This window comes from Balaenoptera acutorostrata, chromosome 1, assembly GCF_949987535.1.
Source record: "Balaenoptera acutorostrata chromosome 1, mBalAcu1.1, whole genome shotgun sequence".
Lineage (NCBI taxonomy): Eukaryota > Metazoa > Chordata > Mammalia > Artiodactyla > Balaenopteridae > Balaenoptera > Balaenoptera acutorostrata.
This window is the reverse complement of record NC_080064.1, coordinates 102572774-102644525: the sequence shown is the minus strand read 5'-3', so window position 1 is coordinate 102644525 and position 71752 is coordinate 102572774. Positions and strand designations below refer to the sequence as shown.

General features: G+C 47.2%; 1 protein-coding gene across 2 annotated transcripts; it reads left to right on the top strand.

Annotated features, from left to right (window-relative positions):
- Positions 1-11954: 11954 nt before the first annotated feature.
- Positions 11955-62479, top strand: NGF (nerve growth factor). Of its 2 annotated transcripts, none has more exons than XM_057550910.1 (3): positions 11955-12029; positions 54472-54595; positions 61584-62479. In XM_057550910.1, the coding sequence occupies exon 3, from the start codon at positions 61596-61598 to the stop codon at positions 62319-62321; it is 726 nt and encodes a 241-aa protein (XP_057406893.1). In that variant the 5' UTR covers positions 11955-12029; positions 54472-54595; positions 61584-61595; the 3' UTR covers positions 62322-62479. The 2 variants fall into 2 exon arrangements, with proteins under 2 accessions (XP_057406893.1, XP_007169403.1); XM_007169341.2 differs by lacking the exon at positions 11955-12029 and adding an exon at positions 12185-12206.
- The last annotated feature ends 9273 nt before the right edge of the window (positions 62480-71752 follow it).

Genomic DNA, 71752 nt, shown 5'->3' with positions numbered 1-71752 from the left:
TTTATCAAGCCCAGTACTGAAAAAAACTGTGTAGAATAAACTGAAATCGTGTTAACTTTTCCTTCTGAAGTTTAAATGAATATCTGTATTATATAAAAGTGCTGAAAAGTACATGAAAGCCTATAAAAATAAGGCTAACTAAGACAGTGTTTCCAATGATTTTGCTTTCATTGGAAAAGAAATATCCCCATAAAAAGGCATAATCTGTGCCTCATTCCTCTGTTGAGAGATCTACAATACTGCACTTGATGTCCTGGGTAAACTTCCCTTTCTTCCAATGCAAACCAATTTTGTCTTTCCCTGCAGATGTGCAAGGACTTTGGAAAGATCGCTAAAGCCACACATGGAGCGATGTGACTTCGTGGACACACGGCCTGTTTCATTTATTAACTGCATTCTAAATCCCACTAATGACAATGTCGTATGTGCTGTCTTCAGTTTGTACCCCATTTATACCTTTATTCCCCCCCCCCAACAGACCCCAGCTGTTATTAAAGAACAGTATTTAAGTCCCATTACAACAAAGATTTTTCAATAGCAAATGACCCCAAACAATGGCCCATTTCTTGGGATAATTTTACTGAATTCAATTTCTGCCAGGTACTGTGAGTACTCAGATCTGCCAATGGCGCAGAGGTGAAAAACGCTGAATACCTGATCTCAGAGGGCTCAATATTTGAAATGACAAGATTCTAACACAGCAAAAGAAGTGTGGTTACCCCTTGAACTTTATTCTGATGGGACCTAATATAGAATTCCACGTGGGAAAGATGGTTTTATCCTGTAGAGTTTTTAGGGGTTTTTTTTTTTCCTTTTTTTTTTCATTTCTGTAGCTTTTTGGTCCAGGCCCTGATGGCTCCCAGGTTCTATCATGGGGATAAGAGTCCTTCAGCAACTGTCGTTCCTCTGTGACAACGTAGGCTCATTTCCAAGGGGGCTAAGGAGGCCTCCTCATCACCTTAATCACACCAATCAGGTGTGACAGTATGATGTTGGCATTGACACTGCATGACTTAATGAGGATTTAGCTTCACCAAAGCACACATCAGATGCAGAGTTTAAACCAGCTCTTTGCTCCATTCTAAGACCTTGGTAGCAAAGTAGCTCTTTATTTCATCTCAATCCAGAGGGACGACTTCACACATCAGAGCCTTTCTTCTCGGGCCTCTCGTGCAAGTATTTTTCCCCTCACCACAAAATGCTTTCCTTTTTGAAAAAAATGAACTTGCTGCTCCAACCCGCTTGGTATCTGGCTCTAGGTCCAGAACTTGAGGGTAAATGGTGAGGTTGAAATGTGTTTCTGGATTCTGTGGTTTCCAAGTGGCTACTCTTTCCAAACCAGGGGGGGCCCTCTGAAAAACTGTCAAGTTGGCGAAGTCTGCGTCTCCCCCCTCTCTCATCCCAGCTTCATCTGAGAAGAAGGAAATGTATCTGTGGAATCAAATAATGATCGCTTCACCAAGTACTCACTCTGTGCCAAGGAACATCCCAAAGTGCCTTCCCTCCATTGTCTTGTTTAAACCTCCCAGTGTTCCCATGTGCCCTCCTTCTCTTCCTCCTCTGAGGAATCTGGTGCTCAGAGAGGTTAAGAAACTCACCCAAGGTCACAGAGGTAGTAAGTGGCTGCGGCAGGCTGGACTCCGTCCTAGGATAAAGGAACTTTGAAGGCCACAGGCCCAACCCTTATGCCAATACAGTCTTCTATTAAACGTCAATCACATTCTTTATTTTATATAACACAAAGGCAAACTATACAAAAAAGACAAAGAAGAAAATTTCTTAGAAAAATATCTAACTCAGCTTAAATATCTTACCTTGGTTAGATATTTTTTTCTCAGAAAAATATCTAACCAAGATCTTCCCAGTCCTCCCCTGACATCCTATAAGCCCAGGACTGACTTCCTCCCTGGGGCGGACACTTGAAGTCCTTGCTGGAGACACTGCATTGCAGGCATACACCTGCTCCGTAGGGTCACAGAAGCCTGTCTGTCAGGAAAATGCCTTCCCCTCATGTACTTCCTTCTTAATTAAAATAACATTTTGAAAGTAAAATTATCCAGTGTGTAGAATAAACAGTACAACAATAGCTGTGATTGATCTGTCAGAGATTTTATAATGTGATGCTAATAGGAAGAAATAAACTCCTGCTGAAGATCAAAGTCAGCTCTGCACATGGGGAACTTTTAAAATTAGAATGCCGATAAATGAATCTCCATCCTGGAAAAAAAAAAACTTCTGCAGGTTTGCAGAATGAGGGAGGAAAGACAGCTTGAGGACATTCCACCACCCAGAGGAGCAAGGAGCCTGGAGAAGAAGAGTTCCGGTCTGCATCCTAGCCCCTCGCTGTCCTGTAGCATCTGGCAACCCCTCCTTCTCTAACCCTGTGGTGGTCACTCAAACCTCCCTTGGTCTCCCGCACATACTGCTACGATCCATCCAGCTCAGCCCATGACAGGGCACGTGGGGGGTGCATGCGTGGGACATGTCTGCACGGGGCATGTGTGCACGCAGGTGCGGTGGAGGGGGCGATGCACCCAAGTCTGTGTTGAGCACCTGCTAAACAGAGCCCCTCCTATGCCTTATAGGCGGGCCTCATTTTAATTTACATGTGTGGGTCTTGATAAGTGAAGGAACTGGAATTGTGAACCCAGATCTTTTGGGTTCTAAAGCCTAGGCTTTTTTTGCTTCTCTTGGGGAAAGGTATAAGCTAAGAAAGAAACTGTGGTTACGCGTGTTTCACTTACATCCACAGAAGGGCAAATGAAGAATTGAGAAGCATGTGTGTAAACATGCAGTTAAGTAACAATGAAAAATGGGGCGTCTACTGTGTGCAGGCACTGTGGTAGGTGCTGGGGATGGCACGGCCCCTGCCGCCTCCAAGAGAAGCTTGTTGAGGGAGAGAGAAGGGAGACCAACAGGCGGGCAGACCTTTGTAATCCAGTGCAGACGCTGCAGAGGCACAATCAGAGGGGGAGATGGGGCCACAGGGGAGGACCCTACCCCACACTTGGGGAGTCAGGCTGCCTCCAAAGTCACATCTGCGCTGAGGCCTCAGAGACAAGGCAGGGTCAGCCTAGTGGAGGGGACACAGAGCAGGGAAAATGTCCCAGGAAGAGGAAAGACCATGTGCAAAGGCCCAGATACCAGAGAAACCATGATCCATGGATGTCAATACATCTGTCCATGAACAAATGAGAAATTATTTCAGTGCCCCGCGCCCCCCAGATCCTGTGTTCCTTCAAATGTCCCCTTCATCCAATTTACAAGTTAGCTCTGCCATGTCTTGAGCCAGCTCTGTTGCCCACTGAAATGCAGATACCCCTGAGAGAACCAATGGATTTCAGTCCCTTTCAACTCAGGGCCAGTGACTATCCCAGGCCATTTCCTGAGAGCAGAATGGAAACCTAAGGGTGATCACTGGTCCCTCAGATGGAGGCAAGTTTTGCCAGGCTCACAGTCTGGCAGAAGTGAAGTCCTGCTGGCACCAAGACCCTTGTCAAAAAGGTGCTACCTGGACTTCCCTGGTGGCACAGTGGTTGAGAATCTGCCTGCCAAGGCATAGACATGGGTTCGAGCCCTGGTCCAGGAAGATCCCACATGCTGCGGAGCAACTAAGCCCGTGCGCCACAACTACTGAGCCCGTGCGCCACAACTACTGAGCCTGCGCGTCTGGAGCTTGTGCTCCACAACAAGAGAGGCCACGATAGTGAGAGGCCCGTGCACAGCGATGAAGAGTGGCCCCCGCTTGCCGCAACTAGAGAAAGCCCTCGCACAGAAACGAAGACCCAACACAGCCAAAAATAAATAAATAAATAAATAAATAAATAATAAAGATAAAGGAATTCCTTTAAAAAAAAATAAAATAAAATAAATAAAGGTGCTACCCGCAGGGGTGATGCGTGTCCCCCATCTGCTGCATCTCGGCATCTCAGCAGGCACGCCATCAGTACCGGAAACGGATCCCGGGAACTCCCTGCTGCTCCCAAACTGCTGCTTATTTAACAGGAATGCAGCCCGGGACTGAGTGGGGCTAAGGGAGCATGGCCAGGGTCGTGGTGGGATTAAACTGTTAAGTGAGCCAGCACACCTGAATGGTCTACAGTCTTCTTAGCTTCTACCATGCTGACAAAACATGATTTTAAATACCTAAGTCTTGGTTCGTTAAGAATTTTTCCAAATACTAGTCAGTAAGGTGCAATGCTGAGGGCATGGGTCTTGGAGCCCACACACTAGGTTAGTTACTTGCTAGCTGTGTGACCTCTGTCTGGTTATTCAAACTCTGAGTTTCAATGGATTCATTCAATAATATGCATTTGTTGAGGGCCTACTATACTCCAGGTGTTATGATGGGTACTAGGAATTGACAGTTCCTAGGATTTTATAGTTTAGTGGGGATGGTAGACTCTTGCCTATTGTATGAATGTAACAAGGATGTGTGTATATACTCTCTTTTGCATTCCCAGTATTCAACCTCCCCCTATTCTTCCAGAGGCATGTGGTTTTCATAGGAGACTTTTGGGATTGTTGCAGCTGGGATGCAAAGAGAAAGAAAGAGTCAATGTTCAGCTTTCCACATCCAGAATAGGATTTTTGAGTTCATAGCAAGATAATGGTTTTGAAAGCCAAGCATTCTCAGAGTCAAAAAAGCAGGGTGTGGGGTGGTCTCTGAATTCCTTAAGCTCCCATTAAAATATCAAGAGCCAGACTTGGAGTTCTTGATCACAGAGTTTCACTATAGGCCTAAGTAGGGGAGAGTCCAGAGCGTAACCTAAGAGGAGGTCTGGCTGAGGAAAGGAGGAGGAAAAAGCACTTCCCTTCAGCCCAGCAGAGGAGGATGGGCAGGAGAAAGACAGGCCAGGCCAGGGGATCATTGGCCAGGGTCCTCATTTTCCCTCACTCTTGGGCCTGCTCCTAAAGGTGGCGGTGAGAAACGGGTAGGAAAGAACCAGAGAATATTGGAGCAAGTGGCCTATTTCCCTGGGCTCAGGCCTCTGGGAGATGCCCCAGAGTTGGTTTGGTGCCAATATGGTAGAGGAATGAGAGTATGGCATTGAGGGAGAGAGTCCTCAGTAGACACTTTGGAATAATGCCTCTGGCTCCGTTCAGCCTGCATGCAATGGGCAGAGACTGCTAGCCCTGACATCTTTTCTGACTTCCAGACTTTCATGTTGCACAGATGCCCCTCAATGTTCCACAGGTCCCCCAGATCCTAAACTGAAGATCTCTGCTTCCCAGCCACCCACAGGCTCCATCATTGACACCATCTCCATAGTTGGCACAAACATTTACCTGGTCAGGCAAATAAGGAAGCCAGGGGACATCCAGGACACCCCTTTCTCTCCCTCATCCCCTCATCCAACCATTCCCACGTCCTGACAAACTTACCCCTGCATTTATTTTGAACGTGTCTCCTCTCCATGCTTAGCTCCCAGTGCCCCACTCAGGCGTCATCGTTGTTGTTCACTTGGATATGAACTTTATGTTTCAATCCAAGTAGAGCAGACTGGGAGGAGAGAAATGGAAGACTTTGGAGCATCAGGCTAAGAATGTGTAGCATAAGGTACTGGTGCCGTCAGTGCCTCAGATCTCACTATCGAGGTGCATGCTTATGGTCTTTTTCTACAAGTACGTGGGGGCTTTCTCTGGCTGCAAGAATGTGTTCAAATGAGTAAAGGAGGCAAACTACTAGTGGTGGGGGACTATTCTCCCCTCCCCCAAAATAGCCTTCAACCAATTTTGAATGGAGGTTGGAGGGTAAATACCCCAGCTCCCTCCCTCTTCATGACAGATGACACTGAGGAATGACCATTTTGCCTGGGAATGACTACAGACCCCGGGGGGGGGGCCTCCCTGCACTTAGTCTTACTCTCCATAATCCACAATCTCCTTGACCTGACCTGTGACTCTTCCGGCTTCATCTCCTGTCACTTCGTGCCCCATTAATTCTGAACCGACTGCAGCTTCCTGCACGCACCATGCTGTTTCACACTTGCACACCTAAGTTCAAGTTTTCCCTCTGTCTGAAATGATGTGCTTCCCAACATTCTTCCCTGGGTCTGACTCATGCCTCAAAGCTTAGCTCATTTACATATATTTAAGCATTTGCTCTGTGCAATACAGAATGCCTCAGAAGTACCTAGAAAGGGCCCCCGGTCTTGACTTGGGGGATCAAGGAAAGCACCCCATTAGAAATGTCATCTAAGATTCTGAGAGATGAGCCTCACAGGAAGTGAAATGGGCAAGATGGAGCTTGGGGAGTGATAGTTTTTGAAGCACTGAAAAAGGAACATGGGGTCCAGAGGTGCCAGCACAGCTTGTTAAATGAACTGAAAAAAAGTCACTAAGGCTGGAGCTGTAGAAAAGTAAAGGAAGCTGCAAGAGAGGAAGATGAAGAGGCACAAGGGGCCAGATGACACAGGGCTTTAAGGAATATGGAATTTATGCTACTGCAGTGGACAACAGTGAAGAGTCTCTGAAGCTCCAGGTTGGTCAAATGCTCCATCCCCTGAGCTTCCATATCTTCCCTGGGATGTATCTTACCAGTTTATATGCTGCTTCCCCACTGGATGGCAAGTTTCTATATGGCAGGAAACACTTCTTGATCTTCGTTTCCTTGTACCTAACACAGATCCTGCCCAGGACTGTAATAAATGCATTGAGTTGGACCACTGAGGTGACCTAGAGCCACCCAGCCCAGACTCCTCTATAGGAGCATCACAAAGAGGGCGTGAGGCTCCTGCCTGGGCCTCAGTGGCACAGTCACTAATTGTCAACATGGCATCACGTGACGGGACAGAGCAGCCGTGATGCTCTACAGACAGGATTTGACCTTTAGGGGGCCCTGCCCCAGGGGCATCTCTGCAGTGGCCCCAGTAGGAATGCCTGATGCCAGGGTTGGTGGGGGCTGCGGAATGAGGACTCCGGGGCAGCAGCAGTACTGCAGGGGCTCCTGAGTAGCACTGAGGACCCGCCCTAGTGGGAGAGAAGGGGAGAGCCTCAGAGCTGTCTGAACACAGCACCCACGAAGACGAGATCTGGGCTGTCCACGTGGTGGCCACAGGGTCATTGGAGGCCCTTGTGCGGACAGAGCTGGACCAGTCTGGGAAGTTGGAGGCTCACAGCTGTTTGCATCAGGAGAGCAGAGGAGAGACTCCGAGCCGCTGGGAAGCTCGCTAGACTCTGCGCCTAAGGAGATCAGTGCCTGTTTCCTCTGTCTCACCCTTCTTTCTAAGTCAAGCTCAACTAAATCACAATTTTATTTTTACAGGCCTGGTATATATTGTATATTAAATAACTATTTAATTGGGTGAAGCAGCTTTCTAGAAATTCAGTTCCATGTGACTAGAGGCTGTTTCGTTCACTTACTGAATCCCCGGCACCTAGAACAGGACTGGCCCATAGAAGGTGCTCAGAAATTACTTTAATATATTTAATTATATAATTATAAGTAATTATACTTATTATGGCTCAAAGAGGATAGATCTTTCTCCCAAGGTCGCACGACCTACGAGGAGTTAAATCTTCCCAGTTCCAAGCTGGTAGCTTTCCTGGACTGCGGTGCCCCCGCTGGAGAAGAGCCGAACTGCTCTGAGCCCAGCTAGGTTCTCGGACTGGTTCCAAGGATGAGATCCTCCAGGCTGCTGAAGGTTGAGTTAAGAACAAAGACTTTGGGTGGAGGTGCTGAGGGGTGGAGGGGGAACGGCAACAGGGCCCTTGCTAGTGCCTGTGCATGTGGTCAAAAACAAGAACCCAGGTAGCACTTGGCACATAGCGACACTCAAAATGTCAGTGACTGAGGGACGTGTGTGAGAGGTCAGAGGTGAAGTAGGGGTGGAATCATAAAACGAGGAGGGAACACCTGGAAGAGGATGCATGGGAAAGAATGTAAGTCCAGGACTGAGCCATGGGAGGCATGTGCATTCTGAGGGCAGACGGAGAAATCAGGGAGGTAGATGTTAAGCCAGGACGCAGTCACAGAAGCCTAGAAAGGAAAGTGATGATGCTGGAGGTCATCGGAGAGGAAGCCAAGGACTGGCAAAGTCTGCTGAACTTGGCTGAAAGGAGGAAGAGGCATGGGGTCTAAGAGCAAGAGCACCACAGACTTGGGTCAAATCTCTGCTCAGCCATTGACTTATACTGAGCAAGAGACTTACCTCTTAGGTCCTCAGCTTCCTTATTTACAAACAGATGATACCTACCGACTGGGCCAGAGGAGACCTTGTCCAGGACCTGAAACTAGGGATGCGCTCAATAAATGCTGCCATTATTATGTTGGTGGCGGTGTTATTATTGCAACTGGTGACCCTGAAGAAGAAAATACCAGTTCAGTAGGGGGAAGGGAAGGGAAGGGGAAGAAGATGGGAACCAGATTGCAGGAAGTTAAGGGGAACCAAGGAGACGGTGTGACTTTGCTGAGGAATTTGGTAGTGAATGAAGTCGAGAATCCACTGGTTCGGCAGCAGGAGGGCCAGTGGTTTCTTTAGGAGAGAAAAGGCAAGTGAGTGCTCACAAGCAAAAGGAAAGGGACCTGCAGAGATGGGGCAACTGAAGATATCAGAGAGAGGCCCCGTGAGTATGCAGGGATGGTCCCCCAGAAGAGAAGGGGGACCCCCCCACCGACTGCAGTGTTCTCTGCACCCGGCCTTCCTTCACTCCTTTACCAGCCTCCCTGCTTAGGCCGGGGATGGAAGGTCTTTCCCTCAGCCGCTTTCAGAAAGTGTGGTGTCAAGAAGACTTGCCTAGAAGTCAAGAGGCCTGAATTCTGGTCCTGACCCTGGCCATTTGTACTTGGCTGCGCCCTTGTCCTTCCTGAACTGCGTCCTCCTGCATAAATGAGTGACCCTCTCTGTGATTTTGTAACCATGTCACCTCACTAAGCATTATAAAACATTTCCTCTTCTGAAGTTTTTCTCCACTCTGATTAGAAGAAAGGGGGACAAAAAAATCTTTGAACTGAAGCTATCACTTCCTCCAGCAATTGGGACAATATTTCTGCTTCACAGGTATTGCGAGCAGATCCGGTGATTCCATCAGTACTGGCAGATCGCTGCTGAGCCTCCTGGTGTTTTAAATAGTATGTGCACTTTGTCCTGGCCTTCTGGAATGAAGCAAGGGAGAGGCAGGAGCTTTGTGCTAGGCTGAGTGTTGCTGTTGATGAGGCACTCAATGGCTGCGGGCTTCTGAATCCTCAGAAATAACAACAATTACTGCGCATGCCAAAATCTGTCCTCCAAGGCAGCAAATGCATCAGCTGCTGGTTATTTTGATACTCTGGATAAAAAGCTTTCGAGAAAATCTAGTACAGAAAACAGTCTTACCCTCTGCTTGTCTGCACCATTCCTTCTGCCCGCTGCCCTCTCAGCTGTTTTCATTCCTATAAATGTAGCTGGTCCAGGCTTTAAAGTCCTTGTCTCAATGACCCAGGAGGAAGACATTTCTGTTTGGGCCCTTCGTGAATGTGGAAGAAGCAAGAGAAGAGACACCTGGCTATGCGTCTCTGTGCCAAGGCCAGTCTGACCTGGAACCTGCTGGAAACCAATCCAGTGTGGATGGGTTGTCTGACAGCCACAAATGGCTCTGACCATTTTTGGATTCAACAAGCATTCACCGAACACCTACTGTGCACCAGGCCTCGTGCTAGGACCAGGAGAGATGATGATAAACATGGCCAGGATCTAATATTCCAGCTGCCACGAAAACGCAAGCTCTCTGGTCAGGTACCATGGCCATGTGACAGGGCCTGGCACATAGTAGGCACCCAATAATCAATCTTTGGAGTGTATGTTTGTTATTTACGTGTTATAATTTACTCAAGATCCTAGAAGCTCAGGGACAGAAACAGAGCTATTCAGGGATGGAAAGGAGCACTTATTAAACCAACATGTGCCATCAGAATGTGATCAACAATTTGGGGCGGGGGGGTATCCAGGCTTATATCCTGCTTACATCACTTTTAAATTTCCCTCTTACATACTTCATGAAAAAGAACCACAAGTGCCCCAAATCCTTTTATCCTTCCGGGTGATATCACAAGGACACATATAAAAGCTCTGTATTCAACAACCAAATACTCTGTTATTCTAAAATTTTCAACTTCATCCCTAAATTCTTGGACAGCTATTATGTAAGGCTTAGGGCTGGTGCTTTCAAACAAGTTTATACGTAACATGATTGATGAATGAGTTTGTCCTATGGTCTGGAAATTCCTTTGTTTCACTGACGATGATAAATTTCCTAATTGATCACCCTGACTCTGATGCCTTTCTATATAGAAAGGGCCATTCATGGTGGCTCTGGTCACTTACACTCACCTCCGAAGTGTATTCCTCTACCAGTTTGTATCTCAACAACTCAAGCAGATGAGGCTTTGCTGGGAAATAACGAGGTCATATCAAAGCTAAAGCTCCCTTCCAAGTCTGGGGCTTTCTTCCCACCTCATCCTTCTCAGAGCATACATAAGGGGGTGAACTTAGGTATGGGAGCAAAGATGAAAACAGAAAGAAGCGGAAACCTCAGCCCAATCTGTGTCAAGTGTCTAAGCAGGGCCTCACCTTGCTCAAGTGCCCTCAACTGGGGGACAAGGGCCACCCTTGGACTTAGAGCAGGAACTCCTGTGCCTCACTAAATCCCGGCACCTGAGAGTGACCTTCACCTTAATTGTGCTGGCATGGCTTCACCCATAAAGGGAGACTCTGCCTCTCCCTTTCTCTGTCTCTCTCCCTACACGCCTTCTTTCCTTGTAGACTCAGGCACAGCATAGGGGTTCAGCAGGCAATTTGCTCAAGGAAGAAGTGAAGAAAAACTTCTACAAGCTCAACACCAGAGGGGATGGTGGTATGAATTTTCAAAGACCCACGAATCCCCCAGAACATTATTACAATTAATGAGGCATACTTGGTAGAAATCTGACTTAAGGGGTATTTCTGCCTTGCTAGTATGGGCCATGGGTCAGACAAGTTCCCCCATCAAGGTCTGTATCCATGGAACCCAAGAAATCTTGGAGGGCAGTCTAGGAGATCCCACCTCACTGAAAGTATGGATGGTGGAGGAAAAGCAGAATTTAGGTAGGGCTTGGGGTGAAGCAGAAGGCTCTCTGCCTAGGTCACTTTAGAGTCACAGAACTCTTGCAAAATTGATGAAAGCTGCGGACCCTCTACCCAGAAAAGTGCACACGTCACACACAGCCAGACAAATTTGCCTACAATTTCAGGAGGATGGGGGGCCCCAGGACGGAAACTTCCAGAGTCAGGGCCTCAAGTTAATGCTCTGATTCTAGGTGCTGATGCCTAAGTCCTCTGCCCCTCGTCCCTACGCAGGACTTGCCCCTACCCCCAGGGGCTTCCAGCTGGTTCTGGCTCTTGGAGCCACGGTCCTCCCTCGTGTCAGAGAAGCCCCGGCACCGGTATCTCCAGGAGCTCCCCTGGGTGCTCTTTTCTCCCAGGGTGACGGGAGGTGTCCCGGGAGAAAGAGGTCTCTGGGCTTTTCTCTCTTGGCTGCCAGCAGCAGGGGCAGCCGAAGCCTAGGGCACGGAGGGTGACACTGGGCAGACACTCCCGCCCCCTGCTCCAGTCGCTGGCTGCAGGCAACGCTGGAGGGAAAGGCGGGGAGGTGCGGGGAGGGCCAGGCGGTTCAGCCCACCCCCAACTTGTCGGCCCGTTGGCAACCGAGATCAGCACCCACTGCTGGTGCCCCAGAAAATCCCTGGCCAGCCGGGCTTTGAGCGCAGCCCCTCCAACCCCCGTGCGTTTCCTTTTGACCTCTGGAGGTTTGAACCCCTTCTTGGCTGGGTCGAGCCGGCCCTCCCGGGAAAGATCGATCTCTCGTCCCCAGGATCCCCTACTGGCGGGCACCTCCGCCTGGCCAGAGCAGGTGCGGGGCTGGGGCCGGGGAGGGTTGGAGTGGGAGAAAGGATTTGGAGTGGGTGACTCAGGAGTCCGGGAGGAGGGGCTAAGAATTCAAGAAGCCTGTGTTAGAGCAGCTCGGCGCTCCGGCACAGCAGAGAGCGCTGGGAGCCGGAGGGGAGCGCAGCGGTGAGTCAGGCTGCCCCGAGCCCAGCCCGAGAGGGGCGCAGCGCGGGCACGGGCGCGGGCCGGCGTGGCTGGGCGCCTGGGGAGAGGATGCATGGATCCCGCTCTGGCGAGATCTCCGGGCACCCCCCGAGGCTTCCGCGGGCTGAAGTGCGGCCATGAGAGGAGCGTCCCCAGTGGGTGCGGGAGCGCGGGAGCGCGGGAGCCTCGGCGGGCGGGCGAGTCGTGGGGAGCAGCGCTCTCTCAGGTCGTGGAGTTCCCGATCTCCCGATGGCCCGAAGTCCGGGAGGCAACCCTGGCGCCTGCAGTTGCGCGCCGCGGTACCAGGGACTTGCTAGACGGGGACAGCGCGCAAGTGAGGGAGAGCGAAGGAGCGTGGCGAGAGGGATGCGAGGGCTGAGAGCGCGCTGGGGCCGCAGGAGTGGTGGGCTGCGCCGCGGAGGGCTAGTGCACGGCGCGCGCGGGCTGGGGGGTGCGCCGAGTCCCGCGCGAGCGCTACGCTGTCCCCAGGTAAGGGGACGAGGGGGGCAGGGGGCTCTGGACCTGCTGCAGGGAATGGAGCAAGGGTCTCTGGGCTCCTCCGCGGGTCGCTGGAGGGCTGGGAGTCTCGAGTGAGGGCCCCAGGGGTTGATAGGGGAAGCCTGCTCGCCAAGGGACCTCCATGGAAGGTCCTGCTACGTGGGTCTCACGCCTCACCTCCAGCTGTCTGCCGCCAGGTGTGGGAGAAGCTGGCATGGAGGGGTGGGGCGGGCAGCGCCTTGGGTCCAAGCGGCAAAGACCCAGGGGAGGGAGAGGACTTGGGGTCAAGGAGCGGCATCTTTGAGCCATCGGAAACAAGCAGCTTCATTCTGATTTCAACTCTCCTTTCTCTTTCCAAAAAATAAGACAAAAACCCAAAAACCTCTGAGATTCTCATGGAAGGTGTATTCTGCTTGAACTTTCTCTTCTCTTGTGACTTGAGAGATTAAAAAAAGAGCCTGCTTGCTAGGCTGGTTTTTCCAAGTTGTTCCAGGTTGGAAGTTGTAACAGTTTGTAGGATAATTTATGGGTGTTTCATGCATTAAAGTGTATTACTGCAAAGCCTTTGGGTGCTATGGGTATTAAGGAAAACTCAGTGCACGTTCCCAGCTAGAAACCAAAATAGGGCTCTCCTGAGTATCTCTGCCCCCTCTGTCTTCTGAGGCCAGTGGAAGTCCTGGAGAAAAGGCACTTGATTAATTGTCCTGGAGAAAGGGCACTTGATTAATTGTCTTGGGCTCCATCCTCTGGGCGCACCCATTGCCAGCCAGCCCCCTCCTCCCCCAACACATGCACGGCCAGCTGCATTCTTAAATTCAGAAATGGAAGTGGAGGGCCCACCAGTATCTCCTCTCCAGGGCCTTCAAACTCTTGAAGCTGTCAGTTAAGTCTGCTGGAGGGGACTATTTCTCCCTCTCAGACCATACAGAAAGGCAGCAGCGGTTGGGCCCTGCCAGCTCTTCTTGTGCAGTGTTTACAATTTCCTACTGAATGTCTGAAACTTTCCCCTTCTGAAGAGCTACTTAAGAAAGACTACATTAGATATGGAAGGGTCTCTTCTGTGGAAGAAGTTGTATGTCGGCCTGGGCAACCCAAATGTCAATCCACTATGGGCCATGTTCCCAGAGGTTCAGAGGCAACTGAGGACTGGGGGTGCGGGGTGAGTGAGAGTGGTCTGGGGGCTGAGACTGGCCCTGCTGGTGTTGACTCACAGAGGAAATGAACTCTCCTCATACTTGGGTCGTTGAAGGGGTTTGGGGTTAACATCACATGCTGTCAACTCCTCCCCCATACGCTTTTCCCAGTGTTTTTGCGCAGGTGGGAAAAAGGGCAGTCTTGAAGGGGAAAATGTTAGGAGGCACCACGAATGGGAAACCAAGGTCTCTGGGGCCCAGGGAGACATGTTTTGACACAACTGTAGGAGTGCCTCAGAGGATTTTACAGCCAGCTGCTGGTACCATGCCATCCCTGGACAGTCATCTTACCCCCAAAGCAGCCCAGACCCACTAGAGAACTGGAAAATTGGGTCTACTCAGGGCAGCCTGGTGACTCTTTCCATACCCTTAACCTTTGTCAAGGAGTGAGGTTCCCACCTTCTCCTATCACCCACCACACGTCTCCCCCACCCGGAGGGCCAGAGGGAGCAAGGGATGAAGCTTCACACTCCCCTCTTCCATGGAGAAATCTGCGCGGTGGCCAGGAAGGGGGCCCCAGCTGCCGACATCAGCAGGGAGGGTAGGGCATGGCAGGGCAAGGCTGGAGCCCGAGGGAAGTTTCTCATCATTACTGAGATTAAACTGATGAGAAAATCGCACACTTTACTTTTAAATGAGTGCTGAACACGACTGCTTCACATTCGTGGAGTGCCTTATTTCAGTGGCAACTGCATTGGAGCCGCAGGAAAACTACTCTCTGCTCTCAGCAGGCAGTGGAAAGCTTGCTGAGGACTCATATATAGTCTCTATATCTCTGAGCAAATAACCCATGTCCTCAGAAGGCTTCTCTTTCTTTGACTGGCACCTCTGATCTTGCAAACCATCAGCTAAACTGGCAGCTCCCAGGCTGAGCCAGTCCGGAGAAATCAACTCTGTGATGGACCAGTTTCACAGAACAGCATATGGTAGTCTCTAGTAAGAAAATGGAGATGAAAGACCCTTCCCCAACCCTTTACTAGGGATCTTGCTTCCTGGCAGTGGGGAGACCGTTAACATCCTAACTCCAAATAGCAGTAAAATCGGGGTGGCCCTGAGGCAGAAATGCAGCTGGAGAAGCTGAGGCTTTGAGGTCATTGACCTTTTGGTTGGTTGTGCACAAGGATGGAATTGTCACCATTTAAGCTGAGATGACAGACCTTGAGCCACAAAATTTGGCCAAGACGAGAATAATGAAAACATACAATAAAAAAGCGTTGTAGAGTTTTTCATTACTCTTCTATGGGTTACTTTCCATGTTTTGGAGGAGTTTCTATAGGTTTTGGAGGAGTTTCTATAGGTTATTGGCCTCAATAGGAATCACACTGAAATGATCTCTTGATATTTTTCTCCTGTATTTTGGGGAAACTTCCTGTGGTAGTTTCCTGAATTGTAAGACAGGAGGGAAGTAGCTTTGTGACCTTGAGCAAGTCACTGAACTTCCCAGCCTTCACTCTCCCAATCTACAGGACAAGGGTAGTGGGTTCACAGTGTTTCTCAATGGGGCTATTGGCATTTGGGGATGATTCTTGGTTGAGGATGACCTATTTAGGTAATGCAGGAAGTTTAGTATCCCTACCTCACCTACTAAAATGACAGAAATGGTGGCAACCCCAAATCCCCTCCCCCCATATATGGCTAAATGCTTATTAAAAGGATAATACTGCTCCTGGTTGAGAACTCCCTTGGCAATTACCAATAAGGGCTTTTCTTTCAGGCCCTATGTTCGGGTCATCTATTATTTCATAATTGAATTGGGGCTTCAGAGGTCCAGCCCTGGGCTCTGTCCTCCAGGAACCAGCATATCAGGCTCCAGGAAGCCACTGGCAGGGCTGTGGTCCCGCTGGGCATCATCCTTTGCTTTTGTCAGTAGAGTGTGACAACAAACGACCCACATGAAAAGGAAACCAGAAAGAGTGGGGAGAAGGGATGGGTGGTATTAGAGCATGGCAGCTTCCTTTTCTGCCATATGCTATTAAAAACACAGGCAGACTGCCTGCCCCGGGTGTCCACAGCACTGGGAGGAAATCCTTCTCTCCTTTACTAAATGGATCACACTCTGGCACCAGGAGGTCCCTGCTCTGAATGAGAGAACAAGGAAGCAGAACCTTCCCCAGCCCTGACATCACTTCATACAACATGGGCACATGTTGATAGCAAATTAATACAACAGTGCCCAAGCTGTGAGAATAAATGGGAATCAATAATGTGACATTTGATTGAAAAAGTAGGCTAGCAATGCTACTGCGCTGGAGGGACGGTGCTTGTAGCACTGGGTTTATTCTCACTTATCCTTTCCTCTGGCCCAAGGTCTCACTGGAGGACAAAAAATAGGACCATTTTGTTATTCATAGTGCAAACGGCTAAAACGAACAATGACTTTGGAGGATATAATTGCTTGCTACTCACCCCCAAGCAGTAGAAGAGAGAAAACTACCAAAGCAGTAGAACTGGCAGAGTTTGAATTTGATTCCTAATGAGGCCCCCAAAAATGGACACTGGAGACTTAAGGAGATTCCCAAATGAGGTTGAGACCGGTCTGATGATGCAATCTGTCAAGTGGGACTAGCAACAGTGCTTTTTGAATTGCCAGGTTTGGCCAGCCTCTTTCACACACGGAGCGTCTTTTTATTAGTGGTAGTATTAGTCAGTCAGACAGTCAGGGTTTCCCTGAAAATTCCCCACTGGGGTAAGCAGAGGGAGATGTTTTGGCATTGCCCGTGGGGGCCTCTGCAGGTGGAGAGCTCTGCGAGTGGAACGATCTAGCTCTGAAGTCAGTGGGAATGAACGGCCCAAGCTTCCCACAGAAGCTATTCCACATCGAGGGCAGTTACAATCCACTACTACTGGAATCGTCTCCCAATAGCCACAAAGTATTTGTTGTTTGGTACAGATGGGCTGATTTTCCCATTTCCTTTGGCTGTTCCTTCGGTAGCCAGGGTTGGTGGAATATGTCATCTGTCTGCACGCGGCACGCTGTTCCCGAGTGAGCCCAGGGAGGGCCGTTTGCTGGAAGCCATGAGAGCTCAGCCCGGGTTGGGGGAGGGAGGTCCTGTCTCTGCCCCCCATCACTGTGGATCTGATGTGCGGTTAAAGTGACTTGCATTTCTCACTTGTCCGGTCTGGAGAAGTGCCGTCCCATGTTTGGACCTGACCAGGCCTGGCTTGGAGGTCAGCCACCTCATCCTTGTCAATAACCATACGACGAACTCCCACATTGTATGAGAGACGCCAAGAGAGGCAGGCTCCCTTTGGATTGTGATTTCGAAGGAAGGAGCAGTCATGCTGGGCTCTAACGGCCGGAAGGCAGCTGGACTAAGTGAGCAGGGAGGAAGGAGGTGAGCACCAGGAGACCAGAGATGCAGGAGGGCGTCCCTTGTACCCAGTGTTCTTCTTCTGTGAAACAGAGAGAACAGTAGGACCTGCTCTGTTGGGCTGTTGTGCACATCAAGTGGGATGATACTGATGGGACACCAGCACAGGCCTGGCCCACAGCTGAGCAGGCACTCAACAAACACGAGTTCCCTTCCCCCGTGTTCTCCCTCCGTGGTACTGATCTGAGGGAGTCCTCCTTTTGTGCTTTTCACTTCAGATCGGACAACATCATCTTTGCATTTTTTATGCCTCTGTATGTGTAAAGCTTTGCTGCACTAGGAGAAGAAATCTTTCTGGAAGCACTGAAGCTTCTCTAGGAATCTACCCACCTATATTTTGACCTTCAGTCATTAACATTCTCATTTTGATAGAATTTTAACCAAACATTTCACCTTCTGAACTACCTTGGCCTCATGATATCTGAGTAAAAGGAAACTCATGGATATTCTCCTGCAATTTTCTTTCAGAGGCAAACTTCTCCTCAGACTTGTATCTCAGAGATGTTATGTAATGCTCTCTAAATAAGGCATTTCTTGCGAATGGCCATTTGTACTGGCAGCTTTAAGAGTGTTTCAGTTCCTTACCCCGCATAACCAACTCCTCCTCCTCCAACAACTTGTTTCCTTAGGATTTTATGTATCTTATCAAGTTTACAAGAGAAGGAAGAGGAGGAGGTGAATTTTTCTTTGGCAGCCAGGCGGGCATTTGTGCTCTCCCACCCCAAGGGTCAGTGTCTGGGCAGCTGTTGCTGAATAGCGTATAACCTGTGGTTAAAGGGGGAACAGTCCTCACCCCCGGGGAGGCAGGCTCACTGGACATCAGGCCACTGGACTGATTTTCCTTCTCTCAATTAGCATCTTGATTAATATGCTAACCAGGGGCCTGGGCACTGTGGAGAATCATAATAAATATAAATCATGATCCTGCCCAAGGAGCTGGCTCTAGAGTGAACATTTAAATGGCTTCAGAGAGGCTCATCAGATAATGTAAATGAGGTAAGGCCATGAGCCAATGGGGACTGCAGTAAACTAGAGAGGTTATGCCCATCAGAAGGAGACAGGCCGTCTGTTGCTTTGCAGGTTTGTAGGTCCAGTGTGACCAGATCTTCCAACTTTTCCAAAAGAGTCAAAACTTTGAGTTTGAATGTACAGTGTCTTCACTTTTCAGAACACCTGTGCAAACCAAACAAAATCTGTCTGCAGCTTCTTTTGTCTTGTCATCTAGATGAACACACTTGGAGCAATTGAGACCAGTATCAAAATGGAAACTAGTTGAAGAAGTGCGAGCTGTGTGGCTCTCAGAGAGGCCTGAATGGCGCGGTGCTTTCTCGAGAGGCTTCCTGAGGGAGGGGATGTCCTGCAGGCGGGTAGGATTGTATAAAAGCAGCCCTGGCACAAGATAGAACTAGCTTCAGAGGCAAGCTCTGCCTCTCGTTGGCTCTATAACCACATTACTTAATCCCTCTAAGCTTCAGTTTCCTCATCTGTAAAAGGGACTCATAATGCTGATCTCGGGGAACGGTTGCGAGGATGAGAGGAGGGAGGGCTGGAAAGCCCTTACTTAGCCCAGAGCCTGGAACACTGGCAGTGCCCAGCGAGCCTGAGTCCTGTCTTAATGCTGGATGGGTGGGGTTTAGCCAGTCCGGAGGGCATTAAAGGGCCAGAGGCACGAAGAAGGGCCCCTCACTGAGCTTTGTGAACAGTTGCTTTTTGAGGACTTGAGCCTCAACTGCTTTTCCTGCCCCAAGAGAAGGACAGAAGGTGTAGGCTATTCTTCTCCCCTCCTGACCTCTTCCTGCTTCTCCCCACTGCCTGAGACCATGTGCCCGCTTGCTCTGTCAGAATCCCACCCTTTAAAAACCTGACCTGGGCCAACAGCAGAAAAACACAACTCGACTCCATAAGAAGGAAAAGTACTCCGGGAGGCTGTATAGACACGCACGGCAAATATTCAAGGAATTCTTAGGAATAAAAAAAAAAATTCATAAATCTGGATTTTTGCATGAGGCCATCACAGGAACATGTTTTCTCAATTAGCATACACATTGCTTGGAGTGAAGTCACTGAGTCCGCGGCTCCTCAGGGCTGACTTGTGCTGAAGCCACCTGATCTGGACCTCACTTTCCATGATCTAAATCTGATTCAGCCAACCCTGTCCCTGCGCCTAGCTGCCGAAACAAAATCACCCCCAAATCCTAAACCAGGGTGGAGACGTACACACTGTACTGCAAAGCGGTCTAATTTCAGATCCTGGGTGTACTCACCAAAAACTGAGAAAGACAACGTTATTCTTGATGGTGGAGTGATAGAGTCTCAGCAACCCCTTGCATTGTTCTTTTCCTTGGGCATTTATTGTTAGACGGTGACTGCACTGCCCCGTCAGAGCAGATGTGTCCTTTAGGTTCTGAAGGCAGAGAAAATAGTTTCTTTTGCGAAAGCATGCATCAACTGCTTAAAATATTACTAGTCGGTGCCTGAGATCAGCGATTATGTTTTCTGGATGGTTTCCTGGACTGACTCTTTTCCAAGTGAACGGCTTTGTCAGATATTTGTAATTTCTGAAATATTTGATTAATGATGTCCCCTCATCAGAGGGATGGTCCAGGGTGCATAATTAGCAGCCTGCCTCCAAAGCAAAGATGCTCCCCAGCATGCAACAAGATCAAGCAGGAAGCTGAAAAACATTTCAAATGTTACTCTGCCATAGAGTAAAGGAAAGGAAAATGGTTTTCAAACTACAGACCCATTAGGGGGATGCGAAATCAAGTAGTACCACTCTCCCTCTCTTTTTCTTTTAAAGAAAGAAGTAGAGTAAATTTTAAAAAAAATCAATGTGCATTGCATGGAGAAAGGGAAAGTATTCATGAAACTTTTATTTTAGTTGTATATACATTTGCACAATATGTGTGCATACCGGATCATGATGGAAAACGTATTTTTTCACTGTGAGTCATGGTTAAAAAAGTTTAAAAGCTACTGGCACAGACAGCAGCGTTGTACGGAAAAGGGCATCGCTCTGAAGCCAGGCAAACTTGGGGTTAAATCCCAGCTCTGTGATTCCTAGTTGTGTGATCTTGGGTAACTTAATACTCTAAGGATCAGTGTCCTCATCTGTAAGGTCAGACTAATTGCTTCCTCATAGGGCTGTTGTGTAGATTAAGTGACAAAGATGTATAAAGTGCCTGGTACTGTGCCTGGCACCAAGGAGGCCTCAGTAAGCAAGAGCCACTGACGTCATCTGTCTTCTCCTTCCCCCACCCCCTCCTCCGCCTCTTCCTTCTTTATCTTCTTCTTTGAGACTAATCAACCTCATCAGAACCATGACTTCCCTAGATGTTTCTATCCCTGAGGTTGGCTGTTTCTCTGGCCAACCCAGCGAAGAAACAACGGCAATCATATCTCATCTTTGTCCCTACCTTCCTCTACCGTCTTTCTCCTATTTCATGTTTGCATAGCCATCTTTCTGTGATTCTGTTCCCCAGACATGATCATGACAGTAATTGTCCAAGGGGCCCAAGACATCCTCCTCCCTGTCACTAAGAACCATCAGAGGGGTATCCCAGCCTTCCCTGGCCTTGTGACCGGGATGAATGCTTTGGTCCTAATGTGGTGGTATAGTGACTCTGTATGGAGCTTGTGTTCCCACAAATCACATCCTTCCTTCTCAGTATATTTTTGTAAGGGCAACAGGGCTAAGATACCATTAAAATGTTGACATTGTCAAATTCTTAAGTAGTTCCTGCCCAGAGCAGAGAGCCTAACATTTTCTCATGAGCGAGGCTCCAGGCGGCCCCAACGTGGAGGGTTTCAGTTTCGCTCCTGGTATAAACAGCCTAAAGGCTCCTGGCGTGGGTCCTGGAGCTGACAGCTTCAGGTAAACCAAACCCTAATCCTGACTCCGGTCCTCAACCTGGCCCTAATGTGTCACTGACCCCAGACCACCCCTTCCCAGCTGGAAGTGTGGAAGAGTGACCCACACCAGGGGCCACAAAGATGACATGCCCCAGTTTTCCTGAGAACCTGGCTAACGCAGCCCCTGAAGACAGATCAAGGATGACAAACTGCTGCCTCTTTGTTCAGAGGGAAGCTTCACCTTTCTCCCTCCTCTGTTTCCCGTGCTCGCCTGGGGCTCATTCCAACTCTTTTCTTGTAAAATGCCCTCCCCCTGGGCCCCATTTTCACCACTCAGATTCAAAGAGGATTATTAGTGACATCTCCTCAAATGCTGAATTCCTATCCAGACCAAAGGTTTAACGCTCCTTTCTAGGCAGTTAAGACATCTCTATTTGAGGTTGCAGGGCAGGGGGCCTAAGGGGAGAAGGCAGACGTGGTTCTGGTATAATTTTCATCTCTGTAAGAGTCTCCGTGCTTTTCCACCACTCATCCCACTATTCCCTGTAAAACTAATGTCACCAGGCCAGTTGCACATTTTAAATAACATTTATAGCAGAAGAGAGACATTTGTGACATCATACCCAGCTCCTTTCTCCTTAAGCAGGTGGGTTATATTGAGCCAAGCACCGGGAGCTTGACTGGACCATAAGTAAAGCAGCTAAGAGGCTGTTTAAATCCATCACTGTTGCACCTGGGTGTTTTGTTTTGTTTTGTTTTGTTTTTAAGAAAAAGTGAATGCTGACTTAACATTTTCTGTGCCCAAAAGGGGGGGGGGACAAAAAGCATACTTCCACCCTTTCTGAAACTTGCAATGACAAATGGAATCAATTGTCCCAGAACATGACATACTACCAAGAATATTTCTTATGCATGAAACGAATTACCTTTCTTTTCATCTGGGTTCAAGGGTATTGTGTCTGTCCTCTCACAGGGAAAGTGTGAACACTTAGAAATGTTTTCATTTTCTTTTTCAGGAGGTCAGACACCAAAGCCTGACTCCAGATTTCATGCCCATGTGTCAGCATCTCTGTATCTTGGAAATGAAAGAAAATATTTAGGGAGTAGGGCTTTTAAGTATTGTTTTGATTTTTTCTAAAAATGAGTGGGACATGTCAGAAAGTAGAAGGCTTAATAAAGCAACAAATATGTTTCAAAGATTATTTTTAAAGCACCTTTATGATTAAGGAGAAAAAAAGGAATTTTAAGTTGGCACAGTGTACAGAATGTCCTCCTTCTACTCATTTCCACTTCTTAAATGATTATGGACCTATTGCAGAATTCTGACTGGCAACACTTGTGCTTGGGAACATTTCACAAACCTGTCTGAAGCTTATTTCTTTTATGGATTGGGAAAGTTGTTATGTAAGAAAGAAAAATGGTTAAGTCAGATATAGGTTATTTATTTCAACTCAGTAATACTGAGAGCTAGGAGACTGGGGATTTATTTCTGGCTCAGCTTCTTCCTAGCTGTGTAACTTGGGCAAATCACAGAACCCCTCTGAGCCTCTGTTTCTTAATCAGTAAAATGAGAATGATAATACTGCCCCTGCATTACCAGATGGGGCTGCTGCCTTGAATATGGTTGCCAGCTGGGAAGATACCTTGACTGTAGGTAAGACGTGAGAGCCCTGGACAAGCACCGTGAGACTCCCGGCGTCAGTGCTGGCTCTGCCCGTAGTTGGGTGAGGGACCTTGACAGTCACCTACCCTGCATGAGCCATCCCAGCTCCCACCTGCCCGTCTCAAATGCAGCAGCAGAAGTGAAAGCACTTCATGTAAGCCTAGGCAGAAACAAGCCGTTCCTGCCATGGTGGGAATGGAGGCCTGTGCCAGGCATTGTGTGGGCCCCTGCGAGACTGAGGCCAAGGGTACCATGGAAAAAGTGTGAACGTGGAATCAGACTCTCCAGGGCTCCAGGCCCAGGAGCGGGGTTGAAAAACAGATGTGATCGAGGGTGAATTACTGCAGCTCTCTGATTTCCAGTTTCCTCAGCTGTGATATGGAACTAGTAGCACTTACTTCTTAGTGCAAAGATTAAACAAGGTGATCCCTGCCAGGTCCTTGGGTTGTCCAAAACCCAGTTTTATAGTGGTCCTTGGTGTTGATCACAAATGAGCGCCCAAGGGGCTCCCCGCTTAGGCAGTGACCTGGCTGAGGACAGTCCAAGGCGGATGAGGTTGCCAGGCCAAGATGCCTCGGGGATGCGAAGCTCTCCTAATGTCCCCTCTCTCTCACTGGCCCTCTTCTCTGTCTCCTTTGCTGGCTTTTCCTTCTTCTGACCTCTAAATATTGGAGTGCCTGGAGCTCAGTCCAGGGTCCTTTCTTTCCGCCAGGCATTAAAGATGAGCTACAACTTCTGGATGTCTATCTCCAATCTGGACTCTCCCCTGGGCTCCAGGCTCTTCTGTTCTACTGTCATGGCCACTTGGAGATCTAATGGACATCTCAAGTTGAGAATTTTTGACCCCTGAACTACTTTCTCCAAGTCTTATTTTAGTCTTCCCCATTTTAGACAATGACATCATTATGCCCAGTTGCTCAGACCCCAAATCTAGAAATCATCCTTGACTGGACCTTCCTCATCACCTTTTATATTCAATCCACCAGCAAGTCTTGCTGGTTTCCAAATAAGTCTGAACCCAGTCCCTTCTCAGCATCCCACTACTGCCTCTTAGTCCCAACCACTGTCACCTCTCAGCCAGACGACACGGGGACCTCCTCCTGGATTCCCTGCCTCCACTCTTGTTTCCCACAGCCTTTTAACCCAACAGCAGTCACAATGCCCTTTTAAAGATGTAAATCATGTCACGTTATTTCTTAGCTCTCAACCCTCCCATTACACAGAGAATAAAATCCATACCCTTGCCATGGCCTCATTTTAATGGTTCTTAACCCAGTGGACATTTGGCAACATCATACTTTTTTTTTTTTCATCATACGTTTTTGATTGTCACACGTGGAGGGGGCGGGGGGTGGGGTGATACCAGCATCTGGTTGGTGGAGTCCAGGATGCAGCTAAACATCCTGCAGGGCACAGGACAGCCCTCAACAACAAAGAATTATCTGGCTTGAAACATCAGCAGGGTGAGGCGGAGAATGCCTTTATGTGATCTGGACCCTGACCCTCCTTCCCGTGTCCTGTATCACTCCTCCAATCGCCTGCTATGTGGCAGCCTCTCTGACATTCTTGCTATATCTTCAACATATCACTCTTGCTACTATCTTAGGCCTTTGTACTTGCTATTTCCTCTGTTGGGGACACTTCTACCCACAGGTCTTCTTCACATGGTTAGCTTTTGCTCATTGTTTAGGTCTGCTCAGATGTCACCTCTTGAACACCGTAATTTAATGTCTATCCCCACTCGACCAAACCCTGCCATAGTAGGTTCTGTTCCCTTACCCTACTTTCTTTATTTCATAGTACTTAGTTCTATTATTTGTTTTCTTGTTTATTATCCTTCTCCTCCACAGGAATGTAAGAATGGGGACAGGGACTTTTTGTGTGTTCATCAAGGGCTGCATCACATATAGGAGCTCAAGAAGTATTTGTTGAATGAATAAATGGTTGGTAAATATGGCACAGACAGGGATTACTACAGAAGGTTAGGAAAGGAGACCATCAGTGGGATCCAGCCTGTAGGGGAAGGCTTCCTGGAGGAGGTGTGACATGGGCTGCTTTGCAAGTTTGTGCAGCCCTCACCCCTTCAGCTAAGGTGGCCCCAAATGGAGCAGGGCTGTGGCCTCCTCTGAAGCCTGAATGTACCTGGGGGCACCTCTTGTAGATTAGAGCCAGCTGTGGACTTTAATATTCAATAGAGTGGAGAGCAGAGCTGGAGAGCTCAGGGGTCTAAGACGCGTGATTGAAGAGAGGAGCCAGGAAAGAGAGGCGCGTGGGAGAAAAGCAGGAGCAGGAAGGAGAAATCTAGGCTCCAGTTGGTTCAGATCAGGAGCAGAGCTCAGTATGGAGGGAGGGAGGGGTCTGGGACGGAAGAGAAGCCATCTCCAGGGAAAATCTCTGGGTAGCTCATCCTGAAGGGCTGATAGTAGTTCCTGGAGAAGGAACTGGGGGTTCTTCTAAGTTTTCCAGGAGCCAAGTGAGACGACTGTGAGTTGGACTTGGGCCACTAGAAAGGCCAGCAAAGGGTAAAATCAGACCTTTCACATAGCCAGGCAGAGACTGTGTCCTGAATAGACATACTCACCCATATCTAGTTGGTATTACATGAGATAATTATGAAAATGTGGTTCCAGGATAGTCTTGATTTCAAACACTCTGAGCCATTGCCAAACATTGGTCCTGTGCTTCAGCTTAAAAAAGCAATTCCCATAATGCCACATGTGACAATGTGTAGTCCACGTGCAGCACATGCCAGCTGATGAGTGGGTGCCCCCCCCGCCCCAGGTCAGCCCCCCGTGCCCCCTCACAATAGGATGTAAATGTCCAGTTCTTGAGGAGGGTTGGGTTCACATCATGGATTATTTTTCCAAGGTCTCAGGATTCCAGAGTTTGTAGATCATGGAGCCCCCCGTGGGAGGGGAATGCCTCGTCTCAGGGACATAGCTCCACTCATCCCAACATCTGCTCCAAGTGACACGTATGGTCAGGGTCTGTGCCCTCACAGCCACCTCAGAACACTTACTCACAACTCTGGTTCATTTTGCTGCCTGGATACTTCTGAGGATATGACTATAGGGGATTAGCTGACCAACACCCTATTTTATTAGTCTGTTAATGTAGGTTTAAAGTAATACACCTCAGATGTAGACAGCTTGCTCCAACCTACCAAAAATATCATCATGAACATTTACAAGGTCTAAAGAATGATATAATGGTCGTGAAATTCAGATGCGTTACGTTACCCCAATGTCTAATTTAGTCCTGACTCAGTCCATAGAAATATGGATTTCCCCGCAGACATAGTCTCATAGCTGCCTGGGCCCCGTGTGCCTCATAGAGCTAAGGTGATGAATCCGTCTGTCACACATCCTCGAAAGCCATAAGACACTCCTGAGCTAACCATCTCTTTGCTGCTTCCTCAGAGAGCCGCTGACACTCACTTTGACTTTTTGGTCACAAAACCTGTCTGCCACTTGTCACCGGATCCCCCTTCCATCATTACGTCTCCTTGGTATACAGAGATTTGATGCTCTCAAACTTCTACTCCATCAAAGGCTGATCTTTGACCCCTCGTTCATACTAAGAAATACGTGGCTGACAAAGGCTCAGACAGATGCTTATCACAGGGGCAAATGCTCTCAGCAGCCATCAAATTCCCTCGGTCAGAAGGCAGTGAACCACTCAGAGGCAACAGAGCAAGCAAAAGGCTGGCCCAGGTCCTTCCTTCCTACTGACTGTGTGACTTTACATATATTATAAAAACTCCCTTTGATTCTCAGTTTCCTGAACTGTAAAATTGGAATAATAATAATAATAATACCTCCTTTATAAAGCAGTGGTTAAATGAGAGCATATATGTCACCGTACTTGGCACATAAAAAGCTGTAACGGCAGCTATTTGCTATTCGTTATTAAAATCTTGGAAAGTAAAATCTCAGACATCAGTCAATGACTCATGGAAATATTTTGGAGCTTAAGGTCTTTGTGAAGTGAGAGGGAAAGGGAATGGAGTTTAAAACACTGGGAGGAAATCCCTAGCTGAGGAAGGCAGAAGTTCAACGTCACGGTGTCCCTGTGATTACCGTTCCATTGTGGGGTAAGCCTCAGTTAAGCCATCTGTCAAATGGCAGTAATAATAAGGTTGCTATGATGATTAAATATAATAATGCCTATGGATGGTTAACGTAGCACCACGCACGTAAGCCTGGAAAAGTTTAGGGTTCTTTTTTGTCATGGTTGTTATCACAACCTGTCTTCTCCATGCCAGGTCCTCTTGCAACTCTTTACTCAGGTCAAGCTTCCATGTAGAAAGTGCAACCTAGCTTCCTAAGCACTATTCCAGGATTTAGGCTGGAGCACCTCTCCCCCACCTGCAAGGGTCTGTCCATGTCGCAGAGCACTTACAGCCAGCTAAGAATTACTCCCACAGATTTCTGGGATCTACTCCTTGCTGCCTCCATGTGGCTTTGTCATGTGGAAAGGCAATGTCATGCTATGCACAGACAGGGGACAGTTCCTTTCCTTTCTTACAAGGGGTTTGGTGGCGGTCTCACTTGGCTCTCACCTCTCCTTCCTGGGATGGTCACAAAAGCAAGGGAACCATGGCCCTTCAAATGAATTTATGCAGCAATAGGTAAAAGGAAAAGGGGCCCAGAACTTAGCTTTTGCCATTGGTCCTGCCAGAAAGTGCTGGACTGGGACAGAAAAGCAATCCCAGAGAGAAGGGTCCTCTAGCTTCCTTGGACTCAAGGAGAAGTAAATTGTAGGTTGCCTGATTTGTGATCAAAGCTACCAAAATTTATAAAATGTTCTGAGGATGTTTCTGCCCATGTGTTCCTAAGTAAACCTATAAAAATGGAGGAATATTTTGGTTCCAACAAAACTGGTGATTAGGACTAACTCCTACTGCCAAGGTGAGGTCTGTCTTAAAGCTAACTATTCAGCAGGTGTCACTGGCTTCTCACTGCACTGTTCTGGGCTTTAGCAGGATATAAGGACATTTAAGACTTGGACCTGCCCACAAGGGACTTAGGAACTGACTGGCAGTTCTTACTTCATTTAAATTCCAATGAAGCCTTTAGCCTTTTGGGAAAAAGAATCACTGGGATGAATCTAATACCACAGGGCTGGCTGTCAGATGGATTCTTCTATGACCCGGTGGCCTTGGACATGAAAAGGAAATGAAAACATTTCATTATGAGATTTTCTTCCCCCCTTCCTCATGTTTCCGCCGTCTGCCCCGTCTACCCTCCACACCACACATACACATGCACACACGCACACACACGCACACACACGCACAGGCACTTATAACCACACGCACATATACAGACATACACACACCCACACACCCCCCACGAAAAAGTGAAGACATTGCTGAAGCAGCTGCAAGCAGTCAAAAATTGCATTACCTTCCTGACTCAAATATCCATAGAATCTTAGCATTGAAAGAATCATGCGAAATCATTCAGTCTTTATATAGAGATATAGATATAAATTTTGAAAAAGAAGGACAAAAAGCCAAAAAGGTAGCAGGTGAAGTGCCTTGTCTAAAATCAGGGTTATCAACCAAGCCCAGCTCAGGTCTCAGGTCATTTCTTTTTTTCACTCTTTCATCAGCTATTTCACAAGCACCAATTTTGTGCCGGGAGCCGTGCCAGGCACCCTTGATACAAGGTGCACAAAAACTGTACAAGGTTCCTTCCTCACAGGGCTTACAGACTAGTTGGGAAGACAGTGGCAAGAATCACACAAAGGCATGGGCGGTTTCCACTCTGAGAAGTGCTCCATGTGAGAGATCCACATGCCGTTGGAGAGGGGGTCCTAGGGGGGCAGGGATGGTTCCTGGAGGAAGGGATGGTTCCTGGAGGAAGGCATGATTCATTTGAGAGCGGAAAGGTAGGCAGGAGGAGAAGGAGAGATGCTCCCCAGATAAAGGGAAGCCTCCCTTCCTCACCCAGGAAGATATTTCCGACAGTGGTGTGCTGGAGCGGGCTCGGACAGGCTCTCATCTGCTCCACCGCGAGCTTCTCTTCCCAGCTCCACACTCGGTGAGGTCACGCTGGTAGCTTGAAATTGGCCACGGTGGGAGTATTTACACCCCAGAAAGCAGCAGATGCTACAGATCAAGGCCCCTCCCACTTTGGAGAACCGTCTTTACCAACACACCATGGGCTCCAACTACGTTCCACCTGCTTCCTGCTGTGGACAGCACAGACGCTGCCCTTTAAGCCAAATGCCTGTCCCCTTCCTGCAGAGACTCTTCCAAGAGTCTATTCCCAGAAAGGCACTGTCAACAAGTGACTGGGGCCTTGGGCCTGTTTATGTCACACCCTGGGCCATCTGGCTTCTAAGAAAGAGCCCGTTCTTGTGGTCTTCGTCACCCCCTTGCCATCTAATGATATTTATCAACCACCTCTATGAGACACTTGGTCAGGCAGACCTCCAGTCAGGCTTTGACCCCTCAGGAATTCGGGGCCTGGCTGAGGCTGCTAGGCTGACATTGTTCTTCCTTAATATAACTCGGGCTGCTCGGGGCACAAGAACCAGGGGCTGAAAGCCCAGCCGAGGGCACGAGATTAGGAGATGGCACCTCTACTGTTTTTGCCAGTCTGTTTCTAGGCACAGGAAACACCAGGTGAGCACAGGTCAGAGTTCACAGTATATATGATTTGGTCAAGTTTTAAAAACAACTGATTCTACTATCCTTGCACCCTCCCTGTCCTCCCAGTTTTTTAAAGGGATTTGCCAAAAGAAAGAGTGAGTTTTGAGTTCTTACAAAGACTGACAGGAAGCAAAGCAGGTGGACATAGCAGAGGTGGTGCTTCACAGTGGAAGTACCTTTGTTTCCAGGGCGTGTGTGCACCTGTGTGTGTGTGTGTGTGTGTGTGTGTTTCTGTGTGTGTGTGTGGTGTCTGCTGTGCACACAGAATATGGGCTCTGGGTGATGGTGCAGGTGCAGATGAGGCAGTCAGCAGGGCTGTGAGATAGAGAATCTTGGAGGAAAAGACCAGCCATGGGGTCTGGTTGGGAAGAGAAGCTGGACACTCTAGATGATTCCCTCTGATCGCCTCCCAGCTCCCGGATGGGAGCCCGTGATACTCACACTTGGCTCACCCTGGGGAAGGCACCCGCTGTGCTATGGAAACTCAACCATTTACTAGCTTAACCTCTAATCAGATTTAAAAGCTGGGTGACACCAACCAGCAAGTCTCCCAGCCAGGGTTTTCAGTTAGAGCCAGGCATGGGTATGCAGGGAATAATTTAGGGGGTCCTGTGAAGCCACCCAACGTTATCTGCCCATAGCGCACTCTGGGCACCACCCCTTAGGTGGACTGTTGAGTCTCCAGATGGCTTCCCTTAAAAGCAAAACCCAAAGTGATCAGGGCAGCATTACTAACACCTACTCTTGAATTAGATTCTCGGATTATCAAACTGCACACGCAGGGTGGCAGTGGATGCGCTGAGGGACAGAGGCTGCCCAAAGGGGATGTGGTGGGGAGACCAGCAGGTGGGCTGCCAGGGTGGTCAGGCATGCTGATGCCGCAGCGGTTGCTGTGTGTAGGTGCTCTGTATTTAGAGCACAGAGGAGATGATGAAAGAGAGAGGGTGGCTGGAGGTCACAGAAGATGTGCCAAAGGAGGTTGGCACAGGTGAGCTGCCCACAGTAATGCAGACGAGAGGCGGGTGGATGTGGAGACAGCCCCCGGCTGCTGTGCGGGGAAGCTACATCCCCTCCCTGTTCCTCTGCTGACACTGCCTTGGGGTCCAAGGGTACCTACTGACCCTTCTGGCAATGCGCCGTAATTCCAGGGTCCTGGTCCAGATCCCGTGAGTCAGTGAGGCAGTCCAGAGGACAGCCCTGTCCAGCCATCCGTAGAGGGACTGTGGGCGGTCCCCATTCTCCACGGCAGTTGTGCAGGTTGTGTCCTGTATCGGGTATCCGGCCGAGGGGGTGAGTGGGAGCTCTGCTGATGGAAGGGCACCTTCCACTAATTCACACAAAGGCTCCACAGGATCTGGCTGCAGCCTGCCCCTGGGAAGCCCCCCTGGGTCCTGGAAGAGAGGCCATGAGAGAGGATGGGAAGCCCAGAGAAGGGGGAAGTCGTGTACCGTGGGGCCAGGGGAGGGGCAGCCTTTGTGGGAGGGAAAGGTGAAGACTGATGCTGCCTGCATACCATCTCCTAGAGCAGCACAGGGTTATCTGTTTACTCCACCGAAAGCCACACGGTCTGAAGATCAAGGGATATTTTCTTTATTAACAGTGAAATAACTAACGAGTTTATGTTATCATGTGCATTGTCTAAATATTGTTAAATAAAACATCTTATTGCCAATAATTACCCAAACATTTCAGTGACACGGGACTCCTGCCAGTGGCAGGGACGGGATTCCAGTTCGACAGTGAGAGCCAAGCGTTTACTTTGCTGCACATAGTCACTTGACTGGGGTCTCCTGACTGCAGCTCTGCTCAGTGGAATCTCTTTATCAGTCCCAGGTGAAGAGAGCTCGGGTAAAGTGCAAGTTATTCTCTGTGGTCAGATCCCAAAGTATGTGGGTGACAAACACAGTGGCATTGTTTCCTTGAGTGAGTCTTGTTTTCCATATGTGGGAGGAATTCCAGACTTGAGAAGTCTGCATCCAGACTTCATACATTTTTTTGTTTCTAATTGAGACAACACGACTAACCATAAAGAACAATACCAGCCTGGCTTCTAAGCTCCGAAAGGCTCTGGGTCAAAACTTGACCTCCACAGGGATTGGACAGGCTCCAACAGCAACTACTCTCTTCGGTTGTCAAGCCGGACCACAGGCTCCACAAGAGCAACTTTCTGTTGGCTTGTGGAGTGTGGAGACAGAGCAGATGTGTCTGCCTGCTAATGCACTGTGGGATGGAGTTGCTCTCTGGGCTTATTGAAATCAGATGCCCAGCCCTCAGAGCTGCCCTGCAAACACATGATGGCTCCACGCAAGCGCCATCACATTGGAAAATTACAAGAGCCATGACTCCACCTCCTCACCCCCGTGCAAGACTCCATTTTCACCAACTGGGCAAGAGAAAGGCCTTCCCTCCTCCATTACACACTTCGAGGGGCCAGGCCCATGTCAAACTAAAGTACTTCTAGATAGCTAAAGTGGTATGAAAATTTGAGTACCAAAGACAATGCTGCAGGATGTGACCAAAATGTTAACATTGGTTATCTCTGAGTAGTGGGATTGGAATAAAAAGCAGGATGGCATATCGGGAATTGTGCATACTTGTTCGAGAAAATTACACTCAATCCCCAAATAATATTCCACTTGTTACAAACAAATCCTGAAGTTATGGGGAAATCTTTTCTCTTAATATGCAATGTCATTTGAGAAAAATACATCTTAAAATGCTAGTTAGTTAATAAACTATTTCAGTTGCTCTAAGATTTAAAAGTTTAATCAAAATTGTATTGGCTCTCTTTGAGATTTTCTAGGTTAAAATTACGTAATCTGAGTAAAACATTGTTAGAGTGAGTTTGTTGGTTGGTTGTTTGATTTTTGAGATTTACCTAAGCAAATATATATACTCTGGTTTCCTCCTCTGTACAAAAACAAACAACTCTACTCATAGAGCTATTATGAGCATTAAGTGAGATAATCCATTTAAAGTATTTACCACAATAGCTGGCACATGAAAAATATTTGATAAATTTTAGCTATCATTAGCCATATATATATATATATATATATATATATATATATATATATGTAATTTTCTTTTAAAGATGACACCAAGATTTGCAAAAAAAAAAAAAAAATAGGTAGGCAATGAGGAGATATCAACTGTTTTCTTTTATGAATTTATCTGAGATACATGAGTGTGAAACAAATACCTAGGGCCCAACTCAAGTCTTCCAGCCTCCATCAGGTCTTAGATCTCGTCCCAGTTACTCCTACAAATAATGCATAATTTGGTGAGGCAGAAATTTAGGACTGAAAGGAGTCTTAGAGATAATTGGTCCAGACCATTTTACAGATGAGGAGACTGAGCCCAGATGTGTGATGACTTACCGGATGTCACTGAGTAACAAAGACCAGACCAGACCCTAGGCCCCTGACTGTTTGTGCATCTCTTTTCACTCTGACAGATGGCTTCTTGGTTTCTCTAGTGGTTGATGTGTAAGGATACTGACTCCCCATTGGTGCCCTATACTACTCATAATATCACCCAGCACATAGCATAGCCCTGGATGTATAGCAGGTATTTGATAAATGGTTTGCTCAATGCAACTCAACAGCAAGTTTGCAGCCTCTGATATGCCAGGTGTATGCTGGACAGTATAAAGGATAGGAAGCTAAATAAGACAGAGTGACTGCTTTTGAGAAGCTTCCAGAGACTGACCAGGGAAGGCACAGAAGGGGACGAGGGGGAGGGGGTCTCAGAGCAGGAAGACTTGTTTAATTTCATCTACAGAAAAATGAAGGTCAGAAATTGAATCACGTAATAAACCTCAGTGAGTTAGTTCTCCGGGCTCCTTATCCCAGACAAACTCCAAATCTCAGGATTTCCAAAATTTACATTTACAGCTCTTGACCTCTCTCCTTTAACTTCAGATTTCCATATTAGCCGCTTACTTGCACTCTTGTCCAATAGGGATCTCAAATTTACCATGTCCATACCAAACTCTTGATTCTGCCCTTGAAATCTGCTCCTTCCCCGGTGTTCTCTATCACAGGAAATCACAGCTCCATCCTGCTGGATGCTAAAACCTTGGAGGCATTCTTGATTCTCCTCTTCCTCACTCCTCCATACCACCATCCATTCAGGAATCCCGTTCACTCTGTTCCTTCAATAGATCCCACTCACAGCGCCTTCCCACTGCCATGCTAGCCCTGACCATTACCACCTCTTGCCGGATTATTACAGGAGCCGCCTCACTGATTTTCCTGCTTCTACTCTTGGTCCCCACTGTGCAAGCTCAGCCAGAGTGCTCCTTTTAGAATATATCAGATCAGGTCACTTTCCTGCCCAAAGCCTTCTAATGGCTTCCTCTCTCCTTCAGAATAAAGTCCGAAGCCCTCACCAAGGTCCATAATGCCCTAAAAGAGCTGTCCCAGCCGCCTCTCAGATCTCATCTTCTGCCACTCTCCCCAGGGATCACTCTGCCCCAACCGCAGGGGAATGTTTGCTCTCTTCAGCCGAACACGTTCCTGCCTCAGGACCTTTACACTGGCCATTCTCTCTGCCTAGAATGTTTCTCCCACATTTCTGCATAGCTCTCTGCCACACTTTATTCAGATCTCTGTAAACGTCACCTCATCGGAAAGACCCTCCTGTCACAAACTAGCACGTCCCCAATTTGTAATTCCCAAACCCTTATCATGCTTTGTTTTTTCTAGCAGTTATCACCAATTGACATTTTGTTGGTTATTTGTCCTTTATTTTCTGTCCATATCCACTAGAATTTAAGGTCCCTTAAAGCAGGGAACTTTTTCACCTTGTCCACTACTGTATCCCCATATCTAAAATAGGGCCTTGGCAGGTAGTAGGTTCTCTGTGTATTTGCTAAACAAGTGAATTAACAATATGCTGTCATTCTGTGTTTCAGTTTAGCCATTTGTGTACTTAACTCATTACTCCAACTAGACCAGTCCTATTCCCCTCTGTAATTCCTGCAATCCCCAGCATGGTGTACCTGCATGGAACAGGTGCTCATCACATGTGTGTTGACTTAAACTGAACAACTGCTAAGCACTAGCCACAAATTATGTGACTTAAATCCAGTTCATGTCATCTATAAAGGGGCGCTGTGCCCAAAGGGTTTGTTAATTTTTCTGAGAGATGGTCCCAGTGTTTCTTTAGAACTTAGGCAGCAACTCTGGGGTGAAGGAGTGGCACAAATGGAGCTTTGTGTGCTGGAGAAAACAGAGGTGCAGTCACAGCAGAGCGAGCAGCCCAAGCCGAGCTCTGGGAAAAGCAACAGAAGCAAATGTGACCAGAGGGCTGACTGGCCCAGAGCCACCAGGGTCAAGGGTCTGTCTTAGAGGGGAAGAGTATACCATATATCCTCCACAGAACCATGTACACAAACCTTGGTGCGTCAGACACACCAGGATTTTTGCTCCTGTCTGATTCTGCTACACTTCTACAGGACTTGACAACTTTGCGCCTCAACTTGGGAATTGCATCCATTTGTTTGTGGTATGACCCAGGGTCTTTCTGCAGTGGCATCCTCTGGACCCATGCCCCCAAGCCCTGATACAGATGAGGATGTACTATAATGAGGCCCATTCCCAACAACCCTCTCCTTTGGAAGGAATCCAGGTACAAAATTCAAGGCTATATGCTGGGCTAGAACATGACACAATGTACTAGGAATCAGTTTACAAATTTATCTTAAAAGCAAAGCTACTTGCAGAAATGGATTTAACTCTGCCTTCAACTGTAACCTCAGGCTCAGATGTTTAAACAGAAATAATTCACAAAATGTGTCACTGTCTGCTTGTATTTTCTCCCAATGGCAATAGAATATTACTCAACTCCCCAGTTCACCATCAATTATTTTTAAACTGCTTTGTCTTTTAATAAAAACCCTTTGGGATCTGGAAGACTTGTTTCAAAAGTTGATTAGAAAAGGAAAAACAACTGTACATTTGAAAGATATATTAAAGTTAAAAAAAGAGAAACTTTTAATAAGGTAAAGAAACAACATAATAGACATTTTTGCTTTTACCTTTTTAGTGGATTGGTGCCCATAAGTGATCCTTATAATTGGAAACTATGTAAGGAAACCCACCAAAATCAAAGCAAGTGCAGATTTACAAAAAACAAACAGCAGCTGTCCCAGATCATCTAGGGCTCTGGGGCCAGCAGTCTGCTGAGAATTTATCAAGCCCAGTTGAGCAGTTCAGGGCAAAAGACATTAAAAAAAAGAAAAGTACAAGCCCACTGGGAATATTAAGAAAAGACTCATCCAAAATTTTTAAAAATGTCCATCCAAGGCTTAAGCCATTACATCAGGCCAAAGCAGGACATTCTAAACCAGAGAGGCAAAGAGGCCACTTATGAGAACTGCTCAAGGACAGCATAAAATGTATTCTGGTCTTTCCTTCACACAGCTTGGCTTAGAGGGACAGGACTTCTTTTTTCCTCTCTCTTGAAAATCCCCAAATCACAATTTTATGGGCTCCATTATACTGTGTTCGAATCACTGATCAATCCAAGAAACGATTTTCTTTGGATAATTTAAACTGACTAGTCTCAAAGTGAATTTCTTAATGTATTGATTCAAATTGATGTCACCAAATCTTCAGTAAAAAATGTTTCCATGATCAAATAAGTTTGACCTCAGATAAGTGAATCCTTCTAGAGATTCCCAATGCATACTAGCATATGGAAAGCTCTGATTAAAGAAAGCTGTTTCTAACCTGACAATTCCCAAATGCATTTGACTATGGAACCCTTGTTTTATCAAATCTCTTTTGACATCCCAGGGGTGGGAAACACTGATTTAGACATTCCTGTGATTTCAAGGCCAAGATCAAGGTCCACTTCCTATTGAGATCATTCATTCACTTATTAAATGCACATTAATTTGTTGGCTTCTACAGACCAGGCTCTGTCTAGACACCAAGACAGACACAAAGAAGAAAGTGTCAAGGTCCCTGCACTCTTGGTAGCTGTCAGTGTAATGGGAGAGGTAAACACATCAACAAATATCAACAATTCCATGTGATTGAGGCTTCTCTGAACCCCGTCATTGCTAACAGTCTGTACAACACAATTTAGAACCCAACTTATTCACTAAATATTTCCTGTGCTCTTGTCTCATCTCCTCCCCTGTACTGTTTATTACTTGAGGGCTAAGCTCGTGCTTTATGCTTGTCTAGTATTCTCTCTGATACTGAGCATGGAATTGGACACATAGTAGGTCATCCAGGGAATACTACTTGATTGATTAAAGACTAAACTAGACAATCCCTGAGTCCTTTTTAGTTTTGCAGAGTTTCTAAGAGTCTTTCTCAAATATCGGTACAATCCTATGCCTGCAAAATTATGGTGAACCACAAAAGTATTGAATAATTCATTAGCTCTAGTTATCCAGGGGCTGTCTTGATGCCATAGAAGTAACAAAATTAATGTGTGCTGGCCCTCCAAATAGGCAAGGCACAGCAAACCAAAGCAATTTACTCTGCTTATAGACATAGCTTAAGTGTTAAATCTTAGTGATTGACCTTGTTATCAGAGAACAGCCAAGTTTCTGACTTTACATGTGGGAATCCTGAGACTCAGAAGAATGTTTAGCTATTCATTGTAGAATTTAATACAGATTAGGGTTAGCCACAATTGGTAACACTAGGGGAGTTGTTAATTTCTTGCTGGCAATTTCACTGTAAACTCCCTTCATAAATTTCAGATTTGAACTTGGCATTGTCATCTAGATGCACATTTATTTGATTTACATATGCTGAGTGGTTCCTCATCACAGGATCAGTAAGAAGACAGCACCTCAGATGCTTTATATATTTGAGAATTGTTGAGAAGCACAGTAACTTAATTTCATAAGTGAATGTAGTGGGGATAAGTTACATTGGGTTCTATTATGATAGAGCAAGTTTTCTCAACCTCAACACTATTAACGTGTCAGCCCAGATGATTCTTCATTGTGGTAGGTGGTCCCAAACACTATGGGATGTTTAGCAACATCCATGGCCTTTACCTGTGAGATGCCAGTAGCAATTTCCCACTCCATTGTGACGCCAAAAATGTCTCCAGATGTTGCCAAATATCTGCTGGGGTGGGGTTGGGGGGTCACAATCACCCTTGCTTGAGAACCACTGACTACAAAAGAACCCCTGGTGATTAAAGTCAGTTCCAGACTTTTTTTTTTTTTCATTTTGTGGATTATTAGTATGTGCCCAGAGCATGGAAATCAATGCTTACTGTGCTTTAGAACTAGATAATTCCTTTTTTCTAGACTGTGTGGCCTGGGACAAATTACCCAACCTCTCAGAGTCTCAGTTCCCTTGTCTGTCTGGGACGTGCAAGTGAGCCACACACTAATAAGCCTCTAGTGTTATTCCTGGAGAGGGGCAGGCATGTGTTCAATGTTAGTGCTACCCTCCTCCTTCTCCTCCCCCCAATCCTCCTACCCCTCTTCCCCCCAGCCCCCTTCCCCCAAGCCTAGGGTGAACACAACCAAATGATATGCCCTACAAATAGCTTGGTGGTTTGTTTCCAATTTTTTCCTTCCATAGAACAGGTAATCAGGAGCTGCCATTATATCCAAACCTTATGTGAGCTTTGGGGGAACAGAACCGCCTAAGTCAACAATAGATGAAGGAGAATCCGAGTTCCCAACCATTTGCATACGTGTCTAAGAACTTCCAAGCATAGAGAGCGTGTCCACAGACATAGAAACCATTCATCAGTTTCTTATTCTGTGTTCAATGCAATAAAACTGTAGCTTGAGTAAACAAGGAGGCTGCTCACAGACTGGGCATGTCTCCCACCTGCAGCCACCCAAAGTCAAAAAATAAACCTGGCAGCTTAGTCCGCAACACCGACTGCTCCACTGCAGAATGCAGAAGCCCAGGCTCGGCACCTTGAGGGGAACACGAACACAGAAACAAATCTGGTATCACCTGAAACCAGAAGGGTTTACAGAAAGAACATATGGAAAGGTTTATGGACCTTATTTTCATTATAAAGGCATTATAATGACATTATGAACCATTTGGAAAATGGGGGAGAAGGGAAGGAGATACCCAAAGTTCTAACACTCAATACAACTGTTTTCATTTTAGATATTTACTTCCAGGCCTGGTTCCTGTGCATGTGTGATTTCCCTTGGCTGCAGTGATCTCGTACACGGTCTTCCCTAACCCGTCCCCCCACTGCCATTCCACACTAGATTACAAGCATTTCTCCTTGTTCTTACTGCCTTCACAGTTTTCATATTTAATGACTACACAGAAGTTCTAGAAAAAGATTTTCTGCCAGGTAACTAATGAACTATCCCATTATTGAAGAACCTTGGCTTCTGATTTTGCAATTATAAATAATTTAGGGGAAAAAAGTCATGAGTATAGCTTTTTCCTTCTTAGGATTATTTTTGTGGGATAAAGTCTCAAAAGTGGGATTAATAGGTGAAATCTATGGACATTTCTACAGTTTTAAATATACAATTGTCAAATTGTTTTATTTTTTTTATTTTTTTATTTTTTTCTTTTTTTAAATTTACTTATTTATTTATTTATTTTTGGCTGTGTTGGGTCTTCGTTTCTGTGCGAGGGCTTTCTCTAGTTGCGGCAAGCGGGGGCCACTCTTCATCACGGTGCGCGGGCCTCTCACTATCGTGGCCTCTCTTGTTGGGAGCACAGGCTCCAGACGCGCAGGCTCAGCAGTTGTGGCTCACGGGCCCAGTTGCTCCGCGGCATGTGGGATCTTCCCAGACCAGGGCTCGAACCCGTGTCCGCTGCATTGGCAGGCAGACTCTCAACCACTGCACCACCAGGGAAGCCCTGTCAAATTGTTTTAAAATATGTTATTCTGATTGTAAAAGCTCTTTGTGGCTCATTGCAAAATATTTAGAAAATACAGAAAAGTATAAAGAATAAAACATGGGACTTCCCTGGCGGTCCAGTGGTTAAAACACCACGCTTCCATTGCAGGGGGGCCCGGGTTCGATCCCTGGTCCGGGAACTAAGATCCCCCATGCCACAAAAAAGAATAAAACTCACTCACCCATAATCCTTTAACTTGACTACTGCTAACATTTGCTGTGTTTCCCTTCAGTCTTTTTTCCCTGTGTCCATCTTTAATATCTGCATCTATCTAAAACTTGTTTTATTTTAATATTACCAAGATTAGGCTTACTAAATGAGCAGCTATATATGGTACTAGCCTCAACTAAGACAGTCTAGTCAGCATAGCAAGGGGTCTTGTGAAAGTGCAAAGAAATGGCTGGGGGCTACCATGGTCTCTTCAGGACTCCTGTGGACGTCTCCACCTCACCCACCTTCTGCTAAAGACCATCTACCTGCCCTCCAGCAGGGCTGTGTTCTAAAGTCAGTGTATAAGAGAGCAGTGAAGTATAGCCAAATTTACCTTCAAAAACCCCTTAGGAAGTCTCCATGCTGAAGTATAACAATGCCTCTCAATAAGTTTAACCAGCTGGTTTTTCCTCCGGTATGGGAACAGACAGCTCTTTCTTCAGTGGAGCCCCGGATGTCACTGGCTTGCAAAGAGGCCATATTGTTTAAAACAGACAAATCTTTGAGACCAAATCTGCCCAGGCTCACAGAAGGAGAGGTGGATGGGAACTGACACTGATGGAAGAATTGTATCTCCACCTCCTGTGCCGGTTTGGTGGGACTACAGAAAGACTCAGTCTCACTACTTACATTGTTATTCATTTTCTCTCTTTCTCTCCTTTCCTTCCTTCCTTCTTCCCTCCTTTTCTCCCTCCCTCCTTTTATTTGTTCTAATTGCTGATAGTTTACACAAGTTTAATACTCTTATAATGAGAGGCTATTATATTTATTCAGCCTGAATTGAACATGGCTCGTGACAGGGAATTCTACCTCAGCAGGCAGCCGTTTCCCTTTGCTGGATATCGTTGGCAACCTAGTGTTGAGGTAGGACCCGCTTCTCTTCCGTTTCTGTGCTTTCGTCCCAGTTGTGTCTCCTGGAACGATGAAGGGCAGCTCTTCTCCCCTCCTTGTGGAAGCTTTCCTGAATTTGTGACATCCCTACTTCATCCATTTTTATTATGGGGTGGTTTCCAGATGCCCCACCCTCCTGGTTTGCCTTTAACGTTTGCCTCACTGAGAAGAGAAGGATCTTGGGTCTTTGGCAGAGCCCGTGGTTTCCCCCAGCTCCTTCACTGACTGGCTGAGCAGCAGTAACAAGGGAATGGCAGTGCCACGAACGGAGTGACGGAAGCACACCTCCAAGACAGCCTCTCTGCAGCTCCAGCCCCATCAGCTTGCATCCCAGATTTATGGATGGTACCTGGTGAAGCAGCGATGCGAGCCCAATGTGAAATCCAAGTACATCATCATTTATCCGTGTTTGGATTTGGTTAGGGGTTTTATTAATGACAGAGGATTTGATTAAACAAAGTTTACACTATAACCAAGTCCAGCTGGATCTATGCATCAGTGGGAAGCCCCAATTCCCCTGATGTTGTCCTTTAGTCCTTTTCACTCACAGTTTCTCTTCCAAGGCATTTTCTCTGACTCTGATAGTTGTGAGGTCACTCAATCACATTTATTTTAAGGGCCGGTCTGGCACACCCAGCATGGCGGCTCTGTGATGAAGGACTTCTGTGTTGAAGTCGCTGTGTACCCTAGGATATGGCCTTACCCTAACCTATGGAACAAGATCTCTGTGTCGTTCTGCCAAGGCAATGCTACCATTGGGTTTGGGCTCAAATTTGGAATTTTTCCAGCAAAAATCATATTCTCATTGACTGTTAATTGAAACATCATCAGAATTATCTTGTACAGTCACCAGAAGACAGTTCAGTGAAATCTGGGTTCTTTGGGGGGAGTTGCTAATTATAAACGGCTCTGATTACCTTTTGCTTGGGCTATTTCTCCAGGGAAATCTAGGGATCACATCTCACCAGCACAGGCTGAAGCGTGCGTCTGTTTGTGATTTGTGTGGGGATTTCTTCCCCCTCACTGGAGCTGAGGCCAAGGCCATCTTCAAAGTCTTCTCTCAATCTGTGTGTCTTTCTTCCATTTCCTTCTCCCTCTGGTTCCCCTCTCCTTGCTTTGCCCTTTGGGTCCCCCTCTTCACCTTCTTTCACTTTGCCCACTGCCCTCCGTCATTTTCTTGCCCTCTCTCTCCTCTCTTTTACTGCCCTTGTACTTCCCCCCCCCACCCCCACTCTCCTCCTCTCTCAAGTGCTTCTTACTATAGTTCCATCTTTCTCATTCCCTGTCTTCAGTTTCCCTCTATGATGACATCAGATTTCCTAAGGGCAGGGCGAACCCCAGCTCACTGAGTTTGTCCCAGTGCCTGCAGGCATTGGGCTGGTCTGATTCCATCTGTTCAGAACTCATTCATTCATGCCACAAACACTCTTCAAGCTCCAAGCTGATGGGAAATGAGAAAGGCGTTTCTCCCTGTCCCTGACCTGGATGCAGCCCCAGGCTGGCCCCTAACTGAAAGCTGCAGATCCTGCACCAGAGCCAGGGCCATCCTCAGTGCCAGCATTACACAGATCCCCCATGGTGCCCAGTGCGGACGGGGCCAAGCCGCATAATTCATGGCCAATGTCTGCCCTTCTGGTGCGTCTGCCAAAGTGTCACTGTCAGCCTGTAGGTGACAGCTATTGCTCGCTGGTGAAGAGCCTTCTTAGGATTTGCACTCTTCCTGCTCACACGATTCTTGAGACGTTAGAAGACAGCAATCATGTCTCTTTCAAAGAGAGTTTCTGAAGGCTGTAGGCTGGTGGGCTAAAGAAGCTGCCAGATTTTCACCCCAGAGCTTAAAATAAAAACCATTAATCTGCTGCACACAGAGCAGCATGATTCTTAATATTAAACCATTTACTCAGTTCAATGTAATTCAATGTGGCAAATCAGAAGGAAGTGCTTCTCTTCTGCCTAGGTGTCCTATCTGTTTTTCATAGCATGAGATTCTCAGTCTTCTTGGAAAAGACCATTTCATTTACTAACAGTGAAAACAACCATGTCTTCCTTAAAAAGAAAAAAAAAACCAACACACACACATACACGCACACACAAACCACTGGTGGTAACTCACTCAACCTCTTCTTTGCCTTTGATTCACTCCGATTCTATATATATGAAGTACTCACTGTTGAGAGCCTGAAGCCTGGATGGACAGTTGAACCCTGACTGAGTAATTCACACAGTTCTGGGAAATAAAGTCAACAATCCACAAACTGAATCCACTTCTGGATGCTCATCCACCAAGGACCCTTGTCTTTCGATCTCCCTTTATTTCTGTTCAGTGTTTACTGCTTTCCCCCATCCCTCAAACCAAAGTCATAGCTTGGTAATTTCTTGTTTTAGAAAGTGACAAACAGAGCAGGCAGAGAAAACACTGTATATTTTGGACTAAAAATGAAATCATTAGGGTAAGTTTCTATTCTTGGTGACTGGAATTTTACTCTGGTTCTGATTAAGCACAACAAAGATATTATATGTGATGTTTTCCTGTAAATGTATGAGATGGTTTTCTATTGCATGTCCATGAATGGAAATATTTAACAGACTCCGCTTGGCTCCATCAGTCTCTGGCTTGGTCTTCACACCCAAAAAGCCAACCAACAGAGAATCACAACCCAGCCCAGAGTGAGGAGTGCCTGTCTTGCTGTGTTTTTTTGTTTTTCGTTTTTTTCAGTCTCACACTTAAGAGTAAATCTTATCCAGAAAATGTATGAGAGTACATGGAAGAGACACATTCCCATGTCTATAAATTGCTCAGTAAGAAACAACTGCACATTCTAAGTATCTGTCTTCTGTACCTACATTACTGTCAGAATAATGGGTCCATCCAGAATCTGTTCCTTGGTGGTTAGAGTATTTCAGCGAGGAGGGCATTTCAGTGTCTGTGGGCTCCCTCAAGGTTGTAAACAAGGAGAGTCTCATGACAGAGAAGTGGAGAAGTCAAGGTATTCTATAAATAGGAGATCACCATTCGATTTTTAAAAGCAATTAGGTAAATTCAAGAATAGAAAATATGCAGGATCCCACCTAGCATTATCCATATCACAGAAGCAGAAATCGGCCCTCAATACAAAGCCCAGAGGACAGAGCTGTTGCTCCTTTGAACAGTCAGATTTGTGAGCAGTCTGGAGAACAGCGACGAGGAGTGACCACAGAGCAGGAGCCCTGTGCTCTTCTCCTTCACACACCCACTAAGCACTTGCACTTCCCCACTTCACGCCGAATGGAAGTTTCCTTATCTGCAAACTGGGGATAATACTGATCTCAGAATAAGTACTTAAAAAGATAATAAGTACTTAAATAATGAACTAAGTACTATGGGCCTGGCTTTAATAAGTACTTTTAATAAGTACTTAAAAAGATAATCTCTAGAAAGCCCTTAGTAGAGTATCTGGCACATAATACACAATACTTGTTATTTATTATTAGTGGTAGTAATTGTATTCACTTTTAACCCATGGTTTATGCTAGTGAAGTACTTATCATGTTTTAATGCATCATATTATACCACATTTAATTTTACACCTAAAATATAGGTAATTCCATCCTTTTTGACGCCTCTCAGGCAGCCTAAGGGAGGGGCTTAAGGGGGTTCTTTGGGGCACTTCTATCCCACCCCCCGCCCTTTTGCCCCACAAGCCTAAACTCAAACTTCTAGTGTCTGAACAAGTGGGTGAGGAAGAAGCACGCCAGGGAGCTAACCTTCTCCTGGGACACTGGTGGCCCTTCTCTGGCTGGCACAGAGGGGCCAGTAGAGAGTCATGCTCGGGCTGGCCTTTAACTCCCAGGGAAATCCCCTCTTTCAAGTGGGAGCCAGTCACTGCATGAAGTCCCACTAGTCTGAGGAGTACCTCCTGGAAGCTGAGGGGAGGGCTCTGGGGGAGCTTTCCCTCCTGCAGGGGCCTAAACACAAAGTCAGATTGTCTTCAGATTATGAACAAATAGAAAAGCTCAAAGATGGTCAGCAGCAATGGTGCACTGATCCTCAAACATTGCACAGGCAAATGGAAGAACTGGCCTCATTTTGGAGGACGAGGTACCTAATTCCTTCTTTACCTTTTGAAGTATATGTGTGTTTATATATAAGGTCCTTGAATAGTCATAGATACTCCTCTTTGGAGATCATTTTATCAAATCTAAACTAGATAATGTCATCTACATTATTGGAAATACAAAGTTAACAACAATAACAAAACTCAGGAAAAAGAAAGAAAAAAATACAACTTCCAGAATGGGTGCTGGAAAATAGTATGATGGAATACACAGATGGAAAGCAGGAATATTGCATTTCTAGACCCAGCTCTGTTCACCACTCAGTTGAGTTACATGGAACGTAAACAATTCACTTAACTACTTGGAAGAGACTAAATGACCCCCAGTCTTGACCCTCTTCTGGCTCAGCCTAAGAGGAGGCCTTGAGGAACACTGGTCAGACTTCCCTGCCTGACTCCAAAAAGTTCTTTAATCCTTTAGTGGTGGTGGTGGTGGTGGCGATGCTGGTGATGGTAGTAATGGTGATGGTGGTACTGATAGTGGGGGTGTGGTAATGGTGATGGTAAAATGGTGGAAGTGGTGATGCCGGTGGTGGTGATGGGTGATGATAGGATGGAGGAGGCGGTGGTGGTCATGGCGATGCAGGCAGCCAAGGTGGTGGAAATGACAGGCATGGTGGTGGAGATAGTGGTGGTGGTGGTGATGGCTGAAGATAATGCTGCCATGCTCTATGGATCTGAATAAGAGACTTGTATAAATGCTGTGATAGATTCGAGAAGTAGGCAGAGAGCGGTGGGGCACTTAGGTACTAGGACTTCATGAGCACAAGTGCACAGAGCATGTGGTGCTGGTCTCTGCCTGTAACTACAACATGTGCATTTCGAGGTGCTTCCTCTCTTGGGGACAATGCAAGCAAAACAGAGATGCTTAGGCAGATATATACTGTTCTACTGGCTGTAAATTTGGGGGCGGGGGGGGTTGTTGAAAGGTTTTTGCTTGTTTTAAGTTTTATTTTTTAATTTTTATTTATTTTTGGTTTTTATCCTTAAAAATGTTTCAGTCTGTATTTTGGGAATAGAGAAATCAGGTCTGCTGAAAGAAAGAAAAGTAGAAATAGTTAAAAAAATAAGCTGGGGCTGCAAGTCCTGGACACAGACGGGTGGACACAATGCAGGCAAAGAGGAGAGCCCTGCATACACAAAGTGCACCAAATCTGGTTCAGGCAGGTCTTAAAAGTCACCGAGGCCGGGCACATTCACACAGGATGGGTAGGTGCCCTGGGACAGAAGGCGAGGGCCAGAGCCAGGCCCAGAGGGAGCTGGGGCAGCCAGTCAAGCACCCGCCTTCCTGGGGACAAAGGGTGACACTCTAGACCAGATATGGCGGGATGAGCCCCTGGAAGGCCTTGGAAGGGCAGCTCTGCTTCACAGACAGAGGCCTGGTGCCAGGAACTCGGCTGATTCACAAAGAAAGGAGTGAAATGCTAACAAGTGGTTTTCATTATCATCGTGCAGCCTCCACCCTCATTCCCTATGTGTGTGCTCTGCTTTTTTCTTTCTTTGCTTCATCTTTTCATGGGTTGTAACTAAACAATGAGGTGATTGCCATCCCAGTGGATTGCACAACATAACCAGTGGCTGGATTGGAGCATAGCTTTCTCCGAAGAAATTCTGAACAAGAAAAATAAGCAAGCTGGAAATAAGGAGTTTGTTTTGCCCAACACCTGTGTGTTTTTTAGTGCTTGTAATGAAGTCGGAATGAGGGGCTGCTGAGAGCTAAGACACTCGGTTCCTCAGCAGTGCACCTGTCAGCCCAGCAATGGGGCATTCTCCTTCTTAAATAAAACACCACGTCGCCAAAGTAAAAGGGGGGCTTACCCAGTTATCCAGGAATATAAATTGGGACCACGTGTTATTTACCACTATAGTATGAAAAAATGATTTACTTTGAATAAACTGGTGCAGCTGTGGGAAGAGTTTTCCATTCTGTTCAATAAACATTCATTAAGGGCCTAACCTCTTCGACTGCCCCATGGAGAGAAAAACACCCAAGACCTCAAAAAGTTAACGATCCAGCAGATACCTAAATCTGTCCCAAATCCCTGGATAACTGAGCATAAATCTGACCATGAAGATACCTCCCTGTTTTATTCTTCTTGTGATCCACTTTCCCTGTTAGGCAGCAATTACCCTAAGCAAAGATGCTATTAACTGTACAGGGCCTGGCAAGTTTTAGTCATAGCTGGAGTAGCTTCCTGCCCCTGACTATGACAAGGCTGAAGAAAATGGATCATTTCAAAAACAAATGTCTCAGTTCATTACTCAGCATCTTTGTCAGCACATGATTGCAGATAATCATCCTGCAGCTGCCGACTGACTGTGTTCCACACTTGCTCAGACGGGGCCTCTGAGCATGTGCCTGGCCAGCCATTCCAAAATGACTGGGATACAGACAACAACTGTAACACAAACAGGATTTCTTCCTGCCAGAGACAGCCAGACCAGGGCATGGGATGGACAGGAGGCATTGCCTTCTGTTCTGCACCAAGACTGCCAGTAACCCACTGCCTGATTATAGCTGAATGTCTTTAACGGGATTAATAAGAATAGCTAACATTTATGTAGCACCAGGTAGATGCCAGCCACTGGGCTAAATGCTTATTCTATTTAAGCCTCTCAACCACTCAAGGTAGAAGGTATAATTATTCTGACCTTTGAGAGGAGACACTGAGGCACAGAGAGGTTAAGTCACTTGCTAAAGGTCACACAGCTGATAAGTGGTGGGGCTAAAATGCAACCAGCCCCAGGCCTCAGGGCCTTGTTTGATGTGGCCATCAAGGGAAGGGCAGAGTCACTAGTGGTCTTTTCTTTACAGCTCTAGCAGCCTATAATTCTGTAAAATAACAACTGAGATTCTAAAATAAATAGTTTTTATTTCTTTGAATCTTAAACGTCTAAACTTACCTCTTGAGTGGCTGAGTGCCTGGTTTCTTTCTCTGTGTGTGTCAGGGGGGCGGGGGGTGATGGAGCAGGGAAAACTGTTTGTTTTCATCTTTGGAATTTCTAATTACCCACAATGTTCTGGGTCCCTGGAGACGATGCACTCTGTGGGTCCCTTGTTAGCTCTGGAGTAAATTTTCCCAGTGTAGGGTTTTGCTTTTGTTCATGATGTCACAGTCAAATAAAGCCTAAAAGAAGAAACGCTAGAAGTTTGAGAATGTTCTGAAATATGATTGTATGAGAATCAAGTGACTTTAGGAGGACAGCAGGTTTTCATCTCCTCTGACCTTTCCTCCTGAGGTAATGAAGGAGCTAGATGAAACTCTTTAAAGTGAGCTTTAAAATGCCCATCAAATAGCCCCTCATTACAGTTAACCAGCCCGCTGACATTCCGACATTCCCCATCAGGCGTATATGATCTGTGTAGTAGGCGCCCACTTGGGGCTGGGATAGTTAAAGCCATACACAGGAAGTAGCTAAAACAGCCCAAAGCCCCCTGACAAACACACACAGGGAAATAAATTCTTCATTTCCAGCTCTTATCTAGGTAATCCTCCGGTTACCTAGGATTCACATGTGCTGCATGCCCGGGCAAAGCTGGGCCAAGTTATCTCTTTCATACCTTGAGTCATTTTCTGGGTGTGAAGTCAGCAGGCAAGCCGGGAAATGTCAGCACGGAAGAGTGAGGGAGTTGTCACTCCAGGGGGTGTGTGGAGTAGGATGGCATCTGACATGCCCTTGGGACTCGGTGTCCCCAGGATGTGTTTGGTGCTGGCTACCTGTGATCCGTGTTTCCTTTGATGCAGGGTGGTTGGGTTGCAGCAGTTTTTGCAGTAAAATTGAAGTCCAGCTGCTCAAACAGAAATGGCCTCATCTCACGGACACTTTGAGTAAGGGTGGCCTTTTGCTGGGATCTTTACATTCAAGTCCCACAGCTTGTCCCTTATCCCTCTTTAATGGAAGGATGAACTGCCTGCCTTTTAAAAGCCCTAGAACACTGTGTGTCTGTTTAGCCAGGATTTTTCCTGGGTCTTTTTCAGGGCTATGGATCTTTAGCTTGTCTTAATTTCTGAAGTTACATCTGAATTGCATTATAGACTTACGTGTTGTAATACTGCTTGACCTGTTGCTTGGAAAACATAACATACACTGAGAGGAAATGGCTAGCTCAAGAAGAGTTGAGGACATTTAATCCTATAAAGCAAATGGAATAAAGAGCTTGGATCTGAGTTAGCATTCACTGGCAATGTTTCGTTTCCATTCATGTATTCTGTCCCAGGTGGTCATCTCGGTCTACAGTGGGCTGGGGGCCTCGGTAGGCGCTGGTATCGTTGGATGTAAACTTTGATTCCAACCAACCTGAGAGTCCCCCTTTCCCCCAATACCTCTTAGTCCCAAGTATTGGAACAACAGCCAGGAAAGGCCCAGTGCAGAACTGAAATGGATCTTTTTCTTGTGGTTTAAGGATCAGCCAGTTGGAACTGAGGAGATGTTTTCTTAGGGTTGCAGAAAAGTTTGAAACTATTGGATTGTTTTTGGCACTCAAATGTAGATTATAGATATATCATTAGTATTACTAAGCTGATGGGCTACACTACAAGGACTGTTATTTACTAGCATATTCTTGCAAAAATGTACTGCCCTCAACTCTATAATGGAAGGCCACTGTGTGTTTAGATGCCTTACCTTCTACCACATTCGTGTCGTTGTAATTACCCACATTACAAAAACCTCTCCGTGGCGTTGGCATTGCACAGCTCATGAATCCACAGCTCATGAATCCAGTCGGGTAAATACCATGCAAATTGTGGCCCGCCACACACCCCAGAAGGCCACGCACGTTCGTAGCAAATGCTCTTTGATTCTGAAGCTCAAGGTCAACACCATGATGATTTCTTCCTTGAGCTGCCTCTCTGGGAAATGCTAGGAAGAGTTTGTAATTTATCTGAGAATCTCCAAAAGAGCCACAGGACCATTTCTCTTTTAGAGAAAAGTGGCAAGGTACTTTAGAATTGTCAGTGTTGAAACTTTCAAAAAGAATAGCGCTTTTGCTGAACCTTAATGTCTTCCTAAGTCCTTATTGCCAGATGCACTATTTTCCTATTGGATGTGCCAAAACCACTAAACAGTTAAAACACATCAAATGATCTCAAAATGGCCAAAACTGAATTTTTTCCCCCCCAAAAAAGCTCCTAGTCAGCAAACCCCACGGTCATATTCCATACTAGAAAACGTCTGGTTAGGCTAAAAATTAGGAAAACAGACTTTCAACGTAAAAGATTTCAAATTTTCTTTGTGTATAGGCTTAGAGAAAGAACTAACAGAGAGAGGGGAGAATTAAGGGGAACAGTTACAGCAGTGAAAACCACAGCGACAGCACCAACAGTTATTATTATGATCTCAGCAACACGTTCTTAATGCCCAGCCTTTCTAGTGAGTTTTTCCCAGCCCACAGAATTCCAGCAGGTGGAACCTAGGAGGAAGGAGGCTGCAGTTCACGCCAGCTTCTCTAGCATCTTTGATGTGGTGTAAACTGCTCTTGGGACTAGCCGTTGTGTCCGGCACCTGCGAGGAATGAGTGGTCCAAGAAGTCTTTTCGGTCAAGCATCCCCCAGTTTTTGGTACTAAAAATGTCAGCAAATAATCATTGGACTTAATAATAAGCTAACCATAGCTCCAACACCAAAGAACATTTTAAGTGGCATGCCAGGAGTAAAAAGAAAACCTTCCAACTCACAAATGTCAATTATATCTAGACAATTGCCAGGGGTGGGGAGGTAGGAAGGGGAGACAGGGGCGATATCCCCCCGAGAGTCTTCAAGCTATATTCTCACACCTTCTTGTTGCCTATGATGTGATCATACCTGCACTTTATATTTTCTGAGATATATTAATTTCTTGATAATTTTTCTTAATTGCTAGCTCATCAAAGCCAGTGTCAAGTTTCCCATTCCTCCTGTACAGCTGTGATTCTCAGCCCTGGCTTTTCACTGGGGTCACCTTGGGAGCTTTACAAAACACAGTTTGTATTCTGAAATTGACCAAAAGATCATTGAGACCATATGCAAGTGAAGGGGAGGCTGAGACAAGTGTCAACAGAGAGGGCCATACAAACACACTTAACCTCAGGGGGTCTTCAGAAGACGCTTTAGCTCTAGCTGACTCAAGTCTGGTTGCTCAGGGGTTCTGGGGCGTGCTCTAGACATAATGTTGATCGTGATATGGAAAGTTATAGTCAAGCAGGCACCCCACAGCAGTAGGCTCACCCAGGGTTATCACTCTCTCTCAGCCGTGGATCCCTCACCCAAGGGAGAGGTTGCAGTTGGAAGGGGACCAGAATGGGACCCTCCAAAACAGTGATTCTCAAATCTGGATGTGCATAAGAATCACCTGCAGGGATTAAAACTCAGATTGCTGGGTTTCACTCAGCATTGCTAGGCCTATGGTAGAGCCTAAGAATTTGCATTTCTAACAAGTTCCAAGATATTGCCAGTACTATGGTAGACCTCACTTTGAGAAATACTGCTTTAAAGCCTGAGACCCAGGACAGGCCAGCATTGTCCTGGTCTAGAAGGGGTACACCAGATTTCAATAGCATTCTTTCGTGCCCTGTAAGAAGGAATAGAACACTGTCCTGAGATGAGCTGGGATTTATTTCCATGCTTTTATAAAAGTGTGAAAACTGTCTAAGTGATTACCGCCTGAGTTTAAGAATAGATACGCATTTGGGTTGCTTGTTCCTAATATCTTTGCATTAGAAATTGGTAATATTTAAATCGGATTTAATTTCAGAGCCCCAACCTTCACTAGCATAAGACTAAAAACAACGACAACACTATCTATGAAAATCACTTAGTGTTTCAGGATTCTGGACCGGAAATTGCTCTCTCCAGTAGTAAACTACCTGTACCTACATTGAACAAGAGAAGGCCAAAGACACAGGATCTCAAGTATAGCAATCAGGCATCTAGATGTGGTTGGCAGGGGACCCTGGCATGCAAAGGTGGCTTGGCCCAGAGGTTGCAGATATACGGCCAGGGAACCCTTTGTGGTCGGTCTAGAGCTGATCCTCCAAGAAGGCAGGTCTGCCTAGGAGTTGTGGAATCTTTGATTTAGATCGACCTTCTCTCTCCTTCTAATCAGCTGGATTGGAGGCCATCCTGGCTTACAGTGGAATATATAGAATATTTTCAAAGAGAGTCACTCTTACTTCCCTGATTGTCCCAAAGATTAAAGTGTAGGCTTTTTGTGTCACATAGGAAGGTACAGTCAGCAGATAGGTCACAGCAGTGAGCTCTGCAAGCTCATAAGTACCTGCTGCTGTATAAGGCCCATCACATACCTTTCTCACCCTCCCCCAAGACTCCCTCTTAAGCCATGTTGGACTTCTGGGGCTCTGTGATGCCTTTCCCTTTTTCCCTGATGCTCTCCTATTCATCCTTAAGAACCCTGCTCAAATGTTCCTTCCTCTATGAACATATGTCTCTGGCTAATCTGGTCAAATAAAACAAACTCCTCCCTCCACTATGTTTTCCATATCATGTCAGATATCTATCATACTTAACATATTGTGCTTTAAATGCTGTTCATGTGTTTGCTTTCCTTACCTCTAGCTTACTTGCTCTTGGAAGTTGAGCTATGTCTCATTCTTCTTCGCTTCCCCAGCACCTAGCACAGTGGCTGGTGCAGCGCCTCCAAGTTTAGTGTTTAATTAATGAAATAAATAAATTCCAGTGTTTGGACAGGCAGGAAAGCATTCCTTAAGCACTCAGTAAGGATGCAGGCTGGAAACACGAATGCCCATAGAATCACAGGCGATCAGAGCTGGAGGAGACCTTAGCTATCATCCCTGCTGGTTCCTCATTCTATGGAGAAGCCTCAGAGATGCTTAAAGATACTTGGCAACTTACCCACAAATGAGAGCAAAATGGGCCAGGATACAGCTCTGTAGATTCCAATCTGGTGATCAGTTGGGTTTGGCCAAACACCCAGCTGAAGGGTTTGTGGACCAGATCCTCTTCCCATGAGTGATGCAACAAGACCCTAGAATACTAACCTCCTGCTGTGGGGAACCTGCTATCCTCCCTCTCCTGTGCTCAATCCAACCCTGAGGGAGCCTGAAAATGGTCTTTGCTATGGAATCTAACTTTTTTTAGGGTGTTTGAGTAAGTGTCATCTCTAGGCCTAAACCCCAGTTGAGTACCTGAAGGTTTTTCTGGTACTTCTAGAGGAAAAATGATATTCTGAGTAAAGTGGGTCAGAAAGAGGAATAGTAACATCTCATTAATAGTCCTTAATTTCATGACTTCTAACAGCAGGAAAACCACTCAAGGCCCTTTCTACTTCCTTGTCCTCCAGCTCCTCTGTGTGATCAGGGACTTGGGGGCCATGGTGGCTTCACTGACATTTGCTTCCATAGCACAAGATGAGAGGGGGTGTTGCAGGAAGAGGGGGGGTGGAGGTAGCCCCCCACTGGTAAGAGGCATGATGGGAAAAGGAGTTTGGGGGTTGAAAAGACAATCTAGACAGGAAGGATAAAGATGTCATTCTACAACATTTTTGGTGGGAGAGCTACCCCACCCTATGACAAGTTCTGCAATAGACATAACCATTCATTCATTCATTCATTCACAAAAAATGTCACGTAACCCTCCAGCTTAAAGCCTTCCACTCCCTTCCCACTGCCCATAGGGTAAAACTATAGTTCCTCCCTACATCCTTCTACCTCTCCAACTCATTTCTTAGGTCTCTTCCCTACATGCTCAGCATCTTTGACTTGTTTCTACCCCAGAGCCTTTGCACTTGCTGTTCCTTCTGCCTGGAATCCTCTCTCCCCCATTCCTTCTCATCCTTCAGATATCAACTTGAAGGCCACTTCCTTGGAGAACTCTCCACTGAGCACCCTGTCTACGATGGCCCCTCACTACACCCTGCTATCACCCTCTATCATCACACCCTGCTTACCTGCAGGGCATGTAAAGAATCTGAAGATGTTTATTTACACAAGACTATAAACTCCACAAGAGCAGAGACCTTGTTGATCTTATTCACTGCTGGGTCCCTAGCACCTAGGATAGTACTTGGCACATAGTAGAAATACGTGCTCAGGAAATGTTGAATGAATGAATGAAACACCTACATATACAAGGTTTATAGAAGTAAAAGAATAGACACCTACCATTGCTTCTAGGAACTACAACCTAAAACTGAATAGAATTTTTTTCCTCTTTGCATCAGCTCCCTAGCTCCTGATTCGTAAAACGTGACTTTCCTAAAATTTGAACTCTGAGATTGGCGTCCTAGTTCTGTAACAGCTCTCTGTTATCTATCAAGTGGTCAGGTTGCCTTCTTTGCCACCATGACTTGTTCTAGATTCTCATCAAAACACCAACGTGTTCTCAATTGTCAGGACTTTTTCTTCTGAGTAATTTACCTTAGTTATGCTGGTCCAGAGTTGGGTCTACTGTATCTGCGGGTATAATGTACAGAATAATTCCATTTCAATCCTGGATTAGGGGCCTGCTAGAGCCGGACTCTGATGTGGGACTAGAAGCACTGACACTGCATGTAAGATCAGCCATAGACTGTGTCCAGGCAGAAACCAAGAGCTCTGGCACAAGAGTGAGAGGCAGGTGCCGCCGCAGGTCTGTGCAAGTTCAGGCCCCTGGCAATTTTGGTAGCTGAGCTCTGTCTTCTCCTTTGGTCCTGATGCTGGCAAAGTCCCAACACTCAAGAAAACAGGGTTTGGGACTTCCCTGGTGGCACAGTGGTTAAGAATCCGCCTGCCAATGCAGGGGACATGGATTTGAGCCCTGGCCCGGGAAGATCCCACGTGCCGCGGAGCAACTAAGCCCGTGCGCCATGACTACTGAGCCTGCGTGCCTAGAGCCTGTGCTCTGCAACAAGAGAAGCCACCGCAGTAAGAAGCCTGCGCACTGCAACGAAGAGTAGCCCCCGCTCACCAAAACTAGAGAAAGCCCGTGCGCAGCAACAAAGACCCAATGCAGCCAAAATAAATAAATAAATTAATTAATTAATTTAAAAAATAAGAAAGAAAGAAAGAAAACAGGGTTTGTTGTGTTGGCACCTCCCTCCCCTCCTGCTTGGGACACAGCTACCCGTCTACTAGAGAACGTGGTGAGGAGCCAATCTAATGCCAGCTCTCTCCTCCCACAGAGTCCTGGCCCGGGGTCGTGCAGTCCAAGGGGCTGGATGGCATGCTGGACCCAAGCTCAGCTCAGCGTCTGGGCCCAATAACAGCTTTTCCGAGGGAGCAGCTTTCTGTCCTGGCCACACTGAGGTAAGCACCCGAGAGGCATCTGTCTCACCAAGGTTCCTAGTTCTAGAGCTGCCAGGACAACTGGAAATGAGCCCCAGGCTGAGGATGGGGCATCGGTGCCAGCTGTCAATCAGCAGGGACCCGGGTGGCTCCTAGTGACCCAGCACACGTGGCCCTCTTAGCTCACCTGGAGAGGACGTCGCCCATGCTCTCAGGCTGCCCCATGGCTTCCAAGGACACGGTAAGAGTCTGAGCCATGCACCTCTAAAGGAACAGAACACAAGGTCTCAAATAGACAGTGCCGGTCAGACCCTCCACACAGCTCCTGGTCTGTCTGAGCAGGTGATCTTATGAGATCAAAGGTCCCTGATCACTCTTCATGCCCTTGGCCGTGGAGTGGAGGGTGGGGAGAGCTCCAGGTGTGAAGACAGGGGTGAGTTCCACTTCCACCAGGCTCCTGCCTGTGGTCAAGTTATTTACTCTTACTGTGTCTCTGTTTCCTCTTCCGTAAAATGGGAAGAATAAGACCCACCTGCTAGGTTTGTTGTGCTGGGTAATGAGACAATTAAATTGATCGTGATGTAATTATGATCTCTCCTCATTCATTTTAAGATGTGTCTCTAAGAATTCAGACCAGTAGATTCTGTTTCCATTCCATCCTGGAGTAGACAATAAATCCACAGGTGCCTGCACCTGCTAGTGCTTTCTGGCTGCATATTTCTATCGTGGGCATTTTAAGTGCTTTTGGATCAAGTCTGCATGATGTCTAGAAACCTGATAAACAAGATATAAAACAATTAAGTGTCCAACTATTCCCTGGAATCTGGATTTATGGCTTCAGGATGGTAAAACTTACAACCTGTTGAACAGAATTTTCATTTTGATGTTGGAGGTTGAGTAAACGCAGCCCAGGGCCCATCAATTACAGTCCGTGTGTGGCCTCAGGCCTCTCGCCTCTAGAGCAGCTGAGGCTGAGCAATGCCAAGCGCCCACATGCAGAGCCTGCCACTCACTAGCTGCATAACGCCAGGTCGCTGAGCCTCTCCAAGGCCCATTTCTCTCTTCTCTAAGGTTCAAGGATTGGACTCGATGAGTGGTTCTCAAAATGTGGTCCCCAAACCAGCAGCATCAGTATCACCTGGGAACTTGTGGAAAATGCAGATTTTCGGGCCCCACCCCAGAACTACTGAATCAGAAACTCTGGGGGTGGGCTCGGCAGTCTGTGGTTTAACAAGCCCTCCAGGTGACTCTAATGCACTGAACCTCTGGACTTGATCAACTCTGACGTCCCTTCCAGTTCATGCTTCCCCTTAATAAATTCAGCCTGGGAGATGTTTGCAGAGGAGCTGGATTTTATTCTGTCAGTGCCTTTCTGTGCTGCAGCCTCAGGGACTTCTCCCTGAGAAGCTCACTCCACCCAGGCCCCAACACCCAACAGAGTCCCAGTCTGAAGACAGCAGCCAGTTTACATTGCAAGTGGAGGCCAAGTGTAAAACAAGAAATGATTCCTGACCCGCACTCGTAATGTGGCGAGTGAGATGGAGGAGGAGGAGGAGGCTGGATTTCCTCAGCCACGAGGATTTCCTCTCTTGTTAACGCTTAGTGACCCTGGTTCACTGATCTAATCTCTAGCCCGAGAATCACTAACAGCTCTCTCTAGACACACCTCCCGCGAAGGCAGGAATTCTCTCTCTCCCTCTGCAATGCACCTCCAAAGGCACGGTCGCCGGGCCCCCCAGCGCCATCAGCTGTCCTGGCCACAGAGGTAGACCAGTTGCTTAGCTCTGCCCAGCAGCTTCATCACCTATTCAGGTGAGGCCAGAATCTGTGTGAAATCATTCACCTGGTGCAGGAAATTTCTCTTATTACTGGAGTGTGTGAACCACTGGAAAGCCACAGAATGTACCTTCGGCCTGGGAGAGGGTGAAGAAAGCTGGGTGGACGTTGAGTAGATGGATAAAAGGCCCCTGACAGGTCCCTCAACTTTTAGTCATTTATCTTCCATTCTGGTGGGAGCAGAACAAACACAGAACATTCACACATTAAACAGAACATGTTCCATCATGTGAGCCCCTAACTGCATCTTCCCCAGCTAATCATTCCACTCACAGGTCTCTGCTTAGTGAAGCCGCAGCGAGGACTGTCATCTCTTCAGGAGAAAGGCTTCAAAGGTTGTTTTAAAAAGTAAATAAATAAAACTCCTCCCCTGGTTCATGTCAAGGAGAGAATGTTCTTTTGTAGACCGTGCTTTGTGCTTTCAATTACTAGAATAGAAAACACACTAATATTTTCTTTTCTTTCTTATCCACTCATGATTTTTTAAATGAAAGACTTTTTTTTTTAAAGAAAAAAGATTATAGGGGCATTCTGTTATAAGTCAATTAAAAAAAAAAAAAACCTTTTACTCTAAGACCCAAATGAGAGATATATTTGCAACATTTTAAAATCTCAATGAAACAATAAAATAATCTCTCCACGATGCAAATCTCCACTGTGATCAAATGCTACCAGGTACCACAGGTTATCTGGACAGTGCAATGAGGAACAGCACATTAGACTTTAAGAACTCTGTAGTCAGTTGAGTAGAACAAGCAGAGCTTTAGGCAGAGCAGAAAATTTTATAATTGCTTAAACCCAAAGAGTGTCAGAGTTGGAAGATACCTTAAACATCACCACTCAGATGGAGAAATTAAGGGACACGGAAGGAGGAGACTTGTTCACACACTCACTGACTCTTAAGAGGTGGAGCTCCCTGCAAGGGCTAGGTCATGTGCACACGACAAAGATGGCCAGGTTGCGTTTCTGCCTCCAGGGACTTTACCCTCTAGGTGGGAGGATAAGAGGAGAATACGTTGCCATAAAAGAGCATTAAGGAAATGCTTTTAGAGATGGAGAAGGGAGAGAACTGGTCTCTTTGGAAATAGGAAAAGCTCCCCAGTGGAGGTGGCTATTAAGGTGGGTGTTAAAGCCAACAGGAAGGACTCTGACCAGCCGAGGTGGAGAGCAGAAAAGACACAGGGAGGGACAGAGGGAAGAATGCCTGGCACAAAAGAGTTTGAACCGAGGGCAACAGGGGGGAAGCACAGAGCCGGCACTGCCTCTGAGGAATTCTGTTTGCCTGGAATGCAAAATATGTGAAGGGAGTAGAAGGAGAGCAGGGTCTGTCAGCCAGGCTGAGCAACCTAGTGGCATACTAGACAACCACTCACCACTGGATCCTTTGAGCAGGGTGATGTGATCAGAGCAGTTCTTTAAGAAGTTAAATGGGGCGGCCAGGGATGGTAGGCATTGGAAGAAGACAGATGAGGGTGCAGGACATCAGCTGGGAGACTGTTCCATGACCTGAACCGGGAACATAGAGGTGAGAATAGAAAGTATAGTTTCAAGAGATGCCGCTAAAAAAAAAAAAAAGAGTGGATATATCTATATGCATAACTGATTCACTTTGCTGTACACCTGAAACTAACACAACATTGTAAACCAACTATACTCCAATAAAAATTTTTTTTAAATACAAAAAAAAAAAAAAGAGATGCTACTGAAGCAGACAGAAAGGGCTGGATGGAGGTCAGAGAGGAAAGAGCAGAGTCCAGTCATGAGTTGAGGCTTGGAGCTGGTGAATGAAGGAATGGTGGTTCCAGGAACAGAAAAAGGAAATGCAGAGAAACATGTTTAGGAGGATGGGGAGAGATGCTCACAAGAGATAGTAGCTGTGGAACTAATTCATAAATCATCAAGTGGCCCCAAATGGGGCAGCTTCTGTTGAGTAGATAGGAGGAAGGGGAGAATGATGATCCTAATGAGGATTATGAGAACAAAGGTTTTTGTTTTGGACGTCTTGCATTTAAAATGTCAGCATCCATGGGGAGTTGCCCATCAGGAAGCTGGGGATTCAGAACTGGCTTTCAAAAGAGGAGTTGGACCAGAGATCCTGGCATGGGCATCAACTGCACAGAAACTTCAGTTGACTCCTTAGAAGAGGATGAGCTCACCAAAGAGGGGACTCCAGAATGAGGTGGGAACCTCTGGTAATGGGAAATAGGGAGCAGTATGTCCCTTACTACCATCAAAACCCTACATTTTAATCTTTTTTTTCATTTCCTTATCCAAATTCTAAGTGTTACTAACATGGATATAAAGGGATGAATTTCCATTTCATTTCTTCTCCCTTCATCTACCTGACGAGAGATAATGTGTGCTGAGAGGCAGAAAGAAATGAAACAAGGAAAGGAGCAAAAGCAAAGGGCTTGAATTAGCTGCCAGTTGACTCATCAGCTGGACACTTATCTGCAAGACCATTAGCCAGCACAACCAGTGATGGTCGAAAAGTCAGATGTGTCACTGCTTCCTCTGCATGGCTGGCTGGAGAACTGGAGCAAACACAAACAATTTTCCAAGTAACCAGAGAGAAAAGAATTTGGTGGTTTTATTCTTGGTATCTCACCAAAGAGCTGTCTATTTCCAGCTGAATAGAAGCACATTACAGAGAAGAATGCATCACTTTAAAACAGATTAGGAACGCAGCATGTGGTCACAAGCACAAAGTCCAAAAGAAACCAGGCATCATGGTGGAAAGAAGGCAGATGGTGAGGTGCTCTGGCCATATCCATTCACCCTCTCATTCATTTTCCTTATAGAGTCTGAGGACCTACTACATGCCAGGCACTGCACATGGCCCCAGTAAATTCAAACTGCACCGCTTCCAAAGTGCTCTCAGGGAGACAGACATGTACACGATTACCCACAGCATGCAGAGAGGCAGCAGGGTTATGCACAAACCGCCATGGGAGACAAGGGGTGGAGTGACTAGTGCGCAGGTGGATGAGACAGGCTCTGCCCTCCGGGACCTTGTGGCCAGTGGGGAGACAGGCTCAAATACTAGTCTTGAGAAGAAGCCTGACAGAGGTAAACCTATGTGCTAGGAAAAGATGTGTATGGAGTGCGCTTTGAGAGTGAATTAGCAGCAATATAACTGAAGGAAAAAAAGTCCTTGACCGCAGGACATTGGGATGACTCAGAATTAAATAGGTGTGTGAGCACCTATTTAATCCTAACAACAACTCTGTGAAATAGTGTTTATTGCCTGCTTTTTATCAATGAGGAAATGAGGGCTCAGGAGGATTAAGTGACTTTCCTCTGCTAACAAGTATCAGGGCTAGGAATCCAAACAAGGTTTCCTGACCCCAGATCCAGTGCAGAGGTCTTTCCACTACACTGATTTAGTAGGAGAGAACACACACAGACACACACACACACACACACACACACACTTCTGAAGTTGAGAACAGGAAGAGACGGCTTTTCGCTGGGGTGATCTGAGCAGACCTCAAGGAGGAAGTGGTACCCATGCCAGGCTGGAAGAGTGGGCAGGGAGCAGAATGACCAGTGGGGAGAGAGATGGAGAAGGATCAAATTGCAAGTTTAACACCCTCTCTAGGGGATGCCTCTTACCCTACCAGGAAGATCTGGGGAAGCTTTCCAGAGGTGATGGCTGGTACACACGTACAGGTGTGCACAGGAGCTCACCGAAAGTGAGCTCAAGAACAGAGCTAGTCTCACAGCTAGTTGGCCTGGGGGTGGCTGCTGGCGGGGAAGCAGTACAGCGCAGTGCAGAGCCCCATCTGGCACATGCTTAAGAGGGGCTGGCAGTGCCTTCTGGGGACAGATGACTTATGCCATTTGGTCTACTCTCACATAAGATCAAATAATTTTTAAAAAGAGACACTTAAGAATGAAGGAGAGGGCTTCCCTGGTGGCGCAGTGGTTGAGAGTCTGCCTGCCAATGCAGGGGACACAGGTTCGAGCCCTGGTCTGGGAAGATCCCACATGCCGCGGAGCAACTAAGCCCGTGAGCCACAAGTACTGAGCCTGTGCGTCTGGAGCCTGTGCTCCGCAACAAGAGAGGCCGCGATAGTGAGAGGCCTGCGCACCGCGATGAAGCGGGGCCCCCGCTTGCCACAACTAGAGAAAGCCCTCGCACAGAAATGAAGACCTAACTCAGCCATAAATAAATTAATTAATTAATTTAAAAAAATTTATAAAAAAAAAAAAAGAATGAAGGAGAAAGTGGGGGAGGAAGGAAGGATGAAAGGGTAGACTGGCTTAGTAAGGGGTCATGTTTGGATTCTATTTCTGGTCCAGTTTTTGTTTGCAGCTGTAGGCCTCTTAGTTAATTTCTGTGGATCACTTTCCTTGCATATGAAAGAGAGATGATAAATCCTAACCTAACTCACAGACTAATAAGAAACTAGAAGCGAATGCATTTGAAAAGCTGAAAAACATCACTCACGCCAAGAGAAACCCTTTATCAGTATCACGTTTATAGACACGCATAGATGGCTGGTGGCTGAATAGACGGACTGGCTAAGATGGTCCCAGAGCTATGTTCACTTTCTTTGCCAAACATGGTGCTTCGTGGGTTTTCAGTCACCTGATCTCAGAGCTGACCCGGTGCTACTGTCTGAAGAGGGTGTGTTCAGTGCTGAGGCTTCAAGACAAGTCCCCAGCAGCCCTGCCCACTGCCTTCCCAGGGTAGTCAAGTCGTTGGGCAGGAGACAGCACTGGGACAGGTGTCAGACTCACCCCCCAGCCATCCTGTTGCACGCAGGTGCACACATACCGCCTGCCCATGGCTGCCTCGCTGGCAGGCAGAGAACTCAAAGAATTCCGTAACCAGCACTGCCAAGTTCATACCACACCACAGGGCAGAATTTCAGGGGCTCCGTCCCTTCCTGGGAAAGCGCACCCCCCAGATGGGGTGCCCAGACACCCAGGTTGTCGGAGCCAGCCCTGTTTAAGCCTGTCATCCCAGTGTAACTGTTGTAGCACCGCCCTTCACTCTCAGAAGCGTCTCAGTTTGAATGGTCAGTTCCAGGGTCTCCTTGCTTTCAGTCACCAGGAGAAACCTCCTCGTCATCCTCTTGGGAGGTCAACTCCGAGGGACCCAGAAACTGCCCTTGCCCCCCACCCAGTGCTCCGTGGAGTAATCCTCATTTCTGTTTCATTCCAGGTGCACAGCGTAATGTCCATGTTATTCTACACTCTGATCACAGCTCTTTGGATCGGCGTCCAGGCAGAAGCGTACACCCAGAGCAATGTCCCAGCAGGACACGCCATCCCCCAAGCCCACTGGACTAACCTGCAGCACTCCCTTGACACAGCCCTCCGCAGAGCCCACAGCGGCCCGGCAGCCGCGATAGCCGCCAGGGTGGCAGGGCAGACCCGCAAGATCACCGTGGACCCCAAACTTTTTAAAAAGCGGCGCCTGCGTTCACCCCGTGTGCTGTTTAGCACCCAGCCCCCACCTGTGGCCGCGGACGCTCAGGATCTGGACTTGGAGGCCGGCGGGGCCGCCCCCTTCAACAGGACTCACAGGAGCAAGCGGTCGTCGTCCCACCCTGTCTTCCACCGGGGGGAGTTCTCGGTGTGCGACAGCGTCAGCGTGTGGGTGGGGGACAAGGCCACCGCCACGGACATCAAGGGCAAGGAGGTGATGGTGTTGGGAGAGGTGAACATCAACAACAGTGTATTCAAACAGTACTTTTTTGAGACCAAGTGCCGGGACCCCAATCCCGTCGACAGCGGATGCCGGGGCATCGACTCGAAGCACTGGAACTCATACTGTACCACGACCCACACCTTCGTCAAGGCGCTGACCATGGATGGCAAGCAGGCTGCCTGGCGGTTCATCCGGATCGACACGGCCTGCGTGTGTGTGCTCAGCAGGAAAGCTGGGAGGAGAGCCTGACCGGCCGACGGCCCTCAGCCTCTCCCCGCTCCCCCTCCACACTCTCCGGCGCCCCTCCCTACCTCAACCTGTAAATTATTTTAAATTATAAGGACTGCATGGTAATTTATAGTTTATACAGTTTTAAAGAACCATTATTTATTAAATTTTTGGAAGCAGCCTGTGTGCTGGCCCTCGAGTCATTTTGCCCAGGGTGACCATCTGCAAACCTTGGGATGGAAGCTGCAGGGAGAAAGTTACACAGCACCCCCTGGCTTTCCTTCAGACCCACCTGTAACCCTTACTCTCCCATTGCACCCCCAGCCAGCCTTGCCACACTTCAGGGAAGGCTAACCGGGTTCAGACTAAATTAGCCTAAGCCGGGCGTAATTAGGAAGGGAAGTCTGCTGGATTGCAACTTTGTTCTGCATTCCAGAGCCAAAGCTACCTAATCCTTGGATTACCCACTCCACAAGCCCAGATTCCCGAGCCTTGATTGCTTCATTCGGGGAAATCTGTGGAGCCTTACCAGAAGGCAGATCCCCGCCGCCGGGCACAGGGCTGCCTCTGACCTCAGAGGGGCCCAGGCTGGGTCCTGCAGGGACCCACCAGGTAGATAGGAGGAGACTTGCACCAAAGACCCGTAAGGCTGGCTCATTTTTTTAGGGGGAGATCTGCTGTTTGCTGAAAAGCTCCCTGGAAGAGTTGTAACGAAATAATCTCAGGAGGCCTGTCACGGTAGATCTGATTTCATGTTAAGATCGCCTTAGTTCTAATGACTGGCCCTCAATTTATCCCCCAGTGGCTTCCTGCAGAAAGACTCCACTACCCAAGAAAACATGAAGGCCTCCAACACTCTTGTCACCCATTCACGGCCCCACAGCAACTTCCAATGGCCCCCACGTCGGCCTAGAATTGGAGGAACCAGAGGCCGGCCTGAAAAAAACTTTTTAATTCCTAACTGGGTGACTTCCACAAGTGACCAAAGGTGGATGGGGTCATGGGAACTGCAGAGAAGATGGTGTGGGGAGAAAAGACAAAGATGAGTGAGAACCAACACAAATAAGCGGGAAAGGGGTGGAGGAGAGGTGGGCCAAGCCAGAAGGGAACACGACTCTCTGCTCCTCCCTGACAGAGGACACTAAACAAGAGAGAGAGACAGGGGAGGAGAGGGGTGTGAGGACAGGGAGCACGGGCAGAAAGAGGAGGAAGATGTGTCATCTTCACCAGCATCAGGGTCCCCAGGCTTCCAAGAAATCCAACACCCTGGGTAGTTTCCTCTTTTTGTTTTGTTTTGTTGTTTTTGAAGCTGGGGGATGTGCTCATTGTCACTGACTGCATCAGGAGTGTCTTAGAGATAGCTGGAGATGACAGGGACTCCAGGGTACAGCCTGGAGCAGGGCTCTACCCATTCTCCAGCTGCTACCTTCCCCTGCAACTTTTATTTGTCTGTATTTTGTTTTGTTTTTTGTATTTTCCACAAAGGCAAAAAATTTTCCCCCTTAGAGCACTCAGCTTGAAATGGAAATTTTGCTTTCCTACCCTTCCCCTTCCCCCCCAGGGTAAAATGCCTATCTAGTTTGTGTAAGAACAGGCCCAAATTGTCCCTCTGACAAAAAAAAGCAAATGGCGGTATTCATTCATCTGTAACTCTCCCTGTCCCACAGCCTGCCGCCCCAAAATCCAATCCAAATAGGGCAAATTAGAAACATAGAGAGCTTTGGCATGAGAGACATTTGATTAAGGTGAAAGCGTGACGAAATGGGCCCTGTTTTTCCTATCAAAGCTACTGCAATTGGAATAAAGATTTATGTACAAGAAACACCAACCAGAACATTCTGTGCTAAGATACTTGCTCAGATAAAGGCTGCAGGGAGGGAGCCCTCCCACTGACCTGTGTCTGTGGCTTTTTCCTGGACTCCAGTGCCAGTGGCCTTGGCCTTCCTCGCCCCTCCGACAGACAGGTCCTGGGGTCCCTTCCTCCGAGGGCTGGACAAGCCTGCTGGGTCCTAGATGTGGGGAGAGAGGGCTGCTGAGGGAGGCATTCAGGAAGCTTCTGCGGGGAAGGGAGGCTATGTTTGCGAGCCGCTACACCGTCGTGGAGAGTCTGGAGGACCACCGCCAGCCCTGCAGGACACTGGGGTGACCTGGACCCCATCGCCTTCCTAAAGGGAAGGCAGCCTCTAGCCACTGAGGAAACACCGAGGCTGAGGGTGGGGTAAGAGGAGGTCTCCCCCCCCAAGTCTCCCCACTCCCCACCAACACCACAGCCTGCCCCAAAGGCAACATTTGCTCTAGGCCAAGCTCCGGAGTCCCAGCGTGGGAGCCAAAGTTTTCACACAATGCTAGGGAATATCAGTTTGGCTGAACAGAGTCGGAACGAACCAAAAAACAATCCGGAGCTGGTGGCTTCTCTAGCTTGTACCCTGCCCCCAACACAGGGGGGAGCACTGGCTTCCAGACCCACCCAGGCTGCCCCCCAGAGGCCGGCCAGGTCACCAGGGCCCCAGACACTCGAACACATTGGAAAAACAGCTCAAAACTGCCCGTTATATTCTGCTGAAGAGCAGCAGCTGCAAATCCCGCAAACTCTTCCTTCACTTGCCTCACTGAGGTCTTCTTACCCGGGGTCCCCAAAAGCCCAGCTCCCTCTCCCCTCCAGCACGCCCGCCCAAGAGAGGAGTGCAGACCCTGTCTCATACACAGCCTGACACAGCCCAGCCCTCCTAGCAAGGCCCGTGCTAGCCTCAGCTTGAGGCAAGACTCCTTGTTCTGGGAGACAAGAGCAATATGGTGCTTGATTCTAGTGTATATTTCAAGTCTGGCTCTGTGACTTCCCCCTCCCTCAACCACAGCACCGGCCTGCCCTAGATCTGCCTTCTGTCCTACAGGGAAACCTACCGCGGGGATACAGCTGTTCAGCAACAACCGAAGGGCTATTTTCATTCCCATGAAACACAGGAATGCTCCTCCTAAATCTCACCGCTTTCCCCTCAGCGTAATCTGCATGAGGGGCAGAGGGTCCGCCCAGACCTGCGGGGCAGAGGACAGGGAAGGGCCGGGTGTTCTCGTCCCCTTGGAGGAAGGGGACGGTGAGGGGGGGGGAGCAGACCTGAGTGGAAGCGTGGCTATCGAGAGCACAGGGGCCCACGCAGCAGTCACCCCGGTCTTCCTTTCACAGGCCTGACTGGAGCAGTGGGAACCCCCTGGGGCCCTGGTGCTGAGGAAGCAGCCCAGTGTGATGGTCGGAACACTGGGCTCGGCGTCAGCTAGCTTTTAGGCTCAGCTCCCCCATTCCTATCTGTGCAACTTTGGCAAGCTCCTCTTTGACCTCAGTTCCTGCAGCTGTGAAATGAAAATAATCATTCCTAGATCCCAGAGTTGTGAGCATGAAGCAAAACCAACTATTTGAAAGTAAACAGTCATGTTCTATACAAAGGTAAGGCAAAGTAATTTACTCTGAACTTAATAATTTCTCTGTTAATTAATGGTAGGAGAGTGACAATTATGCTAGTACTCACTAAATATATGTTTGTTGGCAGATATATAGATTGGGTAAAGGAAATCTTCTGACTCGTGGACATCATGGAATACAGGTGTGGCACAGCCACGCCCCAAAGGGTAAGAGCAAGAACAGCAGCTCTTCAGCCCAGATTCTGCTTGAATCTGGGCTCGGGAAGGCCACCTAGATTCTAGAGGTTCTAGTGTAATGGTTAAGAGCATGGGCTTTGGAATCAGACAAGCAAGGTACTTCTGCTTACGTTGTGTGACCTCAGGCAAGTTGCTTTGCTTCTCTGAGTTTCAACTTTTCATCTGTCAAATGGGGATAATAATAGTAATATATATGTGTGTATATATATATATATATATATATATATATATATATATATATATTTATACACCTAAGAAGTGTATAATAAATTTTAGTGTTGAAAAGTAGAGATGGCTGAGAAACCCTGAAAGTTTGTTAGAATGGGGTGGACAGCTTTCAACAGGGCAAGGAGATTTCGTGAACAGACAGCTTTACAGCTGTATCACAGGTTCCTTTTGTGACAAGCAATGCTGATAGCGACCATCAACATTTACTAAGAGCTTGCTCTCCACAAGCACGGCACTAGGCAGTTCATGTGGATTAGCTCTGAGCAAGCCTCTGGGTTCTAAAACCAAGACCACCTTAAGGAGAAGGAAGGCTGTGCTTTCTGTTTGCACGCATCACTGCCAGAGAACTGCTCCCTGGCTCTCTGGGATGTGTTTACTTCCCCAGCCCTTGGCAAGTTTATAAACCATTGTCTTTTGAGAGTTTCCACGTGTCAAGCACGTGGGCTCTGTTTTGCTCCAATCCACTTGCGTCTGCAACTGGAAAGCTCTGACCTTCTCAAAGTTCACCTGGGTTTGTGGAGATGGCTCAGGGGCCCCCAGGGCCTGAGGAGAATCCCTCCAACACAGGCCTATTCCTTAAAATCAAGGAAGTGCTCCAGCTGTGTCCCCTCAGCACCTGGCCCGACCTTGCCTGTGGCAGGCATTCAACCAGGGTAATTAAGATGGAAGTTAGCTCCCGTCTGTTTCTCCACCACCACCCCACCCCATCTGTGCCCGCCCTGTGTCAGCAGTAAATGGGTTAATGGTCTGAGTTGAAGGCAAGGTCTTTCCTGAAGCCACTGCCTGGGAGTCATCCGAGCAGCTTTCCAAGGTTGGTGTCATGATGAAGAGCACAGTCAGACCGCCACAGTCAAACCCTGGCCTCACCACTAGCTGGGCTGAGTGATGTCGGACAAGTTACCTTCACCCTCTGCACTTCAGTTTTCTTATACGGAAAATGCAGATGATGATGATAGCACCTACTTCGTTGAGTTGAAAGGCACTTAGTCCAGTGTGTGGCACATAGTAAATTATTGTGTTTAAAACTTAGGTAAGGGCTTCCCTGGTGGCGCAGTGGTTGAGAATCTGCCTGCTAATGCAGGGGACACGGGTTCGAGCCCTGGTCTGGGAAGATCCCACATGCCACGGAGCAGCTGGGCCCGTGAGCCACAACTACTGAGCCTGCGCGTCTGGAGCCTGTGCCCGGCAACGGGAGAGGCCGCGATAGTGAAAGGCCCGCGCACCGCGATGAAGAGCGGTCCCCACACCGCGATGAAGAGTGGCCCCCACTTGCCGCAACTAGAGAAAGCCCTCGCACGAACCGAAGACCCAACACAGCCAAAAATAAATAAATAAATAAATAAAGTAGCTATAAAATTAAAAAAAAAAAAAAAAAGAGCCTAAAGCCTCCAACATTTGGAATTTGAGGCTAAAAAAAAAAAAAAAAAAAAAAAAACTTAGGTAAATACACATACAGCTATATATACGTCGATGCCCGCATATAGACACAATATACAGATACACGCACAGAGAGAGCCCCCAAGAGCTATGAAGCAGCCAGGACGTATACATTCCACACTCACACGCACCCACACACTGACTTAAAAACACAGAGCAACAGACGAATCAGTGCAAATAAACCTTCTGAAGGATGGCCACAGTGATAAGAAGCAATCAGGTGGAAAGAGTAAACCGGGGAAGACTTTCCGAAGGAAACAGCTCTGAACTGTTTGGAAAAAGAAGTTGAGTGAAATTATTGTTTGTGCTGGGACTTCTTCCAGATCTACGAACAAGGTAAAACCCAAACACGAGGTTGCCCAGCTCTGGATGGGAGAGAAAGAAGAGCCGCCCCTGTGCTCTCACCTCGTTCTGAACTACAAACTGGCAAAGGAACCAGCTTCTCCTGCAAACACAGACCTTGGGAAAACTCAGATAACAACAGTGTGAAATCCCGTGGGTGGACGTAAGGTCCCCGTATGCTGTCCACACAGTCTTTGTATTCAACCAGATGCTGAAGAGCTGGTCAAACAGCTTGTGAATATGGGGCTTCCTCCAGCCTTATCAGCTGGGTTTCCACGACTCAAAATAAGTAGGAAAAAGAGAGGTCCCCAGAGTGGGCACCATGCACTGCTGGCTCCAGGTACAGACTTGGGTTGGAGGCCAGCTCGACGCCCTGGCTGACATTTGGTGCCATGGCCAAGTGCAGTCTCCATCCGGCCTGGCAGCCTCTTTCCCCTTCATCTCGCCCTCACCGTTCCTTTCACTTTGACATAATGAAAGTGCAACTTGCACACTGTCTAGAGGTTGCATATGATAATTGGAAACACGTGTCCGAGCTGGCATCCCTTCAAAGGACTCTGGAACTCGGACTTGGGCCGTCTTCTGATTGCAACAGCAATCCCCTGAGCTGGCTCTCCAGCCTTCACATTCTTTCAGCTGCACCTAGCGTTAACTCTTGCCAGGAGAAGACTGCTGCAAGCAGAGCTCATTCCTGAGGTTCTGCAGAGGCTGGCAGTAACGATTCCCAGGTACACAGCAAGCCTCTGGACTTGGCATCTAGGCAGGAACTTTTCAGTGATAATAGCAAGAATCAGCAGGCTTATTTTCCTTTTTGCAGAATTGGCACGTTGATGGGTCACCACCCAGGTGGGAGCCTGGGCCTTCTGGGCCACTGCCTGGACTCTCAAGGAATCCGATGCTGGTTCCTCTCTGATCCAGCAGGGTGATTTTTGCTACAGAAGATACCAAAATATCTTTATCTCACCAGGAAACTCCAGAGGGAAATGCAGAATCAGGGGCACCTCTCCACTATAATCACCCAAGCTGTGCGACTGACAGGAGAGACTGAGGGGACTTATTCAGTTGAACAGAGACCAACTGCACATCAATGACATACAGGTGTCTTGCTAGACCCTGAGTAGACAGAGGGTAAATGGGGCCCCCTGTCCTCCAGGACTCTATGTCTGAGTTGGAGGCTGGATAGAGGATTTTGGTCTTTCTTTCAGCTTTTAGTCTAGATATATCTATAGCCACACACACACACAGCCCATGATAGCAGGCTCAAATACCCCCTGGTATTGGCAGCAATCACCCTGCCCCCTCACCTTGGCCTCTACTTGCTTATTCCTGACCTCCTCTCACTCCCATCTCATCCTTACTGAGTTCTAAACCCTTGGCCCCATGCCCCTGACCCTGATCCTGCCCTGGGTTCTCCAGGGAAGTGCTTCTCAAATTTTAATGTTCACCTGAGTCACCTGGGGATCTAATTCAATATATAAAGGGTAGGAGGCTGAGATCCTGAATTTCTAACTAGCCCCCAGGTGATGCCCATGATACTGCTCTGGGGACCACACTCTTGAGTATCAGGGTCATAGACCACACATGGCCTCCCCTTGGTCTAGACCTCAGTTCTCCCTTGGGAACTTTGACCAGACTCATCTCTTTGGTTCTTAGAGTCCAAATTGGCCTTGGGTACAACAGTCCTGGCTCTGCTCCAGCCACTGGGAATCCAACCTTTGCCTTACACTCCTGAGTTGCTGTCCCACAAGGTCAGTGCTGCTGTCCTTCTTTGGTGGGGAGAAGTCAGAAAGGGGCAGACCCGACTTATATCATGTTGGGAAGAATGCGATGGGGGCTACAACCAAGTCTCAAGGAGGTGGAAACTCATCCCAAAGAGAAGCCCGGGACGGAGGCAGGGTCGCAAGAGTCAGGCCTCGAAGGTGTATTTGGCGTTGAGACAAAAGAGAGAAAGGCACCAGCCACACAGCACCAGGCTCATCCTACTTGTGAAAAAGTTAGTGACAAGCAAAGCAACACAATGGAGGCCTGATGCAGAGTCTTTCCCTCTCAAAATAAATCTGAGCAAGCTTCCTCTCCTCTCTGACCCTCAGTTTCTTCATTTTCATAACAGAGAGATGAAAGTGATTCTCATCAGCGTCAGACATTGTGGACTGTCCTAAAACTTCTGTTTTTACTGCACCCGGGACAATTTACATAACACTTGATATAACTCTCAGCAATGGCTGTAAAAATGAAAAATGTCACAGTTAACTGTGTAAAACAAGTAGCTCTTACCTGTCTCAGAGTTTGTCTCCCTTCAGCTTTAAGTAAGTGAATTTCATAGCCAAACCATGTCAGGAGTCACTTGAAGCATTTGAAAACCTCAAACCAAATCCCTTGGTGGCCATATGTGGAGTTTCCACCTCTGGCTCTCACCCTTAAAGGGCAATATACAGTTTATTCACAGTTTGTTATATTTGAAGAATGTCATTTAAAAATAACAACCAGTTCGATTCCTTCTCACTTTAGTCGGCTCTTTTCTGGATCTACATCAGTTGCTGCTGCCATTACAATCTCTCTTTTATCCATTAAGCAAAAATATCACGATTTTGAGTAAAATATCATAGACACACACAAAAAAATGAGGCTTTCAATTGCCCTAAGAGAAGCTTTGCTAGAAGCAATTGTGAAGAATTCAAGCTACTTAAAGTTTATCAGAACAGATGACCACTTAGTTCCCTCTGAATTAATAGTTGCTGGAAGCAATAGAATCAAATGAATGTTGTATGCGTATGCCAGAAATTGTATATTTAGATAACTCAGTGAAGTTCATTGGTTGGCATCATTCGGTGTCACAGATTTGCAGCTTTAGGTGGTAAATATAAATTTATCTGGAAAATACTTTGTTTCAGAGATTGAAGTTTGTTTGGTTATTGTTGTTGGTTTTTTGTTTGTTTGTTTTTAAACAACATGATTCTACACAGAACAAGAGCCAGAAGACGAAAATGTGGGCAAAATTCCCTTTAAATCAGTCTTATTCCAGCAGCCTCTGGATTCAGTACAAGCAAGGATTCCAGCTGGGAAAACTATCCGTTTGGTGCTGATTTTCTTTTTCTGGATTTACCTTTCACTTGGGTCATTTTCCTTATTTTTCTCCACATGTTCCAGGAAGCCTTCCCCCTGTGCCTCCTATTAGACAAGACTCCTTCTCCACTGAGAAATCACACAGGCATAAGATTCATGGCTGGGGAAAGTGATGATAGGATAGAGGTCTGTGAGCAAGAGGGCCCAACATACATCAAAGGGTTTGGATGACTTGCGGTAACATAACTCAAAACGCTACTCAATGAGAGATTTATTCTACATAGACTTTAATCATGGCTTTATTGGGTTGTGGTTTGCGTGTATTTGGTGAGTTATAGACGCTTTTAGGAGGAAAAAGCTTTTCAATTTTGTTATTCATTATAAAAGCCTTTGTCCTAGGTAAAGCAATAAAGATGTGATGAAAATGGAATACCCAGATCCCAGTGGAATGAGGGGAGAGTGTCAGAAAAAGAAGGGCAATGTTTAAATCAGAATCCTAACTGTGCCACTAAATAAAGAGGGCTCTCAGTCTGGTGACATGTGCAGACCATCTGGACTACAGGGTGGATCTGAGTACTGTTTTCTTTGAACAAAGACACTGTGCACAGCTCAGGTAGCAAATAGTGATAGATCCCGGAGAACACGCTGAGCATCACTGCCCTTGACACACCCACAAAAGCTACATGTTTATCTCTGCCCTACACTTCTGCCCCTTATTCGCCAGAAAAAAA

Coding starts and splice junctions, on each gene's coding strand:
- NGF (XM_057550910.1), top strand. CDS start 61,596: ATGTCCATGTTATTCTACACTCTGATCACAGCTCTTTGGATCGGCGTC.